The sequence below is a fragment of the Bidens hawaiensis genome, unplaced genomic scaffold, assembly GCF_021521415.1.
Source record: "Bidens hawaiensis isolate Kalapana, Puna unplaced genomic scaffold, B.hawaiensis_p1.1 tig00004795_1, whole genome shotgun sequence".
NCBI lineage: Eukaryota > Viridiplantae > Streptophyta > Magnoliopsida > Asterales > Asteraceae > Bidens > Bidens hawaiensis.
Window position 1 is genome coordinate 1,508,969 of NW_027491299.1, and position 72,089 is coordinate 1,581,057.

The 72,089-nt window shown below is 37.2% G+C and overlaps 1 protein-coding gene across 1 annotated transcript; it reads left to right on the plus strand.

Annotated features, from left to right (window-relative positions):
• Positions 1 to 22,278: 22,278 nt before the first annotated feature.
• Positions 22,279 to 29,599, plus strand: LOC143628105 (protein LIKE EARLY STARVATION, chloroplastic-like). Its single transcript, XM_077097774.1, has 4 exons — positions 22,279 to 22,759; positions 23,664 to 24,220; positions 24,304 to 24,491; positions 29,220 to 29,599. The coding sequence occupies exons 1-4, from the start codon at positions 22,279 to 22,281 to the stop codon at positions 29,590 to 29,592; spliced, it is 1,599 nt and encodes a 532-aa protein (XP_076953889.1). The 3' UTR covers positions 29,593 to 29,599.
• Positions 29,600 to 72,089: the final 42,490 nt, after the last annotated feature.

The window sequence follows — 72,089 nt, forward strand, 5'->3', positions numbered from 1 at the left end:
AGAGATCTTATTGTTATTTTCACCTTGATTATGGATTCCACACATATAATTGAGAGTAGATATCATTCTTACACGTTTATACGCGTCAATCCTAACAATTATTAACGTTCTTTCAAGTGGTATCAGAGCTCTGGTCATGGTATCTACTTGGAAGGCACAGTTTCATCTCTTTTATACCTATCTTCAAACATTCCAGAAGATTATCCATTCAAACCCTACCAAACATTTAAAAATTGTCATATTCTTAGTTTGGATCAGTTTCCCAAAGCTTCGGAACCTTAGACCTTCATTTCACATCCAAATTTGCAAAAATTGTAACTGTAAACATATACGGCGTATATCCTTGGAACGTATAACCTTACACACTGTATAACCTATTCACCATATAAACTTGTTCTCCGTATAACCCAATGTATAGCCTTATGCGCCGCATAACCTTGAATGTATACACTTACACACCGCAAAAGTTCCTCAGTATTTCTATGTATAAGTCTTATGTGCCGTATAAGTCTCTTATATGCCGTGTATCTTATACAGCACATACTTTTACGCTGGTGTACTAATTTGTAATAATTATCAACAGATTGTGAAAGTTAAGCTCGGGGCATTATGTAAAGATACATTATGAGCTTTGTTGGTTAAAGTATCATTTCATGAAAGGTGCAAGACCTGTTTTAAAGCCAAAAGGAAAGTCTAAAATGTCAAATTATTAGAGGAAGTTCGGAGGGCATGACGTATAAAGGTCTTTAACCTTGATTATTGATTGATATTTTGAAAAGTTTGAAGACCACGTATAAGCAACATCCAATGGAGAGTTTGTTAGTGCTTAAATGTCCATTGCTTAGACACCAAGACCAAGCAACATCCAAGAGAGAGATTGTTAGTGCATAAAAAGTCTATTGCTTAGGTCTTGTAGGCCATGTATTAGAATAGCAGTGATTGGAATGTATTTTAATTTTTTGAATGTATATGGTTTTTCGGAGTATAAGTTCTCTGGAGTATAAGTTTCCCGGAGTATAAGTACTTATACGTTGGATAAGTACTTATACGTCGTATATGTACTTATACGCCGTATATGTTCAAGCTTTCCTATAAATAGGAATCTTAACATATACATTCATACCTTTTGCTCCGGTAAGTACTTGTACTGATATTTGTGATAATATGTTGTACTTCACTACTATTTATTGAAATAATAAAGATGGAGAAGAGTTAAAGAGATGTTATTATGTTTCTCACCTTGGTTATGGATTCCAAACATATCATTGAGAGTAGACATTATTCTTACACGTTTATACGCGTTGATCCTAACGGTTCTTAATGCTCTTTCAAAATGAAACCTTACCATTGGTCAAAATTCCTTTTCCAACAATTTTCCCACCATTTTCATCACTTCCAAAAGCAATCGGTCCTTCATATTTTTCTTCAAGTTTACAAGTTTTTCATATGCCTCGAACACCCACTGCCAATGTACCAAACATCAATAGCTTCCCTTGAGTATTCCTGCACACAAAAGCAATAAGTTGTTGAGTGGAGAGACGCAAGCCTCTGAGGCTTTTAGTCTCTCATTTGCAGTAATTTGAGAATCCTTTGGATATGCATTCTCAAAGAATTATTCAATATCATTCATTCTCTCTTCAGTAATTTCTTTCTGGCCCAACTAAATTTTTTGGGTTCTTTACCAAATGCAATCAGGTAATCATCATATTTTTTTGAACTGGCAAATGTATTTCTTTGACTATTCTTTGGCACATTGGTTTCCTCCTTTATAACTTTTCTTTTGATTCTTCATTCAAATATGCATTATACTTATTCTTATAATAAGCAAAGTCTTGCCCACACATTTCACAATTGTGCACCATACTATTTTATTTTTCAAATAACAAAAATAAAATTTGTCTTCATAGTGTTGAAAAGAATTGCACAGCTTGCTTGTGGGTATTTTCCTCCATTCATGCTTAACTTTTAATGAAATTTTTCACTTGGTCTTGGTTGGTTGTAACCAATTGACCTTTGGTGTTTCATTAGCTTGTTGTGGTCAACTCTGATTGGAGCAGAAAACTTAACTTTTTCTTCTTCAAGTAGACCACCATTTTCAAATTCTTAATTCTTCTAAGAACCTTCATTCTTCTGATATTTTTGGGTCCTCTAGTCATACCAAATTTGACTTGGTATATCCTTCTTTGGTAGCTTTGAAGGTGAACCACAAATATCAAAGATTTTATGGTTTGAGACAACAGAATAGATTGAGGATGAATTTGAATCCTCTTAAGTGGTTTGTTGTCATTGAATCTCTTCTTCTTGCTTCCATCTCTGCTTTAAGGATGTTCATAGTCACAACACTTTCTTTTAGACTTTTCTTCATCCATGATGACTCTTTAACTTTCTTTCCTTCAAATGAGTTTGACTCCTTTTCTTCACTTGAAAATTTTGTTTTAGAGTCACTATAGTCATTGTCTAAAACTAGATATTCTTCATTTTTATCAAAAGCAAATTGCTATATGTGTCAACAAAACTCTTTTATGTCATCAAACACATTCTTCAATTGACTCAAGAAAGTTTCTCTTTTCTTCTTGTCAATTTTGAAAGTATAATTATCATTGAAAGTTAGAGGAACTTTCTTGTATTTATCTTCAGGTTTAACTTCAGCCATTTTTCTTACATACTATCAGTTGACACTAGGTTCTTGTTAAATTCAACTTGAATTTGTAATTATAATTACTTCAACTTTTCATTAGTATAAATTCTTTTTATCCCATCCACTTCAGCTTGGTGCTTTGACTAAATATAGAATGCTTTTACTACATCATTCTCAAGAGCTATAATTTGCTCCTCATACTTCTTTTCACTTGACTCAAGCACATCAATAATTCTCTTCTTACATTCCATGTCAGATCTAAATCTTCTATTTTCCTGTCTCAGTTTATCTATTAAAGTTTCATATTCATGAGAGCATGGTTTAGGAGATGCCTTAGTAGATGACTCTAGGATTTGATTGAATGATAGCCATAAATGCACAGTTTGCTTGAGCTATATCAGCAACATGATTGCTCTAGTTAAAATCTCATCTTGATTTTGTAACCCTGTATCTGCAAAATTTCCTTGATGTTGTTGTCCTCGTGCAGCATTCTGATTGTTGTTGTTTGCTTGAAACTGATTTCCCCAGTTCTGATTTTGATTTATGGGATTTCTTTGAAAGTTGTTGCTGAACTGGCTTTGATTGTTGTTTTGTTCATAGTTGTTGCCTCTTGTTATTGGTTTGCTTGAACAACCTGGTTTTGGTGTTGGTTTACATTTGGGACAAATTGGTTCCGTTTGTGAAGTGTAGCGTACTCGTGACTTACACTCAGATGCTCCAACATGCACTCGTCATGTATGTAGTACTCGGGACTCATACTTAGATCTTTCTTCTGAATAGGGCATGTACTCGTCAAGTAGGAATCCACTTGTGACTCTAACTTGAACAAACGCATGATGTAATCGGTAAGAAAAGTACTCGGGACTCATACTTAGGCCACTTCCAATCTGGTACATCCACTTGAGTTAAGTGAAGCACTCGGGGTTTACACTTACACTATTTCCAAACTTGAGCATGTAAATGATGTTCTCGGGACTTACACTTAGCCATTTCTTGTTGTCATTCATATGTTCAGGGAATGTACTCTAGGCTTATACTTAGAGAATTTCAGGGAAGTTGAAAAACTTTCAATCATCCTTTGACCCACACGGTTGTACATATTCATCAAGTGTAAAATATGCTATTATTGAGAAAGTTGGAAAAACTTGAAGGACCATAAAATTTTGCATGACCTTGTGATGAATTAAATGGTCCTTGAGGTAGATCAAAATTAATATTCACTAAAAAGAATGAAATTCCAGTAGTTGAAACACTTTGAGTGCAACACTAGAAGATCTAACATGACTACAAATATTGTTGTAATCATTGTAGCTTCTGTAAGAGCAGTAAAACTTCATCGTTCAACTGTTCGAGGTTTGCATCCTGCCTCTGACCAGTCATAGTCGTAGTTCGTATCTAGCAGCCCGCTATAACATATTTGAAATAGACACGGGGAGGGAGACCAGTGCGCAGTTATAATTTGCATCTCCCGCGGCTGTTCTAAAATTCGGTCTTCATCTGAAATAGAGACAGAGAAGGAGACAAGGGTATGATTGGTGGTCGGGAGGTGGTTATTGGGCGTAGAGTGTTAGATTCATTTTCATTTTAGTTTTGAAGAACAATACTTGTTTCATTTGTTTAGAATGACCACAAGTTACAGCTTCGTTACGACTCTGTGTATATTTGAGTTTCATAAAACAATAAAATACAGAACATTTATTGTCAAATAATATATATTAATTAGTTTCTTTTGTTTTATTTTTTAATTTTGGATATCCATTTCAATATCCAAATCCATACCTAAGATTTCAAATATCCAAAACTTCGGCTATCCAAATTTGAGCACTCCTATATAACTGCTTATAACTGTTGTCCAAACCGCCTACCAGATTTCCAAATGATAGTTTCCAACCTCACGCCTTTTTGTTTGAATTTTGTAATAAAAAATGGTTAATTTTTATTATTATTATTCTTTTTTTTTTGGGATGGGTGGAGTTTGCTTTATAGTGTCACATCTAATTTTTATTTTTTGAATAACCAAATTTATTAACAATGAGACTAGCAAGTTACTACTCATCAAAAGTTACACCAAGTTTTAATATGGTTATTTTAGTTTACATATGGTTATTTTGAGGGGGGGGGGGGGGGGGGGGGGGGGTTTATAAAGTGTCACACCTAATGTTTTTATTTTTTTTATTTCTTTGAACAACCAAATTTATTAAGATGACTAGTAAGTTACTAGTCATCAAAAGATGGACCAATTTACACCAAATTGCATTATAAGACACAAAACAAAAACAAGATTATTCAAGTAAGAAAGAACACCACTTATCCTAATCCAATCATTTTACCCCTATTTTACACCCATAAGAACGAGAGTCGTCTTATATCCTCTTTGGTTCTATTAATCGACACTCGTGAGCCATTGAAAATAGTCTAGTTTCTTGCCTTCCATAGACAACAACAACCCACCATATTACTGACTGGAGTGCATGTTTTTTTGCCTTCATGTTCTTTTATATTAAGATGCAATTTTAATAAATCATTTACCTTGAATACATATATCAGCTGAATACCACACCAATAACTAATAAATTGTCAAATAACCGTGGCTACATAGCAAGATATTAGATTATGATTAACTGACCACAACAAATCCTCACATAAAAAGCACCGTCTACTCTCGTTGAGAGCCCTCCGTTTCCATAGAGCATCTAATGTTGCTATATTTCCCATCTTCGCCTTCTCCCAAAATAAGCTCATGTTTAACGATACCCATTTATTCCAATCAAGCACAAAAGTCGCGCTTATCTCACTCTCCATATGCATCGCCAACCTGCATGATTCCAGGTTAAAACCCAGTGGCAGATCTAGACAAAAATCTCAGGGTAACGTTCAAAAAATTTTACTTTTACTGTATTTCATACAATGTAAATGAATATTTTTTTACAGTATACTATACAATAACCAAATCCTTTTTACCGTATTTCATATAAAAAAAATTTTGAACTTGGTGTTGGATTGATATCATCATTTTCTTAGAATTTTCGTTTAAGAAGATTGTTAATAAGACTTTGTCGTTTCATCTTCCAAGCTCCTTAGTTTTTGAAGAAACAAAATTTAAACCATATATCCATAATAAACTCCAATTTACACATAAACCCTAACCCCCTAATCAATTTCAATTTACACTATTCAAATATCCAATAAATCATAATCAATCATTCAAATATTCAATTGCCTATAAATAATTCTAAATTAACAATTTATATACACAAATTAAACAATTAAAATTTTAGTTAAATTAGAAGAATACCTAATTGAACAAGTAGAAGTCGAACTGTGGAAGAGGGACTAAGGGATCACTGGTAGTCGGCTACTCAGCTGTAACGTGGAGGTCTGGTGACCAGAGGAGAGTAGTAGGGGGTCAGGGCACGTCGGGTGGACAGTGGTTGTATGAAACTTTTTTTGTTGAATGTTGATATCCGACCTAAACCAAGCGTCCAAGCATATAGGAACAACGAACAATAGTTTTATTTTGTTTGGGCTTTAATTTGGCTGGGCTTTAATTGGGTTTAACTTTTAATTTGGTTGGGCTTTAAACAAAGAGGGGTAACGTTATATTTTTTCTTGGGTAGCGAAATACAAAAACCACCAAAAAATTCACTACCGACGAAAAGTTAAAGGATGACGGGGGTTACCCTGGTTAAGAACTGCAATCGCCCCTGTCAAGACACCTTCTCTCTGAGTCCTCCTCCAAGCCCAATTGTAATCCTAGCGGCCGGTAATACCTCTGAACACAACCACAGATCACGCGCTTCCGAGTGAGTTGATGGTTCTCTTAACCACGACCATTCCACCTGTTTCGAGATGAACCGTTGTATGTTTTTATCCCATACCATGCATCATTTACGTCTTTCAAAATATTGAATAACCGTGGGAATTCCAGCAAATAGAAATATCGTCAATCCAAGAGTCTAACCAAAAAGAGAACTCTTTCCATTTCCCCCCTTGCATTTTATCGTAACATTCAACAGAATAATTGTTTTTATATGTTAAATAATATTACAATGTGAAGGTATTTATTATGTGTTACGAACTTTCATATGGGTACGTGATTAAATAAGGTTGAGTTTGTATATTTAAACGTCCTTTTACAATGATTTGTAATTATTTGTATAAATACCTCATGAATTTAAATGCCGATGCTAATCGTTGAGTTTTGTATTATTTGTGCCTACTCCACACAAATACCTAAGGATGAAGTTAGACCTTTTAGGAAAAGGCTAGGGATGACTAGCATATTGGATAAGATAAGGGAGAGAAAATTAAGGTGGTTTGGACGTGTGAAGATGGTGCATAAGATAACAACGCTAAAGCAGTTGCAACACTCTTTGTAGAGGGGAAGAAGAGTAGATGAAGATCCAGATTCATCATCTGGGGTGAACGAAATAGATATGATTTGTTATATATATATACACACACACACACACACATAGAACAAGTAGAATAAGAAGCGGTTTTTTCCTAAAAAATGTAAGAAGTGATATGGGTCATTGGATGAAATATAACAAAGCAGGGTAGGATGGTCCATAGTTATTTTGTTATTTTCGGAATTAATTTTAGGAGTTATTATATTGTTAAAATTTTAATTAATATATATACTAAAAAATATTTTTGGCATATTCACCGGCAGACCAGATCCGGATATCAATTTGCTCAGCCGCCACCGTTGTTTCTGTTCACTCACCGCCGTCAACCTCTTCACCACCGCCGTCCACCACCCGTAACTACCGCCCCACCACAGCCGTTATCAACCACATCCTCCGCCATATCTCCAAAACCCCCAAACTCATCCCACAAATAATAACCTCAATCCAATCCACGAACCACACATACCCAGAACACATCCCATTAACCATCCTCAAAACATATACCCAAACCTCCATGATCGATCAAACCCTAACCCTAATTCAACAAATGAAACAAATTTTTGGCTGTGACCCAGGTATAAGATCTTACAATACTTTAGACAATGCTTTTATTGAATCCAATTAGTCTAATCGTGACGAATTGTTGTTTAGAAGCTTTAGAAAAATGGGTGTTGTTCCGAATTTGGAAATGTATAATGCTATGATTAAGGGTTTGTGTAAACGGAAGGAGTTTGTGCGGGCGAAGGAGACGGTGGATTGGATGTTTCGGAAAGGGATGCTACTGGATGCGTTTAGTTATGGGACTTTGATTAATGGGTTGGTGAAGAACGGTGAGATGGGTCGTGCACGCCAGGTGTTCGATGAAATGTCCGAGAGAGGAGTGACGCGGGATGTGATGTGTTATAATATGTTAATCGATGGGTTTCAGTATGTTATTGACGTGGTGGCGTTGGTGGTGGGGATAGGCGTGAGGGGTGGTGATAGGCGGTGAATACCAGATGATGATGGTTGCCGGAGGTCGGTGGCGGCTGGTGATGTGGAGGTGGGTGGTGACAATGGTGGTGGGTTTGATGGGTGAGAGAGAGAGAGAGAGAGTGTGTGTGTGTGTGTGTTTGTGTGTTTATCCTTTATGGGTATATATATAAGTGTGTTTTTGTTCTTGGTGTTCTTGATGTTGTGTTATAAATATGGATTAATATTTGGTGTTGTGTTTTAAAACACACTGTAATATAGATTACGATGTGTTTTTGGTGTTGTATTTTAATTTTGTTACCATATATAATATAACACACTTGATGAATATGCCCTTAGAGTGTTATAAAACAAGAATTAAAAAAACACACCGCCTAAAAAACACACTTTCCATCCAGACCATCGGATCATCAAATCTAGCGCACCAGATTACTTCTTACACTTTTTAGACACACTCTACTTCTTATTATAACTCCACCCTATATGTGTGTGTGTGTGTGTGTGTTTTAGTTTCAAGAGAGAAATCATCTTAGTGCGAGAAGTTATTCTAACCAATCAGATTTTTTCTTTTATTTTTTTATTTAATTAAATACAAGGATATAATCGTAAAAAGTATAATTTTTATATTTGGTAAGTATATCAATGTTTTTGGAAATTACAACATTATAATTTTGTTAACTTATGTATTTGTTAATTAAATATAAAAAACAGTAACATTATTTTTTTTATTTATACGGTTCTAATTATTCATGTCAGAGCAGTTTTTTTAATTTTGATTTGTTACTCATTATTATTATTATTATATCAAAAAAACATACTTTCGATTACCTACATAAATTTTTTTAGCAAATTTGTTATTCATTATTATTATTATTATTCATTATATCAAAAAACATACTTTCGATAACCTACATAAATTTTGTTAGCAAACACTTCTCATATTTTGCTAACCGTTGTTCTTATACACCATTCAGAAACTACTCTTGTCATCTATACCTATGGCAGTATTGCACCACCACAAATTATGTTTGTTAAACCTTTCTCAAGCAGTCAAAGTCAAACTACCCTACAATGCCATACACCAATTACTATACCATAATTCATTAACTGAACTACTCTATACTACCATACACAAAATTGTTTTATGTCATACCATTACAATACCATACAAAGAAAAATTATGTTCACTAGAACTTTTTCAAACCTACCTACACTGTCATACACACAAAAAAGATTGTTAAAAACTCGTTTGTCAAAATTCCCTATATAGCCATACACAGTGTTTTAAACATAGTATAATTTTTTGTTTAGGCATATTCAAAACAGAAACATTCTCCAAAACATAATAAACATCGGCGTCTTGCACATCTTGTCATCATCTTCTTGCACGCTTATTTTGACGTCCCGTCATATTTTTTGCCTATGATTTCCATTTTTTTTACCAACACAAAATGACAAATTTAACAACATTTATATGAAAATGATTAATTACATAACATAATTTAACATGTTTCATACCTTTGATGGCTATCACATCAACATCAAACAACTAATGTCGTATCCCACAATACCATCAAATGATTTTTCTGCGAGTCTTACAAAACCCATATATTTATTTGGCGGCTTATATAAAAGAAAATACAAACTTTATAAACTGATACAAACCCTTCAATGTCACCCTACACAACAAAACTAATACTTAAACATTGCACAAAACGGAATCGTCATACACATCCAAATAATGCATGTACATTATACAAACCATCCTATACATCCTACATTAAAGACATAATACCATCCTACACCGCAGATCCAACATTAACATACACATCCTAAACATTCTACAAAACATACACATCCTACATACAGTACACTTAACATACACACACACATCCTACGATGCATACACCGTCATACAATAGCATCACACAAAATATGCAAACACAATAAAACTATGCATTATCACTTCACATCCCTACACTGCCATACACAGAACATTCACATTTCAAAACAATCATACAAATTATACACAAAACATAAAACATCCTACACTAACATGCTCTGTCTTATCTTCCCGTACTAAGACGTTTGATCACCATAAAACATCATACAACAGATAGTACTTTTATTAAAGCAACTACAACTAACAAAACCTAAACTATGTAGGGTTATCATTTGAGTGTTAGGTTTTTTTCCCTTCAAGCATTACATTTTTTAAGGACATTTGGCATTTAACAAAATAAAGGTTAGCTTACTATAACCGTGCAACTGAAAAAAAAAACCCGATACGGTGATCCACTCCATAGCTTTTCTTCTGACTAATGAAGCACTACAGATCAGCATTCTACAACATTGATACTATTATTCATATTGGCTGCAAGCTTTCAAACAAACCTCGTATGCCTGAACGACCTTCCTTCGTGAAGAAAATTACCTCCCTACACACAACGCATTTCATAAGTCGAAACAAACATCATAATAATTTCCCTACACACAACACATTTTATAAGTCGAAACAAACATCATAATAATTTGCATTATACCTAATATACATAAATAAATACATTAACTGAAGATTGAAATTGCACAACTAAAGATGTAGTTACTCCTACATTTGTTTAATCTAAACTAACATATAATTTTGTGAAATCACCAATATGACACACAAAACCCAAACCAAAAACATATTTTTACAACCAACAACATGTTATACGAATCATCTCGATTTCGATATTAATATTCTAATGCTTGTACATAGAGTTGAACTTGAATGTTCAATCCCATAATCAAAATAAGATAAATCATTAAAGAACATAAAACTAACCTTCACAACCAGTCACCTGCTACACACCGACTCGAACACAAATTAGGGTTTAACAAAGATGCATCTCCTTTAAATAAAAAATCTTGAATCGGAACCAAAATCAACCACTATTATAGGAATCCATAGCCAATTTATAAATATATTAAGTTGCTTTTCTTCTTGAGTTTGGGAATAGAGAGGAAGAGAAAAACATATCACACATTAGGGGTGTGCATGGGTCGGTTTAGGGCGGTGTTTGGTCAAACCCGTAATCATAACCGATATAGTGGTTAATAGATAACCATAACCATAGCCGATCTATCATGGCGGCTTCGGTTAAACGGTTATAGCGAGTCAGTTATGGGTTGGTTAACCGTGACCAAAATAAACAATCCTTCCGTATGATTGTGAACACTAAATAGACACTGAATAGTCGCTAACGGTATTGTAGATTTCAAATATATTTTCTTTTTTATTGTAATTTATGGAATATACATATCTAATTGACATATTAAATAATTAGAATGACAATTTGGATGGAAATTCATAACAACAATTATGGATCTTTGGAATGAATATGGTAACCAATATCACTAATATTATTGGCCTAAATCTTAGCAGGCGTAGAGAAATTTTTTCTGTAACAGCAATAAGTGTAAAAATATTCTGCTCATGCACTAATTCTAATTTCCAAACCCTTGTTTCTCGATTGATAGTTACATAAATGGGGCGGTTCGGTTATGGTGGGTTTGCAATTAACATTAACCAAATCGGCCCACATTTGGCAGTTTTCAAAAATTCATTAAACTTACCCACCGGTTATACCGGTTAAAATGGGTTCGGTTATATCAGTTATGGTTCGGTTTGCGGTTATGACGGTTAATTTGCTCACCCCTATCACACACGAGTGAAGAGAGGGATCCTTTTTTTTTTACTATAAATGAGTTTCTTAATTTAATACCAATGAAATTACAATTCTGTCCGTTTCTAATTAAAAAGTCATTAAAACCATTTACCAATAATTACAAATCTGCCACATCTAATGGAGGATTGTAGGTCTTTGATCAATTTAATCAATTGTTATAATTCACTTCTCGTATTTCTCGTAATAAACTGACTTCTCTCCTGAACCATCCTCTATATATCTACTACTAGATTTTATCCCCGGTATTACGAGGGTTGTTTCACATTATTCGTTTTTAATATTTATATATGTATATTTGGATTTTAATTTTATTTATTGTAAGAAAGTTAATTATTAATATACTTGAGGTTTGATGATAAAATGGTTTCACAAATAAATGATATGTTATAATCCGGTTTAAAAGCCATCTGGGTTTGGTGATATCCATTACCCGTTTATTTTTTATTATAAAATTGTTTCTTAATTATAAATAATATCTTCTTTTTAAATAAAATAGGATATTAATTTTTAGTATATCCTTATTTTATAGGATTTTCATATCAAATATTTTATGAGATTAAATTTTAATATAATGAGATGTTATAACCCGTTTAAGAGCTATCTGGGTTTGGTGAGACCGTTACCCGTGAATTCGGGTCAAATGCGTGAGAAACCTTCATTTACAAATAAAGCAATCTGATGGCTTAAGAGAATGGTTGTTTTATATTTTTTGTTTTTTAATATTTATTTTTTGGATTTTAATTTTCTTTATTGTAAGAAAGTTAATAATATACTTAGGGTTTGATGATGAGAGGGTTTCATAAATAAATGATATGTTATAACCCGTTTAAAAGCTATCTGGATTTGGTGACCCGTGACCCGCTTATGTTTTTTATAATAAAATTGTTTATTAATTATAACCCGTTTTAGGGGTTTCGTTTATATATATTATATAGTATATATAATATAGATAAGAGAGAGAAATGGAAAATGTTGAATTTTTAAGAGTTTTACAATATACATAGCATAAGGTACAACCATATAAAGCTTTCAAAACACAAGGGGGGGGGGGGGGGGGTTCAAAATTCAAACTAAATTGTTTATTACTGCTGTCAAACCCTAATCCTCCTCGCTTCTCTCTACTCTTATCAACCCACCGCTGCCACCACAACTATCCTGTCCTGTCTATTCCAGATTGTGATGAGTTTTGTTTGTTTGTGTTGTTTTGAAATATAAAAGGGGCTATAGATTAATCATATGAAGAAGGATGCAGCTCATTTGCTTGAGACTATCGAATACTTTTTATTTCTTCAATTTGATTCCTCGTTAGATAGCTAAATGACAATTACTGTTGATTTCATCATTGTCTTTGATACTTAATCAGGTTGAACATCGAGTGTCTGCTTTTGTTACTTTCTTAAGGTATGCGTGTGAAGTTTTTCTTTTGTATCCATCTATCTTTACTTGCAATAATAATGTTTGGTTTATGTGTGAGGAATTCAAACCATAAAAGTTAAACCTGTATAAATAAATGATCCATGATTATTACTGGGGTGTAAATGTCAAAATGGTTGCTTTTGAGAGGTATATTAAATGATATTTCGGTCATTACTGAAGCTTAATTTTCTTTGAGCTCGGCTTGTTTCGAGCTATATTTGTAAAGCTTAAGCTTATAAAATTATGAAGATAAACAAAAGTAACTGGTATTTTAGTCATTTTAAATGATTTAAAGCTCGGCTCGTTTATAAAACAAGCATATTTTTAGGCATAAGATCGAGTAGCTCACGACTGGCTTGGGCTATTTACATCCCTACCGGTTATGAATTAGTAAACATTCTAGTCATCGATATTGGGGCAGGTCCGTTTTGCAGTGGACGGGTTCATATATAATTGTGTGTGCAATGATCATGTCTTTTGATCATCCAGATTTTTGATTTTGAATCATTTTTTACATATATGAGATCTCAACTCTTTGTGGATGCAAAGAAGATATGGAAAAAAAAGTTCATGCAATAACCGGTAAATTTGCTAAACACGAGCTGCATTCTTTGGCTGTTGCATACCAGGTCTTCTTTTTATATCATTTTTGTCGACACCCTTTATTGTTTTTCAATTTGATTATGATTATATACACATTATCGCGATAAACTTATAGAAAGTGTTTGAAAAATAAAGATAGCCTATGTGGATCATGGCAATTTGTTAGGTTATTGATGTTGTTTGACCCACCAAGAAATCACAGTGCTAAAACCATATGCAGAGCTCTCAATCTTGGTGCTAATGTCAAGATGATTGCTGGTATCTAATCATTTAAGTTTCAACTATTGATTATAATAGAATTTCTTTTTATTTTGTAACTAACTGTTGTCTTTTTATTATTATATAGGTGACCAACTTGCTATTGCTAAAGTCCATATGGTAGTTTTTTTTTCCACTGCTTAGTACTAAATCGATTTCTATATGTATATGCTTTTGAGCTAGAGACATTCAGTTCTCAAAAGCTTTAAATCGATTTCAAAGAGAGGCTTCTACATTCTGTGTTGGATTAGACCCTGAGAGTGGTCAGGTAACATATCATGTAACATTTATTTTATATATACATGTTTTCGTGTTCGTGGATTTAATTAAACGAGCTTCATGTCGAACGGTTCACGAACAGCTCACTGAATTTTTTTTTCATTTACTGGCCTAGATGTATAGTTTCTAATATGGAGTAGCTTTTATAGATGAATATTCTAGATGTTATAGTTTCTAATATTGGAGTAGCTTTTATAGATGAATATTATTTTGTTACCAAATGCAGGATCTCATCAGAAGGTTTTATGGGTCGTGATGAACACAAGAAATCATTATGGTTGACTGATGGCACTATATAAACATAATATGGTGAGAATCTAATTGTTATGTTACTCTTATTCAAGAATTTATATATTTTTATGAAGGATTTTACCACATTTTTTAATTATATAGGTAATTAAAGGATGAGTCTGAGAATCATTTATGATGATGGTTTTGGTATTTTAGCTGAGGCAGTTGGTGCAGATTTAAATCAGGTAATGCAGGGGTTCTCATTTGTTTTAAGTTTGGCCATTTCAATGTAGTTTTCTATAATATTTTGGTATTCAATAACACATTTTTTATGTATATTAACTTATGCTACAGAGGTTGCTTTCAGTCAGCAAGTTGGAACCGCAAGTGTGAGATTAGAATGTGGCATATATTAACAAAGTGGTCTCCTTGCTGGTTATTCTTGCAAGTAAGGAACATTTCATAAATTCCATTTAATGCACGAAAATTTCTCAGTTTTATAACCCAACAATAATTTGTTAATACACAGAGGTGGTGGCGATCTATTAAGGCAACTGCATGCATTTGTAGAAGCTGAATCACAATTATCTTCACATCAAAAAATGGTTATCAGAAAATGAAGCTAAGGTTAATATTCATATATACTTTATATATGTCTAAACTCTAATATAATAATATTTTTTATAACTGTATAATGTATCTTTGCATGTCCAGATCAACCGGCTCATTCCACTTCAGAAAAAGTATAATGATCTATTATAATTGGCACTTAAGTCAAACGAGCTCTTATTATTCCTGGGCGGGGTTGAGCAGAATGCGCATGATACGGTTCCACCATATATATTACCTCAACACTTCATCAAAGCCAAAAAGTAAGAAGAAGGGCACGCACCCACCAATTTAACACAACTGCTTTTTGTACATTAGATTAAGTTGCTCTTTTGAATGTTGATGTAACCGGTTTGAACATTTTGACTATGTTGACTTTTTGTTTGTATGTGAATAAGGCCAGAGAGACTTGAAAGACAGTTGACTTTTTGTTGCTTCATCACACAGGAGCATGGGGCAAAGTCAGTTGTTTTGCTTGGGGTGTGCTTCGTTAAGGCGAAGCAAGATTTTGGTGCTGGATGAACCAACCACATCAGTTGACAATGCTACGGACACAATGTTACAAGAAACCATCAGATCCAAGGTTGCTGATTGCATTGTTGTCACAGTGGCTCACCGCATGCCAACCCATCACAGATTGCACCATGGTTCTAACCAGTGATGGTAAGTTTTCGATTATTTACATTTTCCAATATTTTCGCATTCCAACTTCTAACTGTAAAAGTTTCCAACAGGAAAAATCACAGAATATGATAGAACCAATGAAATGAAAAAGAGATGATTCCTTGTTTGGATAACTTGTGAAGGAATTCTGTCCAAACTCTCAAAGCTAAGAAATTCTTTAATGTTTAGTTCAAGATTTCCCTATTCACTGGCTACCATTTAACTGCATATAATCCTACAGTTGTACGAGAATAAAACATGAGTATTATACAAAATATCAAGAGAGGAATGATAACCTAATAGAAAACGAGTATTGCGTTGTAAGTTGTCGTGCCGCTGTATCGCGCGGGTTTCCTGCTAGTATATATACCTATAGTAATAAAAGAAAATAATTCTGGACAAATGGCATTTTGAGGTTAATTCTCACTATCAAATTCCTGCCCAAATCACTCCTCTTTTATTGATGGAAAAGAAAAAAAAATACATCTTGTTTCTAAATATAGTATTAATATAAATTCAACATACCATATTAATCGGTCAATCTTCATTGATTGAATTATTAGTGCTATAAATTATATTGTAAACATACTTAATATAAAAAAAATATTAATATATATAATAATTACGTGTTATAAAGATATTTTCTTTAAAATTAAAATGCATATAAAAGAGTTTATTTTTAAAGAGTACACTAACATTTAATTTTTGAAAAATCTTTATAATAATTTTGTTTATTTTTTACACATATTCAATGTTTAATAAGTCTTAAAATCATAAACAAATTTTTTATTTTTTATATTTAGTATAAGAGACATCATGAAAGCTGTTTAAAAAGAAAAATCTAATGTCTTTTTTGGTTTATGGTTTAGTTTTTAAGGTATAGAGTGAAAAACATTTTTGTGAAAGACTTTAACTATATATTTCAGATCTAAAGGTGTTATTGTTTTAAATGTTGTTTTCAGTGACATTGCTTTATTGTTGTATATCGATGGTAGAACAACCCATTCTCGATTCTAAATTCAAATGCATTTGATGATATAAAGCGACTATATTTGTAATACATTTTTTACATAATATAAAGAGACTTAATTATCTTTTATTTTATTTGTATTAAATTATTCATTGTAATTTATACATTAACTTATACCGTATAATACAAAGGTTTCTAAAGCTAGTATATATATATATATATTGTAAACACAATATAATGATTTCACAAAATGACGCAATTACAATAAAGAGACGGGTAAGTGGGATTTGTTAGATTTACACCTCTTTAAGGACTTTGTCGAGGATAGGAGTTTATGAAGACGTAGGACTATGATTAATGATCTATAGGGGAGAGTACACATTGGTCGACTTTGCATGTTGTGTTTTCTTGCAATTGTATCTATCTGTTCTTTTATGATGTTGTAATCATTATATACTTATGTCACACCCCGACTTAGGGCCTAGGTGCGATACCCATTAGTTGGTATCTGGTTTGAAAATATATCAGAGTTGCGGGTTTGTTTTAGCGGAAGTCTTTAAAATATATTATTAATTTATAAAATGTTAGGTTAGAATACCCGTTTGGATATTGTATAATAAAATATCAGCGGAAGTCTTTTCAGATAAAATATTATTATATTGAAATCTCGGGAGTTGAATACCCGTTTGATAATTCAAATACATATCTTTTGAAAATATCATTCTTTATAATATTCTGAATAAAATATCTGAATATCATATCACCTCTAATGACCATGTCTCCAATCTTCTATAAGTCTTGCCTGTCAGTTCTATTCTTTACAGTTCCCTGAAATGTGGGAGAAAAATACGTCAGCACACAGCCGGTAAATGACGTTGACTCAATAATACCATTGCATAGACAATAATAATACCTTTATGACAATACTCATTAGACACTCAACTCAATTGGGTTAAAATTACCATAAGTACACGGACAATTAATTATATACACAATATCATTTCTCTGAACAGTCCGTAGACTTCCAGAGGCATGTTAGATGATATGCATGGCCTCGGGGAACTCCGAGTTACCATGTATGTATGGATCCAGACACATGTATACTCTTAATCTGAGTATGCCCGTTTCTTATTATTGCAACACAAAGTTTTAAGGATTCGTAAATCCTATGTAAACAGTTCAGACTCTAAAAGAGTTGTAAAAGTTTAGAGCGTATTTACCTTATATGATTGTAATCGGTTTCTGACACTGATTCCTGTATATTGATCAGTTTGATTACTGACCCTTGTCTGTAAATCAGTTTCTGTAACTGATTCATGTTTCTGTTTTCAGCTTTTTGATTGATTGATTGACTGTTACCTCGGACCTATAGTACAAGTATAACATTTGTATAAATATCTAGATCTGCGATCAAGCTTTAGATCCCGTAGTCTATTTTGTATAGCTGTAACCTTGATAAATCATTTGTTTGTACAAAACATGTGGACCTTTAGTCCCTTTGTTTATTTATTAATTATATATCAGGTTTCTTCTTCAGGAACAAACATTTATACCATGTTTCTTCTTCAAGAAGAAACATTACTTCAACTATAATCTGTGTGAATGAATATTATATTTCTTAATCATTAAGAAATACTATTTTAACTATACCCTTTGCATGTAAAATGATTACGTTTCTTAATCATGAAGAAACAGTAATTAACTATAACGCTTGCTTATGAAAAGTTATATTATACTTAACAGTGATAAAGATTTAGGCTATACCCCCGACTATGGTCTAAGCTATTATTATAATAATAAAATAATAATTTAATCAAAACCCCTACTTCGTACGGGTATTTGGAGTTAGTTGGCTAAGACTGATCGAGCGGCACTGCTACTCTATATCGCGTACTACAGCTTAAACCGTCAGAGCTTCGGAGCTTGGCACGTTCTACGAGGCCGACACGCAAACCGAGACCAGTGTGTGTGAGAATGTGTGTGGAATGAAATGCCGTGAGCATCCCCTTTTATAGCCAAAATTGGGTAGCGCGATGGTCCCTTGTCTTAAGCCATCACGTAACGCGATGTCAGGGTTTGACGCGTGGCTGCTGACTCAGCCATAGCGTCTGCCACGTGTCCCGCAGACGCGACACGTGTTGCTGCGTCATCATGGACCGTCGCGTAGTGCTATGGTCTTGAGCTTGGGCTCATCGTGTAGCGCGATGGGTTCCAGAATCCAGATTTTTATTTTTAGTACCTTGTTTTTAATAACTTTCCACTTCTTGATCATACTTCCATTTTCCAAAAATACTAAAGCGACCCTGATGCGGCGATGCGAGCGTAAATACTAAAGAAGCCCTTATGCGGCGATGCAAGCGTGCGAAGTGCAAAGTGCGCCATCAAAACGCCACATTACGCCCGTCGTCCGAGTCCGTGTCCGTGCGTGGTTAGCCACATTAAAACATTTCCGTGGAAACTTTCTTCCTTATAAAGAGCTTCCATTTATTTACTTGTTTTCATGTGGGATGAAAGTTCTCTTCCTTATTTATACCCATGTGGAATGCTTCCATTTTCTTCTATCTTTCCCTGTGGGATGGATTTTCTTTCTTTCTTTAACATAAAGATGCCTTATATTTCTTATCTCATTTTTCCCATGACTTATTTTAAGAATATTTTTAATCCTTCAACTTTTAAAGTTGACATATTTGGTTCAAAATAAATATGGTTTTTTTTCCTTGATGTTACAACTTACGCTTTCTTAACACTCTATGTTAATGATAGCTATCTAGTTATGTAGTATTGAATCTATCATTAGCACAATATCATAATATATTATTGGTACTTTGCTTTACATGCGAGTTTTCTCTGGAGTTGAGGGTCTCGTTGAAAGTAGCATCTTTATTCTTTGAGGTAGAGGTGAGGTTTGCCTACATCACATCCTCCCCAAAGTCTATTAATAGTTTCGCCATCCATTAGTGTGATACTACTGGGTATGAATGAAATTCAGTGGCTGATCCAGGAATTTTTCCAATGGGTACATTGCTTGGGACTTCGGGTTAGTTTGACGTTACGAGTCATTTCGACGGTTCAGGTCGGTTCACTATACCAAGATTGAGATTTTACTAAAGATCATCTTTGCTTTATCAAAATAATGAGCAAAACGTTCTTTTAGAAAGGCCAGCCTATCTCTCTTTCTTATCTTAGTGACAATTTATATACATGACTTCACTCTCATATTTTATATTGGGGTTCTATATAAAATTCGAAACTTGGTATGTTCTCGTAAACCCACACCTGACTACCTAGATCCGCCCTTGCTGGATGTTGAAGATGGTATGTACCGAATAAATTCTTTTACCATTATTATTATTATTATTATAGAATAATTAAAAGGTTTGGTGCCGCTAGACCCATAGTTATCAAATGCGTTATGCACACTTAAGGCGCATAGGCATCTTAGAGGACCTAGGCGCTAGGCGCAAAAAAAGCGTGGGCCTAAAAAAACGCATTTAAATAAAAAAACAAAAACAAAATTTGTAATGGAAAATATCACTTTTTTCAGATACCAAAATAATTCAAAACCATAATCCTCATCGTAAAGTACCAAAATCATCTAAACACCCAAAGCAAGTATTAAAATGATCGATCTCTTGTTATTCATGAAAAACTCTCCATAATCTACCATAATAATGAAAGTTACTGATGTGATCAACTGTTTATTGTAAGTATTTATTTAGTAGAACAATTTTGAAATAATTAATGTTAACGTTATGAGAGAAATTATTATTTATTTTGATAATTATTTTGATAACTTTGTTCTTGGCTTCTTGCTTTGTGATGTTGAAAAACCAATCATTTAATAGTGATATTGAGTTAATTTTGTTAAACCTATTAATTTTAGGTTAGTTGTTTTAACTTAGTTAAATGATAAATCAAAAAACAAAATCAAATAAAATCAAGATAATAAAAAAAAGCAACTGTCGATTAATTGCCTAAAATTGCGCCTGCTTTTATGGAAAGCGTTGCAATTGCGCTTCTACTAAAGAAAACGTCTAGGCGTAAAAAAGCAACGCTTTTAATAACTATGGCTAGACCTTTTATTGGTCTAAGTGGCACCACACTGTTGGCCACATCAATTTTTATGTTTTTTTAATTACTTTAGTTCTAATCTCGCGACGACTCACTACCACAGCATCTGGGACCAAAAATTCTCGGGTTTCACTAACACCTGGGTTTTATTGACTTTTTTTTACGTAACGAATGCAATCGAAACCAACTAAATTTACGTCAACTTACCGCTGCAACGTTCGGGACTATCAACGTTTGTATTTTACCAACACCCAGTTTTTACCAACTCACCACCGCAACATCGGGGACTGCAACTCTCTAATTTTACTGACCGAAAAAAGTAATTTTAAATATATTTTTATATGCTAATTTGACGATTTTTTTTTGGTTTAATCGATTGGGTTTACCAATGTTGTTTATACTGTAACAAACGTAACCGATACTGACTGAATTCGCATAGACTCGTCATCATAATGCTCGGGTTTTACCAATGCCCAGGTTTTATTGACCGAATAAACATCGTTATAAATATTTTAATTTTTTATATGTTAATTTGATGAGTTTATTTTTTATTTTTAATCTAGTACCATTACGAACGTAATTGATGCCAACCAAACCTTTTAATATGTTAACTTTTAGTTATATGAGTGTCGCTACTGTTTATGTGTTGACGCACTTATTGTTTTCTTAATTTAGTTTCGATATCTTAACGAACTTAACCCATACCAACCACATCCGCATTAATGCACAGTCAGAAAGCGACGGGATGGGACATGTATATAAACATATCCCAACTGTCCTGGTGCAACGCACCGGGTAAAAACTAGTTATATACAATTGAGGAGTTTGGTGCCGCTAAGTCCCGATTGGGGCACTTTGCGGCACCGTAATGGTCATTTTTTAGTTACAATACAGCAACGAATGTGAAGGAAACTGACCAAATTCGCATAGACTCACAACTTCAACGCCCGGAACCTCAACGCTCGTGTTTTACCAACGCCCAAGTTTACCGATCGAAGCCAACCCATTAGTCCACCTCGGTTTTTATATTTCTTCTATTTTTAAGCTCATGTACCATAACAAACAACCAAAATCGATCGCATTTGTGTCAAGTTACCGCCTCAATGCTTGGGTAAAACGTTTGGTTTTACCACCGCCCGAGTTTACCAACCAAATAAACATCGAATATTTTAGTTTTAATTTCGGTACAATAGTATATATATCCAAAATCGATCGAATTCACATCGACATACTAACTCAAACACTTACCTGTTAAAACACTAGTTAACTTTTAAAAGGTTTATTACCCACGAGAATCACTTGTAGTTGTAGTCAGAGGACACACATGTTTACTCATTCATTAACTGTTCCCTCTTATCTTCCTTCCTTCAAATTCAAGCAAATGCTTTCTTCAAATTCATATTCATTCCCAAGATCATCCAAACCACCATGGCTTCCAGATTTCACCTCACTTTCACCTTCACTCCACGCCAAATATTCCACCACCACCCACCAGCAACCCTCTTGTTCCCAAGTCGTAAGCAGCTTTACATTGGACGCGTTCGGGTCCAAGATGGCGGAAACTCGTATCTCGGAATGTGGAAGAATGCGATGGACAGGGAGCGGAAGGCGATGGAGTTCAACAAGATCGCGGAGAATAAAGAAAATGATGGAGATTATAAAGAGGATTTGGAGATGAAGAGCAGTGAGTTTATGAGGATTTTGGAAGTGCCTAAAGAGGAGAGGGATCGAGTGCAAAGCATTCAGGTGATTGATCGGGCGGCTGCTGCGATTGCGGTTGCCAGTACGCTCTTGAAGGAGGAGAAGATGATGAATGCTAGTGATAGTGAGGATGAATCGAATCGGGTTGAAGATGCTGATCAGGAAAATGATGATGGGGATGGTTTCGGTGTTGTGGACTCGCAACAGGGTAATTCTTGTTTTCATGTTTTCAAATTGATAATTAACAAAGGAACTGTGATTATGAATTCATGTCCTATGTTAAATATAGTTTTAGGGTTTAGGGTTTACAATGTTGTAGAACTCGTTAGGCGGTGGATACTGATTAGGATGTAAATGAGCCACGTTGTCGGCTTGTTTCGAGCTCTTTTTCTAAAGCTTGAGCTCGGCTGATGATTCGTTTATTCAAGATCAGGATTGGCTCGTTTATTATTTATTAATATATATATATATATGTTTTTAATTATTTTTATATATTTTGAGAAAGACATTAAATGAGCCAGAGCTCGGCTCGAGTTCGATTTTGCAGTATGAAATTGATAAGTAGAAGTTCAAAGGAGGTAAAACATTAAAATACACAAGGCGGCTTGTTATGACTCGACGAGCCTAAACTAGCTTCCCATACAAGGTTTGAGCTTGGGCTTAATGACTAAATGAGCTTTATTTGAGGCTTGGGCTTGATTCGAGCTTTTTATCGATTCGATCTCGATAGCTCATGGGCGTTCGGCTCTTTTGCACCCATAGTACTAAGTGGCAGTTAATTGGGATCGGAACTTTATATCTAATTTTTTAAAATTAAATTTTATTTATAATTTTTAAAACAAGTATAATTTTTACAACCTAAGAAAATAAATAAATAAATGAATAAATAATAAATTGCTGAAATTTAATCTGTAACTCACCAAATACAGACTGGTAGCCGATTTTAACAACAATGAGGGTTTATTTTCTCTCCATTTTGTGTTATATGTAGTTTTACTACTATTGTTTTTAGTACTTTTGTTTTGTTGTTGTCACACTTTATATTACTGCTACGAGTGAGTTTATACCAGGTATGTTTGTTTGTAACTGTATAACATTCCTGCTTTTATCAGGATCAGCCAGTATCAGAACACCTGGTCCCAATTTCTGGTCATGGATACCACCTTCTGATTCAAACGCAGACGATGAAGCCAACTCAGCAACATCAAGCACACGAACGTCACCATATCCCAATCAATCGAACCCTGTGATGGAGTTAGAACCTTCCATAACTCATCTATCTTTACCTTTCGAAAGCAAAACGTACAATCCGTCTCTTCCACCGTTTCAATCACTAATGGAGGTTGAAAAACAGGACATGTTTTCGACAAATGCAGAAGATGCAGCTCATGCACTTGCTGAAGTTGATGTTGATTCAGTGTCGTCTCATGGTGCTAATCCCGAAGGGTCAAAATGGTGGAAAGAAACCGGGACAGAAGTGAGAGCAGATGGAGTTGTTTGCAAGTGGACGTTGACTCGGGGTGTTAGTGCTGATAAATCCGTTGAATGGGAAGAGAAATACTGGGAAGCTGCTGATGAGTTTGGTTATAAGGAACTCGGATCTGAAAAGTCAGGTCGCGATGCTTCTGGGAACGTTTGGCGTGAGTTTTGGAAAGAGTCAATGTCAGAGGTATGGAATCATGCATTGTTTTCGACAAATGTTGACGGCATAGTATACATTTATGTGTTGTTTTCATCATGGTTTGTTTGCAGATTGACGGGTGTTTGCATATTGAAAAGACTGCAGATAAATGGGGGAAGAATGGAAAAGGTGACGAGTGGCAGGAAAAATGGTTTGAACATTATGGTGCGGGTCAAGCCGAGAAGTGGGCTCATAAGTGGTGCAGCATTGACCCGACCACAAAGCTAGAAGCGGGTCATGCTCATGTTTGGCATGAAAGGTATTACATTACAGTCGCTTATTTTCTTATTTGAACATGAAGTGGTTAATGATATTAGTTATCTCTCTTAATATCATCATCTTTACCTGAAAACGACCCATATATTTATAAATTAATTTCATAAATACCGTTACAAACTTGAAAATTGTCATATATACCCTAGCAAAACTAAAATATCATGCATACCAACTTTAATGGATTTTTACCTAATGGTCATTCTACCCCTTTCCATTATAGTTGTTTAAACCTTATGTTTATTTGGATTTTGATCGACATTTGATGATATGCAGATAATTGAACAATTGAATATTTATTTCCGAATAAGATAATCGAACTGAATTCATGTATGCTATGGGAGTGTCACACCCCGACCAATGAAGGCGGAAACGTCGAGGCGTGACATGATTGCTCATTGCACAACGACACTATAAAGTTACAATATTTAAACAACTCATTTAAATCCATATCATCATAAATAACACAACAATTGTTCATACAAAATGCCAAATAGATAAATAAACAAATAACTTGTTCTTTCATTTTCTAATATCCTAAAGCCAAGATGATAAGTTTCTTCAAGTAATCCAATCAAGCTAACATCAAACCTGTAACATTGCATAAAATAGAGTTTGTCAACACAAAGGTTGGTGAGCAATTTTCATAGTTTTGGACAATAAGTATATAGTATGAAATCCACAACTAGTATATGAAAACAATAAATAATAGCAACAATTCAGATAATAAAACCGTCAATAAGAATACATTGACGACAATAATGAAATCGTCAATAAGAATACATTGACGACACCTTTCTATATGGGGATACCATATATACTCGGAATTAACGTATGATCATACTTTGATGAGGCTACCCGCCTTAGCATTCAAGAGGCTACCCGCCTTAGCATTCAAGAATTTGCACATAATCATGTAAAGCATATAACACCAAATCGAGCATTTATTTACGTAAACATATACAATAAGTATTGTGGTTTAAGACTCAAGTATAAATCATTTGAATTTGAATAAGTATGCAATGCCACCCTTAAAACGAAAGATGGAAAACGGGGGATGAAAAAGTACTCACATTAACAAGTAACTTGAAAGATAGTGTCGTGAATAATCGGAGGGATTGGTTTAACGAGCAAGACCTATATTAAACGGGTCTTGTGTTAGTAGGTAGTCTTGGAAGGGTTTAAAATAAAATACATGACAAATAAAGTAAATAAATAAAGTTTAGGATTCAAAATATAAATATTTGAGAAATTAAAGAAACGAGTTTTGTAAAATAAGTTTACTCGAAACCGGGTCTCGGTATTCTATTCATTAGTTTTTTTTTCTTTTTTTTCACTCAACCTATGTTAAGTAATAATGTGGGTTAAAATGCAATATTGCAAAACCCTTGGTTATAAGAATACCAAAACGAGGTTTAAACGAGTGTTCGGGTTTGTCGGTTCGAGACTTGATAATTGACCAAGCTCAAAGTTAGTTTCCCAAAATAATAAATGCTATGAGATAACTCAATAAAATCAAAATAGACTTAACCAAGTATGTAGTTTTATTGTGAAGAACCTTAACGTTCGTTAAGCGAATATACGACTTTATCGGTCCGAACTTGTTATAAGATCAAGTTGGTTACCGACATGCCAAGTATGTTTAGAAATTAACTAAAAAATTGATTTAAAATATAATCTTGAAGAAAAATATGAGTTTTGGTGGCTAAAAACACACTCGTGTGTCTTAAGCGAGTGAACTCGGTTTAGTTCGGTTTTTGGTTCGGTCCTTGACTCGGAATAACACCGAGGATGGTTACCACATACCCAATTACCACGGAACTTGTAAAATAACTTATAAATAATAATACTCAAGTTTTACATTCAAAAAGTTAACAATAAAGCTTTTAAACGAAAGTTCGGTTTTTGGTTCGGTTCTCAACTCGGGATGAAACCGAGGCTAGTCACCACATACCCAATACCATGGAACTTGACAAATATGAACAATAAACTAAAATATGCAGAAGTTAAGCAAGTATAACAAGTTATATGGTTAGATTTGTTAAATATATAAACAAGGACTACAAAGTCCTCCATTTTACTAGCCCGACATTTCAACCGGCCGAGACCGGAGAAATGAAAGACTAAAGGTAAACAAGGAGTATATATTATATATATGTTGTAACATCAAGCTTTAAGTATTGAGAAGTTAGTTAAAATGAAAGATTAGCTTATGAAGAACAACCTTAGAATTCAAGAATTTGAGAGAAAAATGAGGAAATTAGCAAGCACAAATGAAGAAGATGGGTGTGTATATATAGGGTAAGTTGAATGGGTCTTTCATAAAGGGTGTTGCATGAAAATGGGTTGGTTATAGACCCAAGAAAACATAAACTACAAATGGGTCCTTCAAGTCTACATTTTGGTAGTTTTAGTCCCTAGAGTTCGTTTTGAGCTTTTTCGGGGCATTTTAAGAACCGAAAAGGGTGTTTTTTTTAGATCCAACAACTATAAAACAAATATGTAACATAAAATTCATCATTTTGATAATATCGAAAGGTTCGGGATACAAAACGGGTCGGGTTTACATTAAGAATACAAGTATAAAATAACCCGAAATTGACAAATGTCATAGGGAGAAAGCTATAAATTAAATATAATAGTTTGAGAAAACTAATGTTTGTGGATAAAAACGGATAAATAAAAAAAAATTGAAGTTAAAGCTATGATTTTTCAAGTTTTAGAAAAATAAGGGCAAAATGGTCATTTATTAAGTTGTTTTTAATAAATTGGGTATATTTGATAATTGATATCTTAACTACTTTGTAAGGGTATATATGACACGGGATTTGTCAAATGATAAAAATAAATTAGGTCCGTTATTTCAATTGTGATTCTCAAAATACTTATGAATTAATTTAATGTACGAAGCAAAACTTATAAATTATATTTTTTTAAGTTCACGGCTTATGAAATGTATCTTTTCTATGTTTCACCCCTGTACTACACATGGTGGAAAATATGAACTTAATGGTAGTTCGGTTTGTTTATCTTTTTTTTTTTTTTTTTAAAATGGCTCGGTTCATTTATTTTTGGTAAAAAAAGTGGTTGGGTTCATTTAATTTTGTTAAAAAAAGTGGTTCGGTTTGTTTGTTTTTTTAGAGTAGCACGGTTCGTTTATTTTGTTAAAAAAATGTGCCTCGGTTTGTTTATTTTTGTTAAAAATGTAATTTGGTCCGTTTATTTTTGTTAAAAAAACTGGTTCAGATCATGTACTTTAGTTAGAAAAAAGTAGGTCGGTTTGTTTATTTTTGTTAAAAAAAAATAGCTCGACTCATTTATTTTTTACCACAAGGTTAAGTAAATGAGAAATGAAAAAAATACCATTTTATCCCTGACTTAAGGAAAAAACAAACGGGGTTAACGAAAAGTACTAAAATAGCATGATTTTGGAAATGTCATGTATTGATTTGCAAGAAATTTAAAAAAGGTACTAAAGTTGCGTAGTTGGTCAAACATCAGGTATGAAAATGACACTTAACTTAATAATGAATAAAATCCACATTATGTTATAACCCAATTAACTAAATGGTTTCAACCCATGACCCATGGATAGCTAGAATAAATGAGATGAGAGATTAGAAATTAGGAGAAATGTAGGCTTGACACCTAAGCTTCAACATTTTCTTTTATTAGTATAGTACGATAAGATTTTTCAAGTTTGTAGGGTTATAATTCATATATGAAATTGACCCACCTGTTTATCTAAATGGGTAATGGGTTGTTGGGTCAAACAGGTTAACTGGTCAAGTGTAGAATGTCTAAAACTAAATTTAACCGCGACTGGATTTAAAATACAAATCAACTTTGAGCAATTTTACGCTATTAAAGGCACATTTCATTGAAAAACTGCCACATATATGTAGTCTTGTAAACGCACCGAACAAATTCTAACGGAGCATGTTCATGCTTGTTCGTTTAAATATAACCAAAAAACAATCAAGCGAATGGGGTTTTTTGTTCATGTTTGTTCGTTAAGAAAGTGAACATGTTCGTGCTCGTTTGTGTTCGTTCGTTTATAGTATAAGAGGATGGTTTACGAACTAACATAATTGAACATAGATGAAGTGATGAACGAACGTAACTGAGCTGAAACCAGTTAAAAGCAATGGAAGAACAATGTGTTGCCTGAAAAATTATTAAACTAGACTAAGTTGTAATTGGTCAAAAGTTGTTAATTGCATATATTAACACGCATAAATAACGAACTCAAATAAACGTAAATGAACAAACATAAACGAATTTAAGTGAATGTGTGTAAAGGAACATTCCTGAAAATAAATGACCCACGATATATGAGTAAACGACCGGAGCATATTTATGCTCGTTCGTTTAACTTTAACCACAATCGAACACGAATTATCAAACGAATGGGTTTTTTGTTTGTGTTTGTTAAGAAAATGTGAAGAACAATGTCTTGGACCTAACTTGTAATGGGCCAAAATATTGAAATGAATATGTTAACGAACGTAAATAACGAACTTAAACAAGCGTAAACTAGCGAGCATAAGGAGCATAAATGAATGACGAGCATGCGTTCATATTTGTTCATTTAACTAAATGAACAAAATTTTTTGTTCATGTTTGCTTGCTTATTAAATTAATGAACATGAAAGTCCAGTTCGGTTACAGTTGTGGATGAGTTAACACAGAGACCCGTTTGATGATGTGGCAGGTGGGGTGAGAAGTACGATGGGCAAGGTGGCAGCATCAAGTACACAGACAAATGGGCTGAGCGTTCAGAGGGTGACAGGTGGACAAAGTGGGGCGATAAATGGGACGAGCATTTTGACCAAAACGGGCATGGTGTGAAACAAGGAGAAACATGGTGGGAAGGTGCGTATGGTGAACGATGGAACAAGACCTGGGGTGAAGGTCACAACGGCTCGGGTTGGGTCCACAAATATGGCAAGAGCAGCTGCGGTCAACACTGGGACACACACGTTCAGCAGGAAACTTGGTATGAGAGGTTTCCTCATTATGGGTTCTACCATTGTTATGAAAACTCGGTCCCTTTGCGCCAGGTTAAGAATCCCTCCGAGTCATAAATGTTTGTACATCCTTAACATGTTGTAAGGTGTTAAGTTAAAACCACGTACACGATGACATTATCCGGGAAATAATGCAGCAACTAACGTTAACCGGATCTGTTTAGTTTAATCAGTTTCGTAGAAGCATGTCAACCTAAAAGTCAAATCGTTGGTTTGTTATTTGATGATGAGTCGATTTTTCGGTTTCTTTGAACACTTCTATTAATGTGTGCAAGTAATGCTGGTTTGCCATGACTTTGGGTGTGTATTTGAATGTAATAAAACGCAAGTCAGTTATGATTGTGAGTACATACAATTTAATATCTATCACTTTACAGCCCATTTTATAGTCAACGCATGGGTAACATCACTTTGGGTGTGACTTGAAACGTGGGGAGTGCTCCTTTCAATTTAAGAAATAAGACCCGATTAATCCTATACGCCGCCACTTACACTAAACTACCGTAGATTATTCAAAGGGTAACATCACTTCTTTCAATCACCCTAAAGCATTTTAATTTTTAATTAAAAGTTACTAATAAATTATAAGTTTAAAAACACAAATTCAAGTTTAAGTTTAAGAAGATTTGACAAAATGAACAGATTAGCTATACATATGAATTTAGAAAATCATTTTATGTGTATGCAATGCAACTATTGTTAAAATATACAACCAACATATGATAATGAATATATAACAAATTTAGTTCGGACTCTTCACTTAAAATTTCTGGAATGCCTATCATAAAATCTTGGAACTTATCGTAATCTTTTTCCATGATAACAATGTTGGATATATGGACTGGTTTGGTTAAGTCAACGCGACTGACCGAGTTATGATCCGTAAGAGTTACACCTTGGGCAACGAACAATAAACCCGCTTAACTAGCTTAATCGGTAATGATGAATATATTTATTATTTATAATAGTTATAAATAGTATAGTTTATTTACTAAGTAAATAAACTTGTTCGGGCTTTAAACGAGTTGGACTTTGGAAGCCCGGTTAGGTTTAATAATTATATACTTATATATAATAATAATATTAATAAACCTTAAAAAGCTACACTCTTGTTGAATAAGAGTGGAGCCGCCACCAAGCTCCAAATATTGTGGAGTATTAGCTCCATTCCAACCGTGATATCGTAAAGCAAACCAACCGGCCCTCCGTTTAAAAGCCGAACATCATCACCGCAACACAGCCACCGCCGCCGTTTCTCGCGTCGCCGTTTGCTGTTGTTGTTGCTTGCTGCTGCTGATCGGATACCGTCGCCGCTACCGACAAAGGTTGTCGCCATTGCTGTCTGGTTACTTGTTCGTCAACTAGCGCCATTCGTTATCCCTCAGTGTCTCGACCGGTTATTTATTAACTGAGGTAAAATTAAATATTGTCGGTTTGATTTATATTTAATTTGGTTGTTATTAGTACTGTGCTCGTATGGTTTTGTAACCGGATCCTGTCAGGTTAGTTTCGGTGCTGATTATTCGTTTATATTCCGTTGCGCTTTTATTAATTAATAGGATTAATTATTATTTGTCACATTTATTGAACCGGGGTTAATAAATAAAATTTTGACTGGTCACAATTGAAACCCAACAGTGGTATCAGAGACTTGGTTACAACGTACGAGTTGGTACCGGTCTTATAACCGGAATTAGAGCACAAACTTTAACTAGTTTTAAAGTTTCTGGTGTAATTAATTTTAGGGCAACTTTATATTTTGGTCAAATTTTATTTTGTTTTATTTGACCAAAAGCTTGCCCGAATTTTGGTTGGTTGTTTTGCAATATGTAAATTTGGCCCGACCGTGTTTGTGGTTGTTTGTGATGTTTTGGTTTTGGTTTTGGTTTTGGTTTTGGTTTTGGTTTTTGGTTTTGGCCATATGGATAGTTCAAATTTGTAATAAGGGTTTTTCCTTTATTATATTTATTTTTGTAATAGTGTATTTAATTTATAAATATTGTAATAAACGAAGACCCGAAGACAAAGACCATGAAAACTAAACAGGAATCACGAAGTCAGTGGGAGTTGTTCAAGACGACGATTGGATGCACTCAAGTCCATCCTTATGGTTATTTGTGTGTTATTACTCCGTGACCCGTTCGGTCTTGCTAATAGGCTCTAGCAAGATCGAACAATTATTGGCCATATAGATTTACATATTTATTTATTGCTTTTGTGGTTGCTTATTTTTATAATTGTTATATAATAACCAACCTCACACCAATATATATATTTTAAAAGGATTTTTAAAATATTAAAAAAAAACAATCATAATAAAACAATTCCAAAAGGGGTTTTACAACTTGTCAAATTTTGTGTTTAAAACAAAGTTTGATTTAAAACAAATTACAACCAATCATGTTTTGCAAAATTAAACTCAATTTGATTTTCCAAAACTAAATAACTTAATAGGTAACTATTACCTTAAAGTTGGTTATTTATATCGCGACAAATTTAGTTTTAATAGGTTATATAAAACTAAGTGTCCTGAGAGATGAAAGAGTTCATCAAGTTGTCCCGATTAATACAGTAAAACTGGAATTTTACTCCATTTGGTAATATTTAAAATTAATCCCAATTTTAAAATCAATAGTCTATGCCATCATACTATAAGTCACACTTGAGGCATACTGCGAAACTTCAAGTGTTTGGAGCTACAGCACCGCACTTGATTTCTAGCCTATCTCTTCAAGGTGAAAGGGTTTCGTTGACACATCCGGCCCTTTCACAAGTGACTATACTAAGGCGACTATTACTTTACTCTCCTGTTACGTGCTACAGCTGTCTGGAGACTAAGGTGGGCGTAGATGAGGCTAAACGTATCTACTTAGACAAGTGTTGTCTCAATAGGCCTCATAACCGAGAGCTGTGCATTATTCACAATTGACAATCGTTGTCTGTCTGCCTAATCACTTACTAATGTTGTGTGTACAGCTGCCATTAGTAACTGGAAGCCAGATTCTCAAGTTCCTATTTTATTAATGTTATTCGGTCATTAATAATATGATTAAAACATCGTAAATACTAATTAAATTACTTTTGCTTATTTAACAGATGTCAACTGATAATAACTTCTCATTCACTCTCAAGGCTATCCTTGAAAAAGAAAAGGTGAATGGCACCAACTTTCTTGAGTGGCACCACAACTTAGACTTGTTCTCAAGATGGCAAAGAAGCACTATGTTCTCGATGGACCTGTTCCAACCAAGCCGGAAAACAATATTGCTGATGCCAAGAGGGTTCTTGACAAGCATATGGATGACTCGGCTGAAGTCGCTGTATCATGCTAGCCGCCATGTCTTACGAGCTTGCAAAAGGCTTGGAAGATTTTGGTGCCTATGAGATGCTTGAGCAACTCAAGGGCATGTTCCAGAAACAAGCCCGTCAAGAACGCTATGACACCATAAAGTAGCTTATCAGCTGCAGAATGGAACAGGATCACCTGTTAGTGCGCATGCCGTTAAGATGAAAGGGTACATCGAACAGCTAAGTAAACTTGATTATCCCCGGTCAGATGAGATGGCAGCGGATTTCATCCTGAACTATCTTCCCAGCTCTTACGACCAGTTCGTAATGAATTTCGATATGACTGGCTGGGTGAAGACAGTGCCGGAGCTTCATGGAATGCTCAAGATGGCTGAGATGAATATTCCCGCTAAAAACAATCAAGTTCTTATGGTTCGATTTGCTGGTGTCGTCAAGTCTAAACTCAAGAACCGGGGTCATAACGGTAAAGGCAAGAAGAAGGTTACTGTTGCTGCCAGGTCTGCCACCAACAACAAAGGTGTTGCAAAGGTACCACCGCCGCCTCTCGAGGAGCGCCAGTGCTACAAGTGCAACAAAATGGGACACTGGAAACGTAACTGTCCTGACTACCTTGCTGAGCTGAAAAGGCAGAGGACCAATGTTGAAAGCTCCTCTAAAGGTATTTCTATTTACGTTATTGAACTTTTCACTATGTCTAGCAACACATGGGTGTTTGATACCGGATGTGGTTACCACATCGTTAATGTCTTGCAGGAGCTTGAAAATTGGAAGAAACTGAAACAAGGCAGCATGGAACTCATCATTGGTGATGGGAAGAGAGTCCCAGTTCTTGCAACTGGCACATATCGTTTTGCTTGTCCGTCTGGCCTTGTAGTTACTTTGGATAACTGTTTGTTTGCACCTGGTTTGACCAGAAACATTATTTCAATTTATTTACTATTTGAACAAGGATTTAAGTACGTTTTTAATAGTATTGCTATTTCTGCCTACTTGAATGATATCTTTTATTTTGAGGCTAAACCTCGAAATGGTATTTATGAGGTTGATGTTCAAATAAACAATAATGTATATAATCTTTCTAAACGTATCAGATCTGGCATCAATGATACATTTCTATGGCATTTCCGACTTGGCCACATATGCAAGGCACGAGTCAAGAGACTCCAATCCGAAGGGATTCTTGAATCCACAGGACCGGATCTGCTGGCAAACTCGCCAAAGGCTCATTCACTCATAAGAATGAACGAGCAAAGGATCTGCTGGGAATCATACATACTGATGTATGCGGTCCTTTCAGAACCATGTCTAGGAATCATGAAAGATACTTAGTTTCTTTTATTGACGATTACAGTCGATATGCCTATGTGTATCTCATGAAACACAAGCATGAAACCTTTGAAAAGTTCAAAGAGTTTCGAAACGAAGTGGAAAACCAACTCGGGAAAACTATTTAAATGCTTCGAACAGATTGAGACGGAGAGTATCTCAGCTCAGAATTCATACATCATCTGAAAGAGCGTGGAATTGTTTCACAGCTCACTCCACCCGGCACACCCCAACACAATGGCGTGTGGAAGAGGAGAAATCGAACCTTGCTAAACACGGTCTGATCGATGATGTGATGAACTAACTTGCCTCACTCATTTTGGAGTTTTGCCCTTTTGACCACCGCATGCATTGTCAATCTAGCTCCAACTAAGAAGGTAAGCAAAATCCCATATGAGATATGGCATGGGCGAAAACCCAATTTGTCTTTCCTTAGAGTATGGGGATGCGATGCTTATGTCACTAGTGATTCTGACGATAAGCTCGATCCTCGCTGCGTAAAAGTTGTTTTCGTCGGATACTATAACCAAAGCGGATATTATTTCTTCCATCCTGATATAAATGTGATTTCTATCAAAAGTAAGGGCCAGTTTCTCGAGAAGGAAATTCTCGATCGAGGAACTAGAGATAATATTGTCGATCTTGAAGAAATTCAAGAACTACAAACTACCGCGAGGAAGTTGGAACGTCTGATCAACAAGTTGTTGTTGCTGATACATCGGACATGAACACAAGCGTTCGCAGAGGTAATAGGACTCGTATACCAAACTCTAAATACCTATGGCATCTAGATGGTCCCGAAATCTTCTTAGTAGCCAAGTCAAGCGACGAACCTACTAATTACAAATCTGCTATCTTAGATCCGGAATCTGAGAAATTGCAAGATGCCATGAACGCCGAGATGCAATCTATGCGTGACAATCAAGTCTGGAACTTAGTTTAGCTACCCTCCGAGTGTCGGGAAGTAGGGAGCAAGTGGATTTTCAAGAAGAAAACCGACATGCATGGAAATGTGCAGACTTATAAAGCACGGCTAGTTACGAAAGGTTTTACTCAAACTCAGGGTATTGGCTATGATGAAACCTTCTCGCCCGTTGCTATGACTAAGTCGATAAGGATATTACTTGCCATAGCCGCGTACTATGACTACGAGATATGGCAAATGGATGTCAAAACTGCTTTTCTTAATGGACATCTTTCTGAAGATGTCTATATGGTTCAGCCTGAAGGTTTTGTCGATCCTGAATATCCTAACAGGATGTGCAAACTGAATAAGTCCATTTATGGAATTTATGGACTTAAACAGGCATCTTGCAGCTGGAATCTTCATTTTGATGAGAAAATGAAGATGAGCCTTATGTTTATAGAAAGGCTAGTGGGAGCACTATATCATTCCTCATCCTGTATGTGGATGATATACTGATAATTGGAAACAACATCCCTATGCTTAAGGAAGTTAAGAACTGGTTGGGCTGTTGTTTCGCAATGAAAGATCTTGGTGAAGCTGCTTATATTCTAGGAATTAAGATCTACCGAGATAGGTCTAAGCAGATTCTAGGGCCGAGTCAAAGTACATACATAGACAAAGTAATGGCACGCTTCTCTATGGATAACTCCAAGAAAGGAGCTCTCCCCATGGCTAAAGGACACGTGTTGAACAAATCGCAATCTCCGGCAACGGACATTGAAACTAAGCACATGCAAGAGATTCCATATGCTTCAACGATTGGTTCTATCATGTATGCTATGTTATGTACTAGACCTGACGTCTCGTATGCGCTGAGCATGACTAGTCGTTTTCAGCAGGACCGTGGCATTGCCCACTGGACTGCTGTAAAGAACATTCTGAGGTATCTGAAAAGGACGAAAGACATGTTCTTAGTGTTTGGAGGAGTGGAAGAAGAACTCACTGTAAGGTGTTACACTGATGCTAGCTTCCAGACTGACCGAGATGATTTTCGCTCACAATCTACTTGGATGAAGAAATTCGTAGCCTATCTCAATCTGGTTCCAAGTTTTCGGAAACCGATCGACGAGATCTGTGATAACACAGGAGCCATTGCTCAAGCCAAAGAGCTCAGATCTCATCATAGGGCCAAGCACATTCTAAGTAAGTTCCACTATATACGAGATATACTGGAACGATGAGACATCATAATAAGCAAAGTAGACACAAATTAAAACCTAGCTGACCCGTTCACTAAACCGATGACTCAGGACAAGCATGATCATCATAGAGATGCTATCGGTCTTAGATTAGCTAGTTGTTTGTTTTGATTTAGTATTTGGATGTGTGAACATTTTAAACAATTATACTTTAAGTTCTCTTTTGATTTAATGGTTAAATACAAATGTTGAATGATATAACAGTGTTCGGTTTTAATACGTTTAATCTGTGAATATTGTATTCTAAATTATCCGTAGTCGGTCAGACTCGTGGGAACGACTCTGAATTAAGACTATTCTGACTTTGGACTCAAGGAGTTGACTTCCACACTCACAGACCTCATTATGAATGACGTTGGATATAACTCGCATCAAATCATCTTCATGGATCTTAGTTATAAGATGTTTTGATACTGGTATACTCATTTAGTATCCTCAGACCTGAGATACATATCAGAACTTTCGTTTACTAAAGGCTATTCTTTGATCAGTGTCAACCGCTGTCGCGAAACTGCCAGTTATAAAGGCATTAGTTGGGAATAATCTGAAGTTCAGTGGGAGTTCTATGTATTCAAGATGGGATTTTGTACTCTTACATGATGTGTAACAGCTAGACATCTTGGCGCCCTCGTTGATTCAAACTGGTAAAGTGTGAGGCCTCACCCAAACTTACTATGTGTTTGATTGGACCACTTTGATTCTAGATCGAGAACAATAATGATTGAACGCCATATGAGATTGAATATGATCCATGTCTCATTGTTCAATTGATGTCTTATACGGAAAGGATAGATGACAATGATTACCATAAGCTCATTGTCTAGCAATAGTGTATTCTAAGATGTTTTGGTTAATGACTTTAAAATGTCATAACTTGTTGGGGGCAGCCATGTGTAGCTAGAGCACCGCTGGATGTCAGCGTTAAGGAACTTAACCAGAAACCGTCCAAGTGGGAGACTGTTGGATATATGGACTGGTTTGGTTAAGTTAAAGCGGCTGACCGAGTTATGATCCGTAAGAGTTACACCTTGGGCAACGAACAATAAACCCGCTTAACTAGCTTACTCGGTAATGACGAATATATTTATTATTTATAATAGTTATAAATAGTATAGTTTATTTACTAAGTAAATAAACTTGTTCAGGATTTAAACGAGTTGGACTTTGGAAGCCCGGTTAGGTTTAATAATTATATACTTATATATAATAATATTAATAAACCTTAAAAAGCTACACTCTTGGTGAATAAGAGTGGAGCCGCCACCAAGCTCCCAATATTGTGGAGTATTAGCTCCATTCCAACCGTGATATCGTAAAGCAAACCAACCGGCCCTCCGTTTAAAAGCCGAACGTCACCACCGCAACACAGCCACCGCCGCCGTTTCTCGCGTCGCCGTTTGCTGTTGTTGTTGCTTGCTGCTGCTGATCGGATACCGCCGCCGCTACCGACAAAGGTTGTCGCCGTTGCTGTCCGGTTACTTGTTCGTCAACTAGCGCCGTTCGTTATCCCTTGGTGTCTCGACCGGTTATTTATTAACCGAGGTAAAATTAAATATTGTCGGTTTGATTTATATTTAATTTGGTTGTTATTAGTACTGTGCTTGTATGGTTTTGTAACCGGATCCTGTCGGATTAGTTTCGGTGCTGATTAATCGTTTATATTCCGCTGCGCATTTATTAATTAATAGGATTAATTATTATTTGTCACATTTATTAAATCGGGTTTAATAAATGAAATTTTGACTGATCACCACTGAAACCTAACAAACAAAATTGTTTCTCTGAGTTACGTAGAATCACTACATTATTACTATAGTATAAAAGAGATCTTTGGCACCACAGTTCATTTAAAGCGATAGAAGCTAACATGCGCCTAGCCAGCTATGGTAGTCAATCTGTTGATCCCATTCACACCACCGCCACACCTTTAATCTCCCTGTCATCATCTGTTACAGACACGATCCCATTTGCAATTGAAGGCACCTGTAACCTCTACTAAACTTTAATTACTTCCTTGCAGCATCGCTATTCCCCTCCGTAATCCCTTTGGTCACCACGATGAAGACTCCCTGCTGTCTCAGTGGTGGTCACCGATTACGATCCACCCGGATTGTTGCCGGGTTCGTTTTCCGAACCCTAGGTAGTGGTTGGGTGGTGGTAGTCTGCTTGAGCGATGACTGTCTCCGTGGTGGTCATTGATTTCGATTCACACCGATTGTCACCGGGTTGCTTTTCCGAACCCTAGGTGGCGGTTGTGTGGTATGGTCTAAAGCGACGACTATCTCTATGGTGATCGCCGGTTACAATTCGCGGTGACGATTGTTCCTGTCTATGAGTTAGACAACCGTAATGGTGGGTTTTAGTGGTTTTATCGGTGGCCTCTAAATTTCCGGTGACACTATACCGGTGTTGATTTTGGCGGTTGTTTGTGCCTGTGTCACATAACGGTGGCTATATCGGTTTTCGGTAACTCCGATAATCCTTAATGTTTCTGTTCCAGCGGACGATTGTGACTGTTGATGTGTTAGACCTTCGGTTCGGCGGGGCTAGGAGTTTTATTGGTAGACTTTAGACATTCGGTGACCCTATCTTCTCCTGCGACTATCGATATCCTTACAAGGTATGTTGTAAGGCCCCTTTCCCGGTAACCCTACTTTAATGTTGGATTTATTCATAACATAGTTCTAAAATCAGAGTTAATTAAAAACTTTTTGCGGAATTCATAATGTTAAACATTCTTACAAAACATAAGTACTTGTTTTAACAAAATACATTAAGTCTTAAACAATAACATCAATGACACATAAATCATCCGTCTTTGATGCCAGTCTTCATCCAATTGCCACGTGTCCTGCCTCAAGCAACCCGCCTCATTCTACTTACCTGCGTGCATACTAAAAGTCAGCTACGCTGAGTGAGTTCTAGTTTAACAAGTTATAGGATTATTCTTACACATTTGTACTCGTAGGTACCATTCTTACCCGTGTCCTGTTCTTGTTTCCCTTTCGTCTTACATTCACATTACTTTATTCTTTCATTTACAACTAATTATTCTTACACATTCTTTTATTTACAAACAACATTACTTGCATTATTCTTACCTTAATCTTACTCTTTCTACAAACATACAGTTATTCTTACATTCTTGCATAGATATTATAAGGGTCTGCCACCCGACATCTTGCACCGATATCATAGAGTCGGCCACTCTATTCTTGCCCAGGTATTATAAGGGCTTGTCACCCTGACTCTTACATTAGACTCTTACTATTCTTGCCTAGGTATTAGAAGGGCCTGTCACCCTGACTCTTACATTATATTCTTTCTAGACTCTTACAATTATGTTAAGTTAGACAACTAACACATACAAGTTCTAACATTTTTCTTTCATTCTTGCATTAATCATTCTCATTAATCATATAAGTATATATGTTACTAGTCTTACAAGTATGCAGACAACCTCGAAACATTTCAAGAGAAATGGGGCTATAACTCACCTGAAGCCAGTTTCTCTCACCGTTAAAGGTAATGCCCTTCCTTAGCTGTGCGTGGCTAACTGTGCAACACATAACAAGTGTCACTTATTTATCACTACTACCTCATACTTCTACATTAATGAAACCCTCAACTAACGGGGGTCCGGGGGCAGCGCCCCTGGTAGCGAGGTCTAGGGGTGGCAGCCCCTAGCGGGGTCCAAGGGGCAGAGCCCCTGGCTGGGTTGAGCTAGGAATTTCGCATGGAATTTCGCTTCGCATGGGAAGGTTTCGCTTCGCATGGAAAGGTTTCGCTTCGCATGGGAAGGTTTCGCTTCGCATGGAAAGGTTTCGCTTCGCATGCTTATTTCGCTTCGCATGGCGTGCGATGAGAAATTCTTGGATTTCGCATGGCATGCGATGCGAAGCCCTTTTTCATGCGAAAAACCCCTTTTTACTTCGTTTTTACCATTTTAAGGCCATTTTCCTCCGAGACTCTTCCTTAGGACCCGATTCTACTCTTTTACGGGTTTTGGGTTGTACCAACTTTGTATTCCCGTGTTCTATGAGGTCCGAACATCCCCTTCTTGTCTAAGAAAAGTTAACTTGTCTTAATACATATCATATAATTCGAAATACTTCTATCTCGAGATGCCAGTCTTCCAGTTCCTGCCACATTCCATCCTCAAGCCAGCTCCTTCAATCTATTTACCTGCGTGCATACTAAAAGTTAGCTACGCTGAGTGAGTTCTGGTTAAGCAGGTAATATACATTTCATTCTCATTCTTACACATTTATATACATACAAATATATATATATATATATATATATATATATATATATATATATATATATATATATATATATATATATATATCTGAAGGCACATATTACATTCGCTCTTACATTCTTACTTCCATACATTCCTACTTTTTCTTACTTTAATTATTTTATACGTACATATCGTTCTACGTTTTAAAGAGCCTTTCGCCCTATAACCTTTGCAGATATTATTAGGGTCTGCAACCCTTTAACATTCACATATATTATTAGGGTATGCAACCCTTTAACATTCGCATATATTATTAGGGTATGCAACCCTTTAACATTTGCATATATCATTAGGGTATGCAACCCATTAATTCTTCGCATATATTATTAGGGTATGCAACCCTTTACCATTTGCATATATTATTAGGGTATTCAACCCCTTTAACATCCTAACTACATATAAATCATGCATAGCAAACATACTTTAAACATATCATGCATACCATTCATTAATTATATCTTTTCTTCTCTACCCCTTCATGCATACGTTTAACTCTTTTATACTAATTAAGTATATCTACAAACATTCACATGGCATACACTTACCACTTAAGGTAAGTGTATTAACTAGTCACATTGAGTATGCACACATCCCAAAAAAACATAACATACAAATGGGGTTAGAAACTCACCTGAAGCCGGTTTCTCTCACCGTTAATGGTAATGCCCTTCCTTAGCTGTGCGCGGCTAACTGTGCAACACATAACGAGTGTCAATTATTTATCACTACTACCTTATACATCTACATTAATGAAACCCTCAACTAACGGGGGTCCGGGGGCAGCGCCCCTGGTAGTGGGGTCTAGGGGCGGCAGCCCCTAGCATGGTCCAAGGGGCAGAGCCCCTGGCTGGGGTTGGGCTGGGATATACTAAATTTTATTTTCGTTAACAGGTCCTTCATAAAAAACGCATCGGAAAATGGATTTCATGAAATTTCGCATGGAATTTCGCATGGGAATTTCGCTTGAGAATTTCGCTTCGCATGAGAATTTCGCTTCCCGTGCGATTTCGCTTCGCATAGCGTGTGATGCGAAATTCTTGGATTTCGCATGGCATGCGATGCGAAGCTCTTTTCATGCGAGAAAACTCCTTTTTACTTCGTTTTTATGATTTTAAGGCCATTTTCCTCCGATACTCTTCCTTAGGACCTGATTCTACTCTTTTACGGGTTTTGGGTTGTACCAACTTTGTATACCCGTGTTCTATGAGGTTCGAACATCCCCTTTTTGTTCTAAAACGCACCAGTGAGGTTACAACTCACCAAGTTTATGTTTTTCTTACTTTCACAACCCGATCTATCATTATATCTGTTTGCATGTCGATTCTACCACAAAACTTAACCTTTTAAACCAAAACCCACCTTTTGCTTCCGGGTTCGAGTTCAGATCTGGACAATACGTAGATCTGGACGTGTTCTTGCTATTTGAAGACTCTTGCACACAAAATCTTCCTTACTTTAACCCGGATTTGGGTTCGGGTCTTGAGAGAGAGTATGTGTGTGTTCTAGGGTGTGTGTGGGGGGGGGGGGGGAAGAAATGGTGAAAGGATGGGGGGAATGGCCTTATATAGAAGGCTATGGGCCCCACCACCCACTTCCTTTACTAAACCCAATCCTTATCCAAATATAAACACGCACACAATTAAACGAACGACACACACGTAACAATCAATTCTCTTTTATTTAGTAATCTCGAAATACGGATGTTACATATGTCGATTATTTTATAATTGCATGTTGATTGTTGTTTTAGGTACCAGTGTTGTTTTTGTATATTTTGTCACTTTCTTTGAGCGACAGGACGTATTTGCTTGAATGTTTGTGTAATGATGTTTGATGTTATTGGGATTATGTATGTTGATTTTAAGATTGGTTTCGTCACCGCTTTCCTTTGGTTGTTTTGTGCATTTATTCTATTGCAAGTGACTACAGGACTCCTGTTGTAGCTCCATTCTTTTCAGCTGTTGTTCGTAGAGAATAGTTAATTACAAAATTGCAGGTTTGATTTCTCAATTCGAAGTATCATCAGATTTAGGGCTTTTGTGTTATGGTTGTGTGTGTACCATATAAGCATAAACATTTTCCTATATCTGAACTCTTAAAACTGTTCACAAAGACATTTATCAATTGTTTAGATAAGTAGTTGGACATAAAATCAGATCAGTTGTTTAGATGCAGCTCGAACATTGATATACCGACCCGGACACCCGGTTAGAAATAAAAGATCATTCGTTTATGTTTGTGAGTGTTCGTTTATTTATATTCATTTATGTTCGTTTATTTATGTTCATTTACGTTTGTTTATTTCGTTTATGTTCATTTACATATTAATATAAAATAATTAAATATTATCTTGAAGAGTCATCTACTTAGTTGTTTATGCCCACTTGTTGTAGAAAAGAATATTAAACAAAATATAAGTTTTCATGCTAAAAAGATACAGTTTGTTTATGGAATGATTATGTTACAGAGTGTCAAGTGATTTCAAGTGTGATAGTTCTTGAGGAATCGGCCCGCTAACTCCACTGCTGTCTATGTACCTAATTGACCAATGAAATAAAGTTAAAACAAGATGAAGAAGTGATATGTGTGGATTACAAATTTACAAGATATACTTACAGTTGCTCTAAGGAAGTCATCTTTCCTAAGTCAACAGGCAATGGTCCATTGAAGTTGTTTGAACATTCAACTTAACATTCAAATATTTATTTTTCCTTTGTTATTTCGATACTGATTGTTAAGTGTTATGTGCTTTGTTTATACTGGTATGCATATGTATATACGTGTATCAACTCAATAACTCAAACCGTTAGGCCGTCTATTTTATCCCTTCTATCATTCGGTTACTCAGGCTTACCTAAAAGTGCACACTGCAATGTCAGTATGCTAACGCAAAGTGGCCGCTAGCTCAGGATCAACTCTGCAAAAAAAAAAAAAAAAAAATTTACCAACTTTGTGAAAACCAGTAGCCATGTTACCAGTAATGTTGCTGGCTTAGCAATATATCCGATTCCAGGGATCTTGTTACGATTTGTTATATATATAAAGATTAGATTTTGTATGCATTTTTATAAGTCACTTATATAGTTACATACTAATTAGCCTAGCACTATATACAATTACCAAGAATATGTTAGGACTTCTTATGTAGGCAAAGATCAGAGCTGATATGGACTTAGAAAAGTGCTATTATTATAACAACAAGTTGAATATTTAACATCTCTAGCAACCTCATTTTGCAAAGCTTTACCGCCCCGCGCAACGCGCGGGTAAATACCTAGTTTATAACAAATATAATTTTACGAAAAACTTTACCAAATAATAAGGTTTTCCAAGTATTTCATAACATTTTTTTATTGGGTTAGGCTTAATATGTCTTCCCTCTTAGAGCATTCACATTACATCAATCAACTCCTCCCCTGTTTTAAATTAAAAAAAAAGTAAGACAAAATAGTATAACCTGTCCTTTATATTTATATGATTTTTTAGTGAATGTCCTTTAGCGATAAAAATGTCAGGAAACATCCTTTATGATTAAAAAACTTATCATGTTTTATTCTTTGGCCATAATCCAGTTAAGTTTTCTCGTTAAAACCAATCATGTGTCAAGGCACATGAGGTTATTTAGGTTATTTTATTTTTGAGAATTAAATAATATTCAGTATACTAGGTTTAACCCGTGTACTACACGGGTGAAAATTAGTAAAATTGTCAAGTAAACATATATGTTTATTTATTTAAATATATATAATAAATTGTATTAATATGAACAGATAAATATATATATATATATATATATATATATATATATATATATATATATATATATATATATAAGTACAATCGGTTTCTAAGTAATCATAATTTTGAAGGAATGATTAATTTATATTATTAATATAACTATTAGTAAAATTAGATATAAATAATGTATTTCATAAATAGTTAATAAAAAAGAAAAGTGGTTCAGAATTTGAAAATAATACTAATACAATATAAAAGAAATAAGTCGTCATCTTCATTCAAACCCCATAACTGATCCCAAACTGAATGACCAAAATTTGATATTTTTTTTCCGTGCCATACTATTAGAAAAAAAAATAAACTTAGGGTTTTGATTCATAATAAAGAGACAAGTAAATTGATGGTTTAAATACCTTGACTGATTCCTGATTCAAATTTAAATTTAAATGGATGCAATAATTATTATAATTATTCCTACAATTCAATTTTTTTTTAATTATCTACAAATTGTAACCGCCTTATGTTTTAACTTTACTTGAATTTTTATTTAGTGATATAAATCATTTACTCTATAACAATCATCCAATATTATGAATAATTTTTAGAATACAAAAATTATTGAATTTAACATAATTAAATTGTTAAATTTGAAAATCACATTTTTTTTATTATTAGCTTATTTAACCATTTATTAGGATTTGAAAAGAATAATGATTTAAATCATTATTTATAATCTATATATTATATTATTACGTCATAAGCATAAGTTTAAATAGCCTCTCATAAAAAATATATTAAGTTTACAAAATTTGAAAAACTATATTACTTTCTAAATACTCGTATAAAATCATTAAATTTCCGGGTATTCCAAAAATCAAAACAGGCTGGGTTTCGGGTTCAAAAATTGACGAATGTCACACTTTACAAAATCATACAATAAAAAACATGAATTATCAATTATCAATTTAATCAATTATCTATATAACTAACAAACGGGTTATGAAATATTCAGATTAAATGGGTCATGGGTTATAAGATATAGTAAAGGGGTGCATTCAACATGAGGTTCTTTTTAATTAGAGTTGAGTTATTTTACAAAGGCCAATAAAAATAAGAGGTGTGAGAAGCCATAATTGATTGACATGTGTCAAGTGGGGATCAAGGATAAAATAGTATAAAAGCAATAGTACATATTTTCTCTTTCCATCTGCAAGTCACATGTCAATTCTCCCATCATTTTTTGAACATTATTTTTTTTTAAATTTTGAACATTATTTTTTTTAAATTTCACCATAATAACAAGCGGTTTTTTTATATTTAATATGAGTATGACTTTTTTATATAAAAATTAAAACAAAAATTACGTCATTGTGTCTTTTCGTCATTGTGTCTTGTCGGACCGGTGCGGGACACGGTTTCCCAACGATTCACGGGGCAACGTGTTAGAGTGCGGAATCCTCTAACACGGCGATTCGGTGGTGATCAACAACGCGCGGTAACGATTCCTAAGACGGTTTGACACCTAGGGACGGAGGAAAGGACCGACACGTGAAGAACGGGCAGAGAGTATTTCAGCAGAGTGGTGGTTCGTGACTGTGTGTAGAATGTGTGCTCTCTTGTGAAATTTCCTAAGTTTCGTTTATATATCGAAAACTGGTTCGATCGAATGAATCTCTCATTCGATCGAACGAGACCTGGTTCGATCGAATCAGTCACTGATTCGATCGAATCAGTTTCTTTTGACATTTTCAGTCCGTTAACTTAGTTTCACGATCGTTATCTTCATATCGAACCATCCTGATAGAACTGGGGACATACACATGACATTTCATGTCCTAACAAACTCCCCCTTGGAGCCAGTTCTATTTACTTACAATCAATCGAGTTCTCTTGCTCGATCGTAACTCCCCCTTGGAGTTATCTCACTCTCTCTTTTCTCAAAGCTAATGGTGCGCATGTTGCATCCACGAACTCCTTTCATCATGAAGTTCTCTCAGGATCAAATGGTCCAGTCAGTCAGACTTACCATAGGTTCCGCATATCCTGAGAAGCTGTCAATTGAAACTTTAGATAAACATTTAAGCACAATCTATCACAATGTTCCAAAACAAATTACATTCAACTCAAAAACAATTACAACCAGAAGATTAAACCTTTCATTACAACAAGAAACAAAATAAACATGACAATTAAGCTTCAGTCTCTTGTGCATACTTCTTCTGTTGCTCTTTCCAATTTGATCCTGCATGTATGTCATAGGCAAAGCAGATCCTAATGACATTTCTATACGTTAAAGCTTGCTCCATGTCTTCGGGGGCGTAGAGAATCTCTGTCTTGTACAGCGTGTAGACGTCCTCCCGTGACAAGTTTGTGAGCCACATAGGATCAAAGATACGAATTGTGCTCCAATTTCCATTGTCGTTGAGCACGATGACTGCTTCATGCAGTCTTCCGTCATAGTACCAATGCCTGAACGCTTTGTAGAAGTCCTGCTTCATCTTTCTTAGAGGAATCTTCTTCATCGTGAGTGGTGGCATGTACTTCAAAACAATCTTTGGCCTGTTGGTGATCGGATCGATCTCCCTTTTACTTGTATATCTCTTTGGCCTTTGTGGAGTGATCATCTTCCATTTTGAGCTGTATTCCATTCGCAATACACTCTGATAATACGTTGCAAATGGAGATGAACTTGCATAAAGCATATCAAGATAGTTAAGACGGTTTAGATCAAAAGTAGGAAGAGTCTTCAAGTCAGTGATACGTTGAAAGTACTCAACCCCTTTTTCTCTCTTGACAGCAATGCAATTAAGATCCTTCAGACACGCCCAAGCAATTATTTCACCTGAAGTTCTACGACCCTTCATCTTATAGGACATTGTGTGAGGAATGGTCGGCTTTGCTTGTCGTCTGGACCTTATCTTCTCAAGAATAGCGTTGAAAGCTTTCTTGCACTCTTCAGTTTTCTCAACGAAATCGGCTTGATCTGCATCAGAAGGCTGTTTCATTGTGTTTGACCTTTCGTCAGCCTTCTTCTGTATTTCCTCCTCTGTTACATTTTGAAAGAAGCTTGCCGAGTTAGGAAGATCTTCAGTTTGAGACGTGTAGTACTCTGGATATTCTTCCTGCGTCAAGTCTTCCATTTCGACTTCATCGAATTGAGAGGGATCAGCGGCCGTGGATGATGTTGAGTCAGGTGTAGCAGCCGAAGAAGATGTTTGTTCTGTTGAAGGCAAAGCCAGATACTTGCCTGTTTCTTCATTGTATAGCTCAAACATATGTTCCAGTTCTTCTTCTGTGAAATTGTGAGAAATTTCACCTTCTTCCAAGTCTCCACTTGCGAAGAATTGCTGCTCATCTGGATTGTCCAGTAAAAACGTGAAATATTCCGCTGCTGTTTTTGATTGCAGCGGTTGGACATTAAACGGATCAGCATCACCTTCACCTCCATCATCAGAAGAGTCCAGTTCGTCTGTGTCCACATCGACATTGGTTGGACCTTCCAGACGAAGAACATCACCCTTCAGCTCAGTCACTCTTGCTTCAAGGCGTAGATTTGACTCTCTCAGCTCGGTGATCAAAGAACCTTGTTCATTGATCGAAGATCCCTGTTCAGCGACAGTAGCATTTAACTGACTATTTTCAAGCCTGAGCATTTCGTTCTCAGCTTGAAGTTTAGCAATCTGCTCATCTCTGAGCCGATTCTGTTCTTCTTGCTCTGCCTTGAACAGTAACATCTTCATCATCGCCTTGTGCAAATCAGCAAGTTCGGATGCAACCTTTTGAGGTATGGCCATTTCAGGTTGAGCTTGAGGAATAGGTTGTTGAGCTGACTGCGGTGTTGGTGGCTGTGCTGGTTGAGCAGGAGGAGCAGCAGAAGTCCCGACGGATGGTAACATTGAGGGACGCGGTTGATCGGGAAATAAGCTTCGATACTTCCGAGTAACCTTCTTCTTTTGCCTCTTTGCAGGCCTTTCTTCTCCTACATCTATGTCGGCCGGATTTTCCACGGCTCTGACTTCCTCACCAGTTTCCAACTCTTCTTCATTTAGAAACGAATCAGCCTCCTTTTCAGCTTCGGTCCTTGTATCTTCAGGGACCGCCACCTCCTCAGTGTCAGAGTCGTCGCTTGATTCCTGCAAAGGTAAGTTTTCGACGTCTGAGTCACTGGTATCATTTCTCCATTTCCTTTTAGGAGGGGCCCTGTAAGACGGATTCACCAAATGCCCGAAGCATCTTTTGATTGGTGGCCTGGTTGGACGTTCCTTGTAAGATTTGAGACGGTTGAGAGTCTCATTTTTCATGTGGTCCAGTTTCACCACATCACCTTCGTTTTCTTTCAGTAACCCTGGTGCTTGAGTATCGACAATCATTTGCACGAACCGTGGGAACTGTAGAAACTTCTCACTTTTCCCTTGCTTCAACGTGATGTTCTCGACCATATGACCGAAAGTCATCTGAGAGAAGTTGTATGGTCGGTTCATCACCAAAGCAGCTACAGTGAACTGCATGCTTTCCCTCAGCTTGTCAAAGCTGGTTCGTTGAGGGCCCAAGCAGTGCATCACAACGTGTGCCAAATATTTGAACTCGGGGCACAAGTTGGCCTTATGAAGCAGACCGGCATTGAGGTCGCCGTCATACTTCATACGTGCGAAACATCCTCTTGTTGCAGCAGGATGTAGGGAGGTCGGGTCTGATTCATCATCTTCAAATCCACAGACTTCTCGAATGACCTGGGCAGATATAACAATTGCATGCCCTCTAACGGTGGAGCGAATAACCGACGGCACGACTGATTTGTCGTGCGTGGCATTTCTCCAAAATTCCTGTTGGATTGACATTATCGGCTCAATGACCCTCGAGATAGGTCCAAAAATCCTTGACCTCTTCAAAAACTTTATCACCGTTGCAAAGTCTTTCCCGTGGCTCGACTTTTCGTCTAGAAAAGCCACGATGTTGTGCTTGATGGACGTTTTGTACTGAGCAACCACTACTGCAACTTCAGCCATTGAATCTGTAAACTTAAACGTGTTAGAACGAACAGATATTGAAACGACTGAATGCGTTTAAACTTTTCAAATTTTCTGGACTAGTTCGATCGAACGAGTAACACATTCGATCGGTTGAGCTATTCATTCGATCGAATGAGATCTGGTTCGATCACAGACAATCGAATGAGATAGATCTTATCGTTGACTTCTGATTCGATCGAACTAGTGGTCGAATAAGTCACATTCGATCGAATAAGAAACTCGTTCGATCGAATGGACTGGTTCGACTCATTCAAACAGAAACCCAGAAACGAAGAACACCGAACCCGGAAAACTTAGACGATCAACAACCCGATCAAAACACGGTTAAAAATAACAAAAACTTACATTTTAATGATCTACGTGAAAAACCGAATAATGTGATCGGATCAAAACAAGGGTTTGAGGAAAATAGATTTGAGAGCAAAAATCCGTAATATATTTCGAAATTAACTGACCGATCGAATAAGTTTGAGTATTTATACTGTTTTTGGACTTATTCGATCGAACGGACTTGTTCGTTTGGACCATTCGATCGAATGAGATTCTTATTCGGTCGAATGAGTCTCTTCGCAACTGTTTGCAATCCTCAACCACTGATTCGATCGAATCAGTTCCTTCGATCGAGTTATTCGATCGAATAGCAACCTATTCGATCGAATGGGGAAACATTTGAAAAAAAATTTTTAAATATCTTATTTCCCGTCCATCGATCGTGATGCCTTTGAACCTGCACGAAAACATAAACTTTTGACATTTGGTTAGTTTTCTTAGATATTTTCCAATCCTGAGATTTTCGTTCCTACAGAACAGATAGATCATAAGACATTAGTAACAATTGAAAAATATCAGGCTCAAACATCCTTGGGTTTTCTCGTCTCTTCATTCTTTCTTTCATGCATAGCCTGTTGCACAGATGAACATTTAGCAACCTGCATGAAGTTTCTCTTTCATTCCTACACACTGGATAAACATTTAGTAGGAACAGACAGAGATCAGACTACCTGTCATGATGATTTCTCATCGATTCTTAAACAAACAGAAAAAAAATAAAATAAATTAAAATAAAACTAAAATCTTTTTGGTTTTTATCAAAATATTTACAGAGAGGGACAGGGATCAGACTACCTGTCACGAGAAATAAATAAAATGAAAAATAAATAGAAATAAAATCTTTTTGGTTTTTATCAAACTATTTACAGAGAGGGACAGGGATCAGACTACCTGTCACGATGATTTCTCATCAACATTAAAGCAGAATAAAATAAATAAAAATAAAAAGATTAATTCAGAATTAAATTTTTTTTTTTTTTTTTTTTTTTTTTTTTTTTTTTTTTTTTTTAATATTCAAACTGAAATAAACAACTGTACAAAATTTTAAAACACATTATTTTTGGTTGAGAAGGATCTATAATAAGAAATCATACAGACGTATATGACTGTCTACTGAGATTTTTTTTTTTTTTTTTTTTTTTTTTTTTTTTTTTTTTTTTTTTTTTTTTTTTTTAACATAGACTTCAGAGTAGTAAACAATTGCAAGTCCCGAATCTGGATCACTGCAGTTTCTTCACACACTATCTTTACGGGAATCAGAACACTTATGGGCTCGTGTATGACTGGGTAATCGCTTTTCTGCCTATCATTCGGAAAGATATATATGAAGACATACAAAACTCTTAAGGAGTTTCCACGTAAAATCGAGTAGATTTAGTTTGTATCACATCTACTTTTACGCACCATAAAAAGCTACCATGACACACAATGACCGTTCTAAAGCCTTTTAAGCCTAATAACTTCACTAGTTAAGCACACAGAATCAGTGTATCTATCATTTTCCAAGGTTGGATCAATTTCTCATTTTCTGAATATATATGAATGTCTTTTAAAACATATAACGTTTAAATTATTTCGCCCCGATCAAGTCAAAGTCTTCAGGTAAACGGCTATCCTGAAGATCCAATGGATCAACTGGACCGACCACATACGAGTATGTGTCCTTCTAACTAAGTATAACCGACTATTTTTCAGCGAAAGAATAAAGACCCATCAAAACCCGCCCCGATCACTTTCAGTCATCTGGTTAATGGCTATCCTCATAATCTACTAGTAGAAGTAAGGACCAACACACATCCGAAAATGTGTCCATCAAACTGAGGTAACCGACATAATTTTAAGCGATAGTGATGTATAAAAATTTAATATTTGAAAAATGAAAATAAGCTGTACAGACATAACAAATCTTTTTGATGTCTCAGTATGATAGCGTCTGTGTACTATCACCTTTCTTGTAACAAGATCAACTTCTCAAAATTTTGAAATTTTTTTTTAATGTTTTTGGGTTTTTGTATTTTATATTGTTTTTGGTTTTTTCTTGAAACCTTTCTCCCCCTAGAATTTATAAAAAACAAAATCTTTTTGGCCTTTTTCAAAATTTTAAGAAAAGAAAAAATGAAAACAATTTAAATGATATCTTCAGGAACATCATCTGATATACGTTTAACGCCGTTGATCTCTAGTAAATATAAAAACCGTGGTTTATCAAATGCTTTAGTGAAGAGATCAGCGCGTTGTTCCTGAGTGGGGATTTTTATCACATCGATTAACTTCTTTTCGTAGCAATCACGAAGGAAGTGATATCGAATTTCGATGTGCTTCGTTTTGCTAAAATGGACCGGATTTTTGGTAATTGAAATTGCAGCAGAATTATCAATATATATGGGAGTAGTAGAACATTCAATACCGTAGTCACGCATTTGTTGCTGAATCCAAATAACTTGAGAACAGCAACTGGCAGCCGCAATATATTCCGCCTCAGCTGTTGAAGTGGAGACTGACGTCTGCTTTTTGCATTGCCACGTTACTAAACGACTTCCAAAGAACTGACATCCTGCTGTTGTTGATTTGTAATCGAGTTTACAACCACCATAGTCCGAATCACTGTACGCATGTAGATCAAAGTTATCATCATGAGGATACCAAAGACCCCAATCTGGAGTACCCTTCAGATAACGCAAAATTCTTTTGACTGCAATCAGATGGGAGACTTTCGGCTTTGACTGGTAACGTGCACAGAGACACGTAGCAAACATTATGTCTGGCCGAGAAGCAGTCAGGTACATTAGAGATCCGATGATCCCTCTATAGTGAGTTGGATTGATCAATTCACCCTTCTCGTCAGGATTAATCCCGTGATTAACCTCTAAAGGAGTTCTCTGTGAAGAAGAACTCAACATCTCAAACCGTTTCAAGATGTCATTGACGTATTTTGTCTGGTGAATGAAGATACCGGAATCTTTTTGATCAACTTGAAGTCCTAAGAAGAACTTCATCTCACCCATGGAGCTCATTTCAAATTTTTCTTTCATCACTTGTTCGAACTCCTTACAAAGTGTTTTATTCGTGGACCCGAAGATGATGTCGTCCACGTACACTTGTACCATAATTAGATCTCCTTCTTTTTCTTTTGTGAATAACGTGCAGTCAATGGTTCCCCTTCGAAACCCGTTGTTGAGAAGGTGTTTGGATAGTTCTTTATACCAAGCTCTCGGGGCTTGGTGAAGACCGTACAAAGCCTTATTGAGCAGATAAGCTTTGTCCTTGTGATATGGGTCTTCAAAACCTGGAGGTTGTGCCACATATACGGTCTCTTCGATGTGACCGTACAAAAAGGCACTCTTGACGTCCATTTGATATACTTTGAATTTCTTGAAAGATGCATACGCCAAGAACATCCGGATTGCCTCCAAACGAGCAACCGGAGCATATACCTCATTGTAGTCTAGGCCTTCGATTTGCCTAAACCCTTGGACCACCAGGCGGGCTTTGTTGCGAATAATCACTCCACGATCGTCACGTTTACATTTTAGTACCCACTTAGTGCCAATTTTCTTCTGTCCTTTGGGGAGATCCACCAGCTTCCACACACCAAGTCTTTTAAACTGCAATAATTCCTCTTGCATGGCTGAGACCCAGTTGGAATCTTTCAGCGCATCGGTGGTGCTGTGTGGTTCTTCTTGTGCTAAGAAGCATTCATGGGCATTAAGAGCAACTGATCCTGACTCCATCATTTCTGTGTAGAGACCAAAATTCAGCTGTCGCCGAGTTTTGACACCCTGTTGAAAGTCCCCTATAATGTTGTCTTGTGGATGATCACGTTCAGTCCTAACAACCGGATTGTCAGAAACGACAACATTTTGTTCCAAGTTAGTTAAGTTCGGCTCAGGAACTGGAGCGGATTGTGGTGCCTCTGAAGTAGACGTTAGAGGCTGATCTGCATTCGGCACTTCTTGATTTGACGATGAAGGTTGTGACGTAACCTGAGTTGGTGCCGATTGTACATCATCTGCTGGAGATTCATCTTCAGATTCAGATTCGGAAGATTCTTGAACTTGATCGCTAGACTCTGTGGAGGAAGATGATGACGGACCAGGATGAGTTGTAGATTGCAAAGATTCATCAGGAGGTGCATTTTGCGCCTCATACATCATTTGAATAGCAATCTCATACAGATTGAATGACTTGAACAGTTTGTCATAATCAAACAACCAGTCTTCTCCTGTCCCCTTGGCTGGTTCTGTGTAGCGTTGAACATCGACATGGTACCATTCTTCAACTAATTTTGTTGTTCTGTTGAAGACCCTTTTGAGAGGTATGCTGTAACCCAGAAAATAGCCGTTGATGATCTTCTCCTCGAATTTATTATCGACTTGCCTTTTAAGTAACGTGCAAAGAGCCCCGAATGGTTCCAGGTGCTCTAAGTTAGGCCTTCGTCGTTGAAGAAGCTCGAAACTTGTCTTGCCGTGGCGCTTGACGATGCCTACCCGATTTAATGTGAAACAGGCGTTGGCAATTGCCTCACTCCAAAACGTAACAGGTAACACTGAGTCGGCTAACATTGTTCTTGCTGTCTCGATTAACGTACGATTTTTCCTTTCAGCAACCCCGTTCATTTGTGGAACATATGGGGCACTGAACTCCTGAACGATCCCTTTTTCTTTGCAGAAATTTTCAACATTCGCATTTTTAAATTCTGTACCGTTATCTGACCGCATTCTTCGAACCTTCAGATTGTATTGAGACTCAATAGTTGTAACCAGCAGTTGTATACACCCAAACGTTTCTGATTTTACTTTCAAGAAAAACACCCAAGAGAATCTAGAATATTCATCAGTAACCACTAGACAGTATGAGTGCCCAGAGATACTTTTGACGCTTATTGGGCCAAAAAGATCCATATGAAGGAGTTCCAACGGAATATCAATTGAGTGGAAACTCTTAGACTTGTGGGACCTTTTTATCTGCTTTCCGGCTTTGCACTTCACACATGAATCAGGGAGACGAAAACTTCTCAGATTAACTCCCTCAACTAGTCTGCGGTGCACAAGCTTGTTCATGTTCCTGACATTTATGTGTCCCATCCGTCTATGCCATAAGACAGTATCACGTTCGGATGCCTTGGACACGAAACATGTCGCCGTTGGAGACGTTGACCCTGCCTTAGCCATATCCAGAATGTAAAGATCACTCTGGCGTGCAGCTGACATTAAAACCTTGTCTTCAGGAAAGTTGAAATCCTTAGGCAAGATGTGGCAATCTCGGTCGTCAAACATAACTTTGAAACCTTTGTCGCAGATTTGACTTATCGACAACAGGTTGTTCTCCAACTCTTTGATGAAATTTACTTTCTCAAACGAAATTCGCCCATTAGACACCATTCCTTGGGCCGTGATATAACCTCCTTGATTTCCTGCAAAGGAAACTGCACCTCCTTTTATTTGTCTGACACTTGAAAGGAGATTCATGTTTCCAGTCATGTGCCTGGAAGCTCCTGAGTCTATGATCCACATGTTGAATCTTGGATCATATAGAGCAACCTGCACACAAAAACAAAAGGTTTAAATATCATTGGAAACCCAAGCCCTTAAGGTCTTGGGTTTTCCATCTTCATCACGAATGAACAATTCAATCCATTTACCCTCATTAACACTGTTTTCAGATTTGACGTTGTTATCAACAGTGTTAGTTTTCTTAGGTTTCCAAAAGTCAGTCTTCTTCTCAGCATGTTTGAGATAGCTGGTTGAAGACTGAGTTTCACTTGTCGAAGTGGAAACACTTGGATCTGAGGGGTTTGGGGATTGGTGTGGTGAGGTTGGCTGAGGTTTCCGAGGAGAAACCGACCTCGGTGTGTGAAACCGTTCTTGACCTTGAATGTCAATGGTCGGTCGCCTCCTAGGAGGTGACTTGACATACCTCGGATCCGGAGTCGATATGTACTGCTTAGGATCCGTGTACTTATAGCAAAATCTTGCTATATGCCCTACCTCTCCACACGAAAAACAGTAGTTTCTCCCCCTTTGACTTGGTGGAGAGAAATAACTCTGGTTTTGTCTGTTATCATAGTACCCCCTGGATTTGACATTTTGGGGTGGAGTTTGTCTAGGAGGGTGTTTTGGGAAATTATGTTTTTCATTAACGTTACCCTCCTTTACAAACTGGGTACTATGTTCCACATAGACTTTCTCAGATTTAGGATTAAACTTTTTCTTCTGAGAACTTCTTGTTGTTGTTGCCTTTGACTTAGATGGTGGTGGGCCCGATTTAGTTGTGGAACCTAAGTCTGTGGCATCAACATTTTGTTTGGACTCAGGAGCCGGGTCAATGACTTCTTTACCCTTAGACTTAGAAATTTGGTTTGTGTCCTCGGGTATATAATCATTTGATTCATCATCCGGCACAGCTCCTGGTGTGCTTGAAAATTGATTCAGGATCGGGGGTGGGACATTGTTATATCCCACGCCTCTTTCCTTTTTGCCTCGGAACTCGGGAATGATGTGTTCTAATAAATAAGATGAATTTGAGTAACTTTTTAATTTGAAATTCAATGATTCAAAATCAGCTTTCAAGTTTTCCAATTCTTTTTTCAAAACATTATTCTTATTTATGTGAAAATTGATAGAGTCTTGTTGATTCAGAACACATATTTCAAGTTCCTTGTTCTGACGCTTAAGGCTATCAATCTTTTCTTTAAAAACAGACTCTTTCTGCTTCCAAGCCTTATTCTGTGCAAGCGCGTCAGTCAGTTCCATTAAAGATCTTGAGGCTGCTTGTTTGTAAGCCTCGAGATCTTCAATTCTCTCTTTTAGAGATTGAATTTCTTGTTCATACAATTCACATTTTAAACATTTAACATTTTCTGGTTTGGGAGTTGATGGGTTAGAACTTACCTTGGCATTTGATGTCTCTGCCATGAATGCAAAGCAAAGATTCCCAGCTTTTTCCAGAAACGATGCAGAAGTTGCTTTAGACTCTACTTCGTTGACTTCTTCAACTTTAGCAGCCTCTGCGGGAATTGTCGAACATGGGGATGTTTGAGGAACATTTGACTCTTTTTCGTGATCCTCCTTAATCTCCAAAGATACCACTTCAACCTCAGGTTCTCCTTCATGGACTTCAGCAGCTGGTTCATCGACAGTATATTCTTCATTGGTCGAGGAAACAACAGACTCTGTTTCAGAGTTTTCATCTACTACTGTGACATCAGCCATGTTGATGCTCAAGTTCCATGTCTCGCCTTCATCCCCTTGAACTGCAAGAGCAGTTTCGTTGTTGATGTCGACGTTGTTTGCTGCGGTTTGATTTTGAGGGACCAGTTGTCTCTCAAGGTTGACAGTTGCAGCTGCTGCAGCAGGAGTGGATGATGATGAAGTGGTTCGGAAGGGATATTGGTGACCTTCCCTTCTTGGCTTCGAGCACTCCTTGGCAAAGTGACCAAGTTCGCCACAGTTGTAGCATTTTACTTTGCTTTTATCAAAGCCGAACTTGGATTTATTGTTTATTGAGAGGGCCTGACCTGTTTTCTTCGTCCACTTTCTGGCCCTTCGGAACGCACTGCCAAGAGCCCACATAATGTCTATGCGTTCCATATCATCTTCGTCAAGCTGTTCATAGTCATCGCTGTCCAGATGACTATTTCCTAGCTTACCCGCCACCATTAAACTGTAGGACTCAATTATCGTGCCTAGAGTTGCCATGTGTTCTTTGGCAACCTCCACTGTTACTGTTCCCAAGCCTTCAGTATTCAACGTTGCTTTCTCCGTTGACTTGGGTCCGGAGTTAGTACTTGAGTTTCCAGAAGTTGATAGTGGGACGGAAGATCTCGTTTCAGTCCCCTTTGATTGATTTGACGTTGAGGAGACAAAAGCAGTCTTCATCGGAGCATGATCAGTTGAATCTGACAAAGGAGGTTTTGACATGTAAAGTGATTTGTCAGAAGTTGATCTCGGTTTTCTGGAAGAGGCTCTTAGTTCAGCCTCTTCGTGTCTGATTTCTTTAATAAAATCAGACAGGAGAATCGTCTCCAGCTGATGACTTCTTCTCATTACTGTCAGGAAGGTGCTCCAGCTAGGTGGAAGTCCTTGTGCAAGACATCTAACTTTCTCAGTCCCTGTAGTTTTGACGTTATAGGACTTGAGTTCTGACATTAGATGGTAAAATCTCGACAGTAACGACTCAATATCTTCTCCCGACTCTGGACTAAACAGATCAAATTCACGCTTGAGCTCCCGTGCGTGAATTTCTCTAAGGGAATCAGATCCTTCACATCGGTCAACCAGTGCGTTCCAAAGAGTTGACGCTGTAGTAAACTGGTTAAACTGATGAAAAAGATCAGTGGAGAGTGCTTGTGATAGTAAGGAGAAGGCTTTCTTCTCAGCATCGAAGGCTATCTTTTGTTCTTCAGATAGCCTAAAGTAGCTCAACGACTCACCATCATCATTCGTTGGATGCACCCAACTTGTCTGGACAGCTTCCCAAAGTCCAGGATTTACACCTGTTATATGAATTTGAAATCTTGTCTTCCAGGTTGTAAATTCGTTTAAAGTCATTAGCTTTGGTGGCTTGTTATAGCTTCCCGATTCAGAATCACTTTCGAGAATCGATTGGATCCTCTTGTTGGTACTCGAACTTGAAGCCATTTTTGATCCTTTGGTTAACTTTGAACTGTTGATCGAATGAGACTGGTTCGATCGGACGAGTGCCTTATTCGATCGAATATGTTCTGATTCGATCGAATGTCTCTCTGGAAAACCGAACTGATCTTCTGAAAGTTATTCGATCGAATGTGTAACTGGTTCGATCGAATGGGTTAACAGATTCGATCGATTGAGTGTATGGTTTGATCGAACGGGTTCTGACAGTCGAATAAGACAGTGATCGAATGGACGGATCGAATGTGTGACTTATTCGATCAACTGGAGACTGGTTCGATCGAATGAACGAATCTGGTTCGATCGAATGAACTTGGAGTATTTCTAGGCGGGAAAAACTGATTCGGTCCAAGTTCAAACTGGTTCGATCGAATAGGAGGGCTATTCGATCGAATGAGTTCCAAAAATAGACTGGTTCGATCGGAAAATCTGGAAATTCCAAAATTAGGAGATTTTGACGGATTTTCGAATTTTGAACCACAAACACGAATCTTAGAAGATCAAGGAGCAAAGTAAGATCAAAATGAGACTTTTAACACAAAAACAGATGAACACCAACCAAAAAACGGATCAAACACACCAAAAACACGAAGAACACGAAGAACGCGAAGAACGTTCTTGACGAAACTCGAACTTTTAACACACTTTTCCAAGATCAAAACACCAAAATATGACAATTTTAACAGTTTTTGACAAGAACACGACGAACACCAAGATCAAAAACACCAAAAATTCGGAATTTTCCGGCAAAAATTACGATTTTCACGAGAAAAACACGAATTTCACCACAAATCTAACGTGAATCAAGAACCAAAGGCTCTGATGCCACTTAGTCGGACCGGTGCGGGACACGGTTTCCCAACGATTCACGGGGCAACGTGTTAGAGTGCGGAATCCTCTAACACGGCGATTCGGTGGTGATCAACAACGCGCGGTAACGATTCCTAAGACGGTTTGACACCTAGGGACGGAGGAAAGGACCGACACGTGAAGAACGGGCAGAGAGTATTTCAGCAGAGTGGTGGTTCGTGACTGTGTGTAGAATGTGTGCTCTCTTGTGAAATTTCCTAAGTTTCGTTTATATATCGAAAACTGGTTCGATCGAATGAATCTCTCATTCGATCGAACGAGACCTGGTTCGATCGAATCAGTCACTGATTCGATCGAATCAGTTTCTTTTGACATTTTCAGTCCGTTAACTTAGTTTCACGATCGTTATCTTCATATCGAACCATCCTGATAGAACTGGGGACATACACATGACATTTCATGTCCTAACATGTCTTTCTGTTTGTTATTGTGTTTTTTTCGTCATTATATCTTTCAAATCATCATTGTATTTTTTAAAAATGCTAATAATACGGTTGTGTAATAATAATTTGTAAACATAATGATAAAATAACAAGAAATTATCTAATACATAAAACACAATGATAAATACATATTACTGTAGGTTCCTAGCCGGATCTACACGGAATATCTCGTTCTACGTAGGTGCGGAATCCCTACGTAAGACGTTACGAGCGTAGAAGACGATACGAGTTAACACGATCGAACACACGTTACAATAAACAAAGACTCGTTATATTGCAACCGGAAACACGTGATACAATGATCACTGATTACACAAACTCTCTGACTCGTAAACTCGAATAACTCAAAAACTGATTATTCTAAGCCGTAACCTAGACTTTATAATCACGACAACTTCGCCTGGCATGTTCAGGCGAAGTTGTCACTAACTTCGCTTATCTAACAAGTTCGCCTATATCAGCGAACTTGTTAGCTAACTTCGCTTACATACAAACACAAATCCAAACGACTCGATTACAGACACTAGACACTGAACTACTGACATCATGTACCAACATACTCCCCCTTGGCAGTAGCTTCATATCTTTATCTTCAAACACGTGTCTTGTAATCTTCAAAAATCTTGAATCTTCATCTTTAAGCATGAACTCCTTCACGTACACAAACTGATACAATTCTCTGATATTTCTTCGCTTCGTCTTTCCAAGCAGGAATATAAAATATCTTCTTCTCATTCATCACCTGCAGATCAGCTTGCGACAAGTTCACTAGATGCACCGGATCATAGACTCTCAGCAGCTCTTGTTCATCTTCGTATTCCATTACAGCTTCAGCTGTCTCACAATCTACATACCACCACTTCAGATCCTTCAGCACATCCTTGGGCATCTGTTTCATCGGCACTTCTTTCAAACACCGGATCGGTTTATACTTCATAATCATCCAAGGCTTGCCATCTGCTCTCATCCCTCTATCTTTGTCTTCGATAAGTTTACCCTTCTGTGGTTTCAACAGCTCGAACTTCTTCTCTTTTATACTCTCCTTCCATACTATCTTCCCGATGACTCTAGCCATGTTGTCATCACTTCTGTTTATCAACCCCAATCTGGCTAAGTCTTTGACTTCACATTCTGGCAATGTATTCAACGATCTCAACAATCTTTTGAAGTACTGAACGCCATCATATCTCTTAATCACAAAGAGCCTCAACTGCTCATCATATATCCAGCAAATAATCCCCTTTCTTGCTTCAGCATAGCCTCTAATGTTGTAACTCTTCTTAAACATAGTAGGGACCGCCAGTTTCTTCGTTTTTACGAACCACTGAGCATAGCCTTCTTTCCATCTAGGCTGCTCTTCCCATTCAGTCTCATCATTCCCAATCTATTGACTCATATCTGCCTTATCAACTTCTGGTATCTCATGCTCCACATTCTCCTCTACTATCTCTCCCTCTTCAATATCATTATCAATCACTATCTCTGCACCAATCTTCTCTATCTCATCCACCGGTAATACATCATCATCACCTATATACTCATCATCCATCTCCTCAACGTCCACTACCACCACATCATCACCACCAGCTGCACTTGTCGACTCCCCCTGAGTTGTGGAAGTCCCAAGAGCTTGTTCAGTTCTTGGCAACTCACCACCTGCACCTTTCGATGCATTGGGATCATCGTCTCTATCATTTCGCTTCTTGGTCCTCAGCTCATCGCCTTTACAGCTCGTCTCCCCCTGAGATGCCAAGAACTCCTTCAAAGCATCTATGATTTTGCCATGTTCTATCAGCAGGGACGACTGTATCTGATTCTCTGCAACGAGGCGTTGAATAGCCTGGGTCTGGAAAAGATTTATCCTTGATTGTTCTGCCACGACCCGTTCAAGTGCTGCTATTCGTTCTGAGTCTGATAAGGTTGCATCGAAATCAAACCTCAGATGTGATATATCTTGAGTGTACTGAGGAGGGATTTCCGATGTAACCGGGACCTCAGAAGTAGGCAAAGACGTAACCGCAGGTGGTATCGTCACCGATAACCCTGCAGTGGCCACAACCGTCGACTCAATAAATCGTGCCACGACCTCCGTTGGAGTAAGAGTTGGAGGCGGCAACGATACAATCTCAGGAGCCGATAGTTGGAATGAAGTGGGTGGGAGGCCAAATGATGATGAGGTAGCCACCACGGGAACATCCGTGGCGCTTGGCCTTGTAACCTGTAATGATGAAGGGACCATTGTCATACCGGACAGTGCGGGTGGGGTGAAACGTACCACCCTCGAGCTCTCACCAGCTCCCGAACCTGCACCTGCCCGTTCCCTTCTTGATCTCCGAATCAACTGTTGTACTTCTTCTTCATAGCCTGAATCGCTGTCATCATCAGTTCTCTTTCTTTTCCCTTGAACCCGTTCTTGGTTAACTAGAATTCGTCTCGCTACAGCCACATCATCTTCTGAATCAGAGTCAGCCACCGTTGTAGCTGCCCTAGTGACATTCACACTAGACACTCTTTCAGATGAGACATGTACTTGTTCTTCAGGGTCAACCCTCTCCATATCAAATAATCCTTGACCGCCAAACTCTGCGTCAAGGTCTACGTTCTCCTCCGGTGACACAACAGGAGCAGCAGGTATAACTTGAGGTGCTCCTGCCTGTTGTGGTGCCGGGTCCCGAAACTCGTCCCCACGAGCAGGCACATACCCCGGGTTGATCAAGTACCCGAATAGTGGAGTATGGCAAGGACGGAGCTCAGGTTTGCTCCTCGCACTGGAGGATCTGCATTGGGCGAAGATCCGTTTGCTCACACTTTCCACGTATCTGATTGGGCGGCGCTGAGGTAGCGTTGGAGCAACATGATTCAAGATCATCTGAATGAATCTTGGATACATGATAAATCTCTCACGCGCCACCGCTCTTCGTTGTCTATCTATCTCGTAGAAGACCATCTGACTAAAGCTGTAACGCTTATTATAAGTCAGAGCAGTCATCGCCGACTGCATGGTCGCGCCCATGCCATCAGTGCCCGCCTTTCTCCCTGACATGCATACAATCATGACATGCATGAGAAAGCGTCACTGGTCAAGTAAAAACCCCTTCCTTCTCTGAGTATCTCCCAGGGGACCAGAGTATCCCATCCTCAGAAACGCTCCATCTCGGAAAGGAGCTACAAAGTCTGTCGGGTCATCTCTTGTCTCATCTCCAAACCGTAAAGCCGCCCGGATTTGTTCAGATGAGAACTGAACAATGTGATTGTTGACCGTTGCGCGCATCACCGGGGGCTCGACCCTACAGTCATATTCCACGGTCTGCCAAAAATCCTCAATGTTTGGCAAGGATATTGGCAGTGTTGTTGTAATCGCGTGGAATATGCGCGAGCGTAATAGAAACGTGATGATTTCGCGGAAATCATCAACTCCGCTCGCCTCCGGGTCTAATGTTATATACATGTTATGACCCGGGAAGAACTGTCTTTGGTTGTCTCCTCCATCATCACCGCCTGCACCACCTGCTCCAGCTACAGCAGCCATATCTGCAACAAACATGCTAAGTTAGATAAACGTCAAGGCAAATCACAAGTTCGCCTGTTACCATGAGCGAAGTTGTGATTTATTCTGTATAGGCGAAGTTAGAGGTGGGGCGAAGTTGGGAACAACTTCGCCTCAACTTGAACTTCGCTGGATAACAGTTAAGTAAAAAGGGCCAGGCGAAGTTAATGATAACTTCGCCTAACCACAATATCGCTAAAGTATTGTTACACAATTAATTATAAGGTGAAGTTAAACCTCAGGCGAAGTTACGGATAACTTCGCCTAAACTGTAACTTCGCCGAATATGAAACGGCGACAGATTAGACTTTCAAACGAAACGAATTGGATCAATTTGGATAATGTTCGCTGATAAACACATGATATTATGAAGATCTAGACGACCAAGTTAATTACGATAACGTAAAAACAAGTTTGAAATCGGGTATTTGAGTTTTCGATTCAACGGAGTCTCGAATCGGGTCAATACGACCTCTGATTAACACACATGACACAGATTATACGATATATGGACACTACAAACCTTTAATCTGATTAGAATCGAAGGAAAAATAACACAGATGATGAAGATCGATAAGGTCGCTTAGGGTTAACAGGGGACAAGTTCGCTGGGTTTTGTAAATAATGAACAGTTTGACTTATTAATTTCCTTTATATAGGGTCACAGATACACCGGCGAAGTTATAGATAACTTCGCCTATTGCAGGCGAAGTTATGCACAACTTCGCTGATATTAAAATTTTTCAAAACAAACCCCATAATTTGAACAATTTGCAATTAAGTTATAAAACATCATTTAAAGAGTTAAATGATACGATCAAGACCAAGTAACCAAATATAAAATCATACAACTACATAAGTAGGAAAAACCTTTTTAAAATTAAAGTACACGGGATCAAATTTCAGTCTTGACAGGGACTACTACGTTTTAGAAAAGATCCGAACAGGAATCATACTAACTACGTGACTGTCACACAGATCCGTGTTCAGCTGTATTATGACATAAAGAAACAGGTTGTAAGCAGGTAATTAACTTAAAATGGTTTTCATCGTTTCTGTGATACGGGTTAGGTTCAATTAAGCTTAAAATTTAAATGGGCAACAACTCAGAGATTATGATGCCTCCTATCTATTCTCAAAGCGTATTTGGCTTTCCCCTAGTCACCCCGAGTTGACCTCGACCCGTAGTGTCTGATTAAATAGTAGGTACTCTTCGATCTTTGGACTTTTCTTCCCGTTCTCTATCTTGCATCTTGATTGAGAAGTCTTATCATTATTAACTCTATAATGTCTCAATAACTCACATTTTTTTTAACATTTACACAAACTTCAGAGTAGTAAACAACTGCAAGTCCCGAATCTGGATCACTGCAGTTTCTTGACACGCTATCTTCACGGGAATCAGAACACTCACGGGCTCGTGTATGACTGGGTAATCGCTTTTCTGCCTATCATTCGGAAAGATATATATGGAAACATGCACAACTGTTAAGGAGTTTCCACGTAAAATCGAGTAGATTTAGTTAGTATCACTTCTACTTTTACGCACCATAAACAGCTACCATGACATACAATGACTGTTCTAAAGTCTTTTAGGCCTAATAACTTCACTAGTTAAGCACACAGAATCAGTATATCTATCACTTTCCAAGGTTGGATCACTTTTCTGTTAAACATAGTAAAGGAACTTCTTACGAAGTAGTAGACTTGAAAAATAATTTCATTTCCCATAAAAAATTTTAACTTCAATCGCCCCGATCAAATTGAAGTTTTCAGGTAAACGGCTATCCTGAAGATCCAATGGATCAGCTAGACCGACCACATACAAGTATGTGTCCTTCTAACTAAGTATGATCGACTAATTTTCAGCGAAAGAATAAAAACCCATCATAAACCGCCCCGGTCACTTTCAGTCATCTGGTTAATGGCTATCCTTATATTCTACAAGTAGAAATGAGGACCAAGCATATCCGAAGATATGTCCTTCAAACTGAGGCAACCGACATAATTCTAAGCGATAGTGACATTTTTTTTAAACAAAAACGATAAACACGGTTACTCGGGATTGATCATCCCATTTAGCTCAACAAGGTTTTGAAAACGATTTTTGTCAAACGCTTTAGTAAACATGTCAGCGAAATTATCTAGCGTATCAACCTTTTCGAGCACAATCAGTTTCTTCTCAGCACAATCCCGTATAAAATGATGACGGATGTCAATATGTTTAGTTTTGCTATGCTTTACGGGATTGTTAGTTACTGAGATAGCAGCAGTATTATCAATGCAAATAGGAGTATGAGTGAAATTCAGACCATAATCGCGCAATTGCTGTTGAATACAAAGAACCTGGGAGCAGCAGTTGGATGCTGCCATATATTCTGCTTCACAGGTTGAAATGGCGACTGAGGTCTGCTTCTTGCATTGCCATGACACTAATCTGCCTCCAAGAAACTGACATCCACCTGTTGTTGACTTCCGACTCTGATTGCACCCTCCATAATCAGAATCTGTGTAGGCGACCAACTCCAAGTCTCCTCCTTTCGTGTACCACAACCCCAGCTTAGGTTTGCCTTTGAGATAGCGTAATATCCTCTTCGCACCCTTCAAGTGAGATTCCTTTGGGTTTGCCTGAAAGCGTGCACAAAGACAAACTGCAAACATAATATCAGGTCTAGAAGCAGTTAAGTACATTAAAGAACCTATTATTGCCCGATATTGGGTTGGGTCCACGTCTGCATCAGTGTCTGAATCAACACCCAATTTATGGTTGACGCAGACTGGAGTATCAAATGGAGTGCTGTCCTCCATCTTGGAGCGTTTGAGAACATCATGAACATACTTAGTCTGATGAATGAACATCCCATCTTTCTTCTGATCAACCTGCAGTCCTAAAAAGAAAGTTAGTTCACCCAGAGCACTCATTTCAAATCTCTTCTTCATGATGGCCTCAAACTCCTGACACATGGCGACTTTTGATGCAGCAAAGATGATGTCGTCCACGTAGACTTGCACCAGTAGAAAGTCGCTCCCTTTTCTCTTGAAGAACAAAGTGCTATCAATCTTTCCCCGTTCAAACTCATTCTCAAGCAAGTAGTCGGATAGTGTAGAGTACCAGGCACGAGGGGCCTGATGTAGCCCATACAGTGCTTTACTTAGCTTGTATACGTGATCAGGAAAGTCTGGGTCAGGAAAACCCGGAGGTTGCTCAACGTACACAACCTCATCGACTTTACCGTTAAGGAACGCACTCTTCACGTCTAACTGAAATACCTTCATCTCCTTATGTGCAGCAAAGGCCAAAAACAATCGAATGGCTTCCAATCTTGCCACAGGAGCAAACACCTCATTGTAATCGATCCCCTCTTGCTGATTAAAACCTTTTACAACCAGCCTCGCCTTTTTCCTGATAATAATCCCTTTCTCATCTCTCTTGCACTTGAAGACCCATTTGGTGCCAATCGCATGCACATTCTTCGGTTTTGCAACCAAGTTCCATACCTCCATCTTTTTGAACTGGGCTAATTCTTCTTGCATGGCTTCGACCCACGAGCTGTCCTTGAGAGCCATTTGATAGTTCTTTGGTTCAATCTGGCTGATGAAGCAGGTGTACAAGCATTCGTTTATGATTCCAGTATCTTTAATGCTTGTGTAAACACAGGTGTGCTCATTCAAGTTTCGTCTTGTTTGTACACCGTCGGACAGATCACCTATCACAATCTCCAATGGGTGATTTCTGTGAACTCTCGTAGTCGGAACCGCACTGACATCTAGATTGTCTTCCAGGTTCGAAGGTAGCTCGTCAATGGGTGATTGTTGTTGAGAGTGAAACGGATTGAAGAATTCCTCTTCAGTAGCGGCATCAGGGGTATCGACAGCATTTGACGAGGAAGGCTGACATTCATCATACTTCGGTCGTTGCACATAATAGTCTTCCTCATCACAAATCATCTTCGTAGCAATTTTCTCGTCTACTTCTGCACAATCCAAGTAAGGTATGTTAAAAGATTTAAAAAGTCTATCATAGTCGAAAACCCCAACGGGTCCCGTGCTTGGTTTTGGTGATTTGTAACTTGGGATATCAGTGTTACAGACCACCTCAACCTTGCTGGTCGATGTATTAAAGACTCGTCTGTTGGGAGTCCCAACAACGTATCCGACCAAAATTCCTTCGTTGGCTACTTCACCAAATTTAGAATTTGTCTTTAATATCGAACACGGGGACCCGAATGGTTCGAGACCACTCAAGTTGGGCTTTCTCCCATGCATAAGTTCATAACATGTTTTATTTAATCTTTTAACGGTTAACACTCTATTAGGATATAACAGGCTGTTGCAACAGCTTCAGCCCAGAACACCACAGGAAGTTTCGAATCAACCAGCATGGTTCTGGCTCCTTCAATTAACGTTCTGTTCTTCCTCTCAGCCACTCCATTTTGTTGCGGAGTATACGGAGCGCTGTACTGGTGTTCTATTCCTTTCTGTAAGCAGAAGAGCTCCATCTGATAGTTCTTGAACTCTGTCCCATTGTCACTCCTGATGTATTTAACTCTTTTTCCCATAATATTCTCAACCTTGGTAATCAAATTTATTACCATCTGAACCGTTTCATCTTTTGACTTCAGGAAATATACCCAAGAGTATCGAGAGAAATCATCAGTGATCACCAAGCAGTAAGTTGTTCCTCCTAGGCTTTTTACATTCACGGGACCAAAGAGATCCATGTGAAGTAGGTCTAGGGTACTGACTATTGAATTAACCTTCTTGGTGTGATGGGATTTCTTGTGTTGTTTTCCCTTTTTGCACGATAAGCATTGGTCTTCAAAGTTGAAGTTCTTCAAGGGAACACCCAGCACAAGCCCATTCTTGACAATGTAGTTCATTTTCCGAAGATGAAATGCCCCATTCTCCTATGCCATAATTCGGACTCCGATTCAGTTGCTTTTGACAGAAGACACGATTCTTCTGTGGCCATCTCAGTCGACCTCATGTCCATAATATACGTATTCTTTTCTCTTGGAGCCTTCATAACTATCCAATCCTCTGGTATCTTGAAACCAGGATATAGCACTATCGCTTCATTCTTGGTAAAGTGTACGGTGTAATCTTTGTCACAGATCTGCGATACACTCAGCAGATTATGCTTCAGTTCTTCAACGAAATTTACTTTCTCTAACGTCATCTTTCCGTTAGTCACCCTCCCAATTCCTGTGATCCTTCCACCACTCTCTCCAGCGAAACTCACTCTTCCTCCCTGAACAGGTTTCCATTCGTGTAACAAACTCTTGTTACCCGTCATGTGCCGGGAACAGCCGCTATCCACAACCCATAGATTGTTTGCAGCCTTGTTCAACTGTTCCTGCACGATTAAAGCGGATGATTAAAATCTGAGGACCCAAGACCTATTGGTCTTGGGTCGATACATCCCGTACTTTGGCTGTCCAAAGTTAGTATCAGAATAATTTTTGTAAGTCCTAAAAGGATACCTTCTTTGAGATTGACTATGAGGCCATCCAAACCTTCTAGAATTAAATGAATTATTTCTCATGATTTGGTTGTTAACGGGGAAAAACTGAGATTGATTTCTTTGAAAACCAGGATTAGTCCAATTTCTGAACTTTGAAGAGTTTTCATTTTTACCATTATAGTGATTACGGTTAGTTCTGTTCTCAGTTTTCGAAGGCCTCGCACCTCTGAATCTCTGCTTCAGAGGGCAATCAGCAATTAGGTGTCCTAATTGATTACATCTGAAACAACTCCTGTGTTCAACTTTCTTTTCAATAGTTGTTTTAGATGTTGAGGCTGCATTACTGCCCGTTTGTCTCACATATGGTGGGACATACGGGTTTAGTGGGGATTTCTTTTCAGTTGTTTTATGTTTCTCTCCACTATTTGGTAACACTGCCTTTTCTTTTGTCTCACTTGACTAGGATGACTTGTCCGAGTTTGATGAGACAGGACTAGGAGCAGAAATCTTAACACTTTAAACAGGCTTACTTGTTTCGCCTTTACTAACTTCTGGTTCTTTAATTGTAACCTTAACCGGAACTGTCTGACCAAAATCAACATCAACAGATTTCTGATTACTAGGATCATAAGTGTAATTATGATTGTACGGTGGTGGAACTTCATGATATCCAATTCCTTCCCTTTTAACTGGGAAACCTTGATCACTAACGAGGTGATCAAGTATAGCGGAGGAATTTCTAAATTTCTCAAGTTTCCTGTTAAGTTCCACCACTTTCACCTGGTGATCAGCTATCTGTTTATCCCTTTCAGCTATTAGTTTGGTTTTTTCTTCTAACACTTCATAGCTCAGATCAATTACTTGAATTTTTTCAGCTAGATTTGCTTTAAGACTTCTAATATCTTTCTCACTAGCTTTTATTTTTACCTTGTAACTATTTTCTCTAGCTTTAGTGAAATGATGATCTTCTTTTAAGGTTTTAAATTGAGCATCCAAACTAACAAACTGTCAGTTATAGTTGTCAATTGTTCAGACAGATTTGCACATTTTGTACAAGGGAGTTTAGTACTTACCTCGGTGAGCTGGTCTGTCACTTCTGCCATGTAAGCTTCACTTTCGCCAGTCACTTTCTCACTATCTTCAGTTTCGATGTTCGCCAAATTGGCCTGTTCGAATACTTCTTCAACATGCAGATTCCAGTTGTATTCTCCATTATGTCTGGAAATCATGGCTCTATTCTCATTACCACCCCCACTCTGTTGTGTAGACCTGTTTTGACTGCGTTCTACACATTCATTTGTGCACTCCTTCGCAAAGTGGCCATTCTGCTGACAGTTATAACATCGCACCTTTGACTTGTCAAAACCCGGTCTTTCACCAACAAACTTCCTACCAGTCTTCTTCATAAACCGTTTAACCCTTCTCACAATCATCGCCATCTGCCACTGCAGATCCATCTCTTCCAGATCATCAGCATCGATCTGATCATAGTCTTCATCCAATGTTGCAGGATCAACAATCTTACCCTGAATGTAATTTTCATACGAAGCAATGAAAGATGCATAGAGAGCAAACTGCTGTTCAGCAGATTTAACACTCATGGGCATCTTTGAGTAGTTGTTGTTCGAAACACTTGGGGAAAAACTACTCTTGGTTGCTTGAGGTTTAGAAGCGTTTGATCCACCAGCTACAAAACACACATCACCATTCATGTTGAGAGATACATGACCTTCATGTGTTGAGTTAGCGCCCGAGTCTCCCTTAGAGTAGTAAGCAGACGATTCAGACTTCGAACTTGAACTTGAGTTAACTTTTGCACCATACATTCCTGGATCCTGAACCTGATCAGTTGGTGTCTCTTTTCGAACCATGTTAAGTTCAAAAGTTCTTAGTTTGTTGACTGCTGTTTCCAAGTCATATTCGGCAAACTCTGTGACAATCGTCAATTCCAGGTTAACCTCGTTAACTCAACTCCGTTAATTCAAACTTTAAAGATCGTTGAATCTATAACGCATACTTCATTACATTTAAACTAGGGTTTAAATGACGCTTAACATTTACTACATGTGTAGTAGTCTTTCGGGATTTGCACCGAAACGCAAACGAGTTGATAAATAAACGACAAACGTCAAAACACGAACTATGTGATTACTATGTGTTAGGATTATGTGCTATGTGATAATATTATGGTCATGTTAACTTATTGTGCAAGTATGATAGAATGTTCTAGAAAAACAACACTTGGAAAGTAGAGGGATTAGAATGTAACTTGTATATCTATAAATATATTATTAACTTAACCCTAACTATTATTATTATCCTAACCCTAACCTACAAGTTCCGATCGGCTCTCTCTCACCTCCCTTCTCCACGGCTGCCGTCCACAAGAACACCCACATACACCATCAATTCAAGTCTTTGATCCAAGAACTAAGTGCTAGGAAGGTATATTTGATCATCCTTCACATCCTTGTTGATTGAATTTGATGTTTGTTGGGTTAATAACAAACCCTAGCTGGCCGATTCTAGGTGTTATATTGTTCATGTGATTCTTGAATTGATTTGATGATAAAGTGATAACTAGATTGATATTGATACATGATTGATTGTTGTTCTTGATTTGAATTAAAACACAAACCCTAATCTTGTATGTATGGTGTGATTTATATGCATGGATAGTAGTTATGGTGTCTAGAGGGTTATATGGATGCATGATAGTTCATAGATTGTTATGATGTTGAGTTTTGATGTGAACAGATTCTGGACAGAATATATATACGATGTTTAACTGACTGTAACGAAGTGTAAACGTGAAAATTGATTGAGATTGTGGGTACTGCAGTAAACTAGGTTGAGTCTAGTTTCTATAAAGTATAAATTCGTAATTTTTGGATAAGTGGAAGTATACTTTTATGATTTTACAAAAACGTGATGCAAAGCTGAGCTGTTAGACCTGCTGTTAGGTTATATTGTAAATTCTATATCTCATGAACTACGAGGCCAATTGGGTTGGTTCCACTTCTGAAAGTTGACTCACTGAGTTAGGAACCAAACCCAAGTGGTCTTGCATTTATTGGATTTTTCGTTTACCGGGAATTGCAAATAACATTCTGTTGTGCATGAATCTGACTGATATGAGTTTACTGTAGTGTTTTGATCATTATGAGAAATCTATATGGAATAAAAATAATATAAAATATGTTCTGGAAACCTAAGACATGTATGTTTCAGTGGTGATTTTTGGTGAATTAATTGAGATGATATGATCGGTGAAATAGTACAATCTTTCAAGTAGAAATTCTGTCACAATGAAACTAGCTGCTGAGTTGTGTAGGAATGCATGAAATATGATAGTTTTTATATAATTGTTGTAT

What these genes read in the sequence shown, in the direction of transcription:
- LOC143628105 (XM_077097774.1), top strand. Translation starts at nt 22,279, where the DNA reads ATGGCTTCCAGATTTCACCTCACTTTCACCTTCACTCCACGCCAAATA. An exon ending in TGTTGTGGACTCGCAACAGG is followed by an intron (nt 22,760 to 23,663) that starts GTAATTCTTGTT and finishes TGCTTTTATCAG; the next exon opens with GATCAGCCAGTATCAGAACA. An exon ending in GCTCATGTTTGGCATGAAAG is followed by an intron (nt 24,492 to 29,219) that starts GTATTACATTAC and finishes ATGATGTGGCAG; the next exon opens with GTGGGGTGAGAAGTACGATG.